Source organism: Zingiber officinale, chromosome 7B, assembly GCF_018446385.1.
Source record: "Zingiber officinale cultivar Zhangliang chromosome 7B, Zo_v1.1, whole genome shotgun sequence".
In the NCBI taxonomy this organism is placed as follows: Eukaryota; Viridiplantae; Streptophyta; class Magnoliopsida; order Zingiberales; family Zingiberaceae; genus Zingiber; species Zingiber officinale.
The window spans coordinates 82,636,649-82,705,897 of NC_055999.1; the positions used below are offsets into that span (position 1 = coordinate 82,636,649).

A 69,249-nucleotide genomic window follows, 5' to 3' on the forward strand; every position below is an offset into this window, starting at 1 on the left:
TTAAGTTCCCGGTTGAAGATAAAGTTGGAGAAGTGCGAGGAGACCAGCTAGCGGCTCGACGATGCTACGTCGAAATGGTCCGAGCGGAAGCTAATTCCGCGTGGAAGACGTCACGGATCGAGGTGAACGCCATAACCGAAAACCACCCTCTTTGGTTTATGAAGAAAAAGAGGAGGTGCAGATCTACCCGACCCGATCGGAGGCTACCATATTCATTGCGGCCGATCTGGAGGCAAGCCAGAAAAAGGAGGTGATCAAATGTCTCCAGAGAAACTGCGACATCTTCGTTTGGTCGACGCATGAGCTGCTGGAAATTTCGCCAAGTATAGCACAACATGAGCTTCACGTCCGACCGGACGCTCGGCCGGTGAAGCAAAGGAAGAGGGACTTTAGCACCGAACAAAACGCCATCATCCGAGCGGAGGTCGAGAAGCTCTTGGAGGCCGGCCATATAAGGGAGGTCCAATTCCCGAGTTGGCTCGCAAATGTAGTGCTAGTCTCCAAGCCGGGCAACAAGTGGAGGGTTTGCATCGATTTCCGGGATCTCAACAAAGCATGCCCAAAGGATTTCTACCCTCTGCCCCGGATTGATCAACTGGTGGACTCCACAGCCGGGTGCAAGCTGATATGCATGCTAGATGCCTATCAGGGCTACCATCAGGTGCCGCTCGCCCGAGAAGATCAAGAGAAGGTCAGCTTCGTCACAGCCGACGGCACTTACTGTTATAATGTAATGCCGTTCGGACTAAAGAACGCGGGAGCAACCTACCAGCGCTTGATGAACAAAGTATTCAAGGAGCAGATCGGACGTAATTTAGAAGTGTACGTGGATGATATTCTCATCAAGTCCGTCCGAGCGGCTGATCTTTTTACGGACATGGAGGAGATCTTCCGAATGCTGAGAAAGTATGGAGTCAAGCTGAACCCTCAGAAATGTTTGTTCGGAGCAAAAGGCGGGCGTTTCTTGGGCTATATAGTGACCGAGTGGGGCATAGAGGCAAATCCCAGCAAAGTAAAAGTGTTGCAAAATATGTCACCCCCAAGAAATCTGAGGGAGGTACAACGCCTAACCAGTCGGATAACTGCATTGTCAAGATTCATCTCTAAGACTGTCGACCGGAGTCTCCCTTTTTTCAAGATCCTCCGCAAAGCTACTAAGTTTCATTGGGATGAGGAATGCGATCGGGCGTTTGAGGAGCTGAAGACGTACCTGAACTCCTTGCCTGTGCTAGCCAAGCCAGCTGTAGGTGAGCCGCCCTGTATTTATTTATCTTCAACCGAGCTGGCAGTAGGCTCGACATTAGTGAGAACGAGCGGTGAAGAACAACCCGTGTACTTCTTGAGCCATATTCTAAAAGATGCTGAATCTCGCTACACTGGGCTCGAGAAGTTGGCTTTTGCTTTGGTCCTCGCCGCTCGGAGACTTCGTCCTTATTTCCTAGCACATACAATAATCGTCCGGACAAATAGCTCATTGGGAAGAGTGCTGCTAAACCCAGAAGTGTCCGGACGGCTCATCAAATGGACAACGGAGTTAAGTGAATTTGACATTCAGTATCAACCCCGGTCAGCGATAAAGGCACAGTCCTTAGCAGATTTTGTTACCGAAGTGCAAAATCCCGAGCCCGAAGCTATGTGGAAAATATTTGTGGATGGATCGTCTACTCGGCTCGGGAGCGGGATTGGTGTGCTATTACTTTTTCCCCAAGAAGAACAGATGCACCTAGCCGTTCGGCTGGACGACAAAGCCACCAATAATGAAGCGGAGTATGAGGCCCTCATAGCCGGCTTGCAGGCAGCCCGGCATGTAGGAGCCGGTCGGGTAACAATCCATTCAGACTCTCAGCTGGTCGCCCGCAGCTCTCAGGCACTTTTGAGATTAACAATGCTCGGCTCAAGCTTTACGCTGAGGCCTTCAAAAAGCTCAAGACCCACTTCAGAGAAGTCATTATCCAAAAGATACCCCGAGCGGAGAACCAGGCGGCAGATGAGTTAGCCAAGCTCACAAGTTCAATATCACCGGTCGTCGTCCAACAGCCAATTGAGCAAGTATCCTTGGTGGCGCACATTGACCGGATGGAGGGCCTCGCATTCCCGAGCGATTAGAGGACAGCCATCATAGAGTTTCTGCGCTCGGGTGCGACACCATCCGATTGGGAGGAAGCCCAGCTATTGAGGAGGAGAGCCGGTCGGTGTACACTCGTTGGAGACCAACTCTACAAAAAGGCTTTCTCCCGCCCACTTTTGAAGTGTGTGAGCTCGGAGGACGCGGAGTACATCCTCCAGGAAGTGCACCAAGGATCGTGCGGAGGACATCTGGGTGGACGATCGCCGGCGAGGAAGATCCTGCTGGCCGGATACTTCTAGCCAACCATGCAAGCAGACGCCGCTCGGACCGTCGCGACGTGCCTCTCCTACCAGAAGTACCACAACGTCTCCCACCGACCAGCGGAGGAGATGAAAGCATCTACAGTCTCCTATTCGTTCGATCAATGGGGAATGAATATCGTAGGTCCATTCCCTATGACGACCGGTTAGCGGAAGTTTCTTCTAGTGGCGGTCGACTACTTTTTCAAATGGGTGGAGGCCGAGCCACTGGCCAAAATCACCGAGCAGATGGTCAAAAGGTTTATCTGGCAGCATATAATCTGTCGGTTCGGCATTCCTCGTCGGCTCATATCCGATAACGGGCAACAGTTCGTCGGGAAGAAGCTCGAAGAATGGTGCAAAAGTTATGGCATCGAACAACACTTTACTTCCGTGGCGTATCCCCAGAGCAATGGTCAAGACGAAGTAGCCAACCGGGAGATTCTTCGCATTCTTCGAGCTCGGCTCGACCATATGGGAGGAAGCTGGGTGGACAAGTTGCCGGGCGTCCTATGGGCTATCCGCACGACCCTAAAGGAGGGAACGGGTGTCACGCCATTCCATTTAGTGTACGGCGGTGAAGCAGTTATCCCAGTTGAAGTCGGCATAGAGTCCGTCCGGATCCAGAACTATGATGATGACAATGCCGAGCGGAGGGAGATGGAGTTGGACTTGATCGACAAAGAGCGAGCCAAGGCGTTCGTCCGGCTGATGGCGTACCGGCAGAGAATGAAGCAGAACTACAACCGGCGCGTGATCCCTAGAGTGTTCTAGGTCGGCGACCTAGTGGGGAAGAAAGTAAAGCCGGTCGGGGACGTTGGCAAGCTGGAGGCTCCTTGGGCGGGCCCCTTCAAAGTCATCGAAAAGCTCCGCTTGGGTGCCTACTATCTGGAGGATGAAGAAGGACGGCAGCTGGATCGACCATGGAGCGCGAACCACCTCCAGCCTTACCGGGCGGGGTGAAAGGTGCGCTAATGTAATGTATGCTGTATTCTTTCCGTTCGGCTATATACTTGAAATGCAGGAGTAAAAAAATCGAAAAATTAGCGCAAGTATAGGGCATCGTCAGCCAAATCGGAAGACCGTCGAGCTCCGACGTTAAATATCGAGAGTCGAACCAGCGACTATAAACCCTCCGGCCGGAAGACCGATAAATATCGAGAGTCGAACCGGCGACTATAAACCCTCTGGTCGGAAGACCGTCGAGCTCCGACATTAAATATCGAGAGTCGAACCGGCGACTATAAACCCTCCGGCCGGAAGACCGTCGAGCTCCGACGTTAAATATCGAGAGTCGAACCGGCGACTATAAACCCTCCGGCCGGAAGACCGTCGAGCGCCGACGTTAAATATCGAGAGTCGAACCGGCGACTATAAACCCCCTGGCCGGAAGACCGTCGAGCTCCGACGTTAAATATCGAGAGTCGAACCGGCGACTATAAACCCTCCGGCCGGAAGACCGTCGAGCTCCGACGTTAAATATCGAGAGTCGAACCGGCGACTATAAACCCTCCGGCCGGAAGACCGTCGAGCTCCGACGTTAAATATCGAGAGACGAACCGGCGACTATAAACCCTCCGGCCGGAAGACCGTCGAGCTCCGACGTTAAATATCGAGAGTCGGACTCCGGCCGGAACGAAAGACGCTTTAAGATAAGCGGCAAGGGAAAGTAGTGGCAAGTCGTATGCCACCCACGCCCGCTCGGGAGGCCTAGTTGGCCCAGTTGTGTGTCATAGGCCCCGACCAATCACCCACAAGCATGCAAAGTAAAAACGAAGTTGCACAAAGATAAATTTTTCATTTGAAGTTAGAGGAATCAAGGCCGAGCGACCGAATTACAAAAAGAGAAGTTTTTTTGGCCGAACGGCCGAATTACATAAAGACTTCTATTCTAGAAAATCACAAAGGTCCTTAGGGATGGTGCTGAGGAGCGCCGCGTAGTCTTGGGCCGGGATGCTGGCAGAGTCAGGGAGCTGGCCCTTGGACTTCAGGTAGTCCGTCGTGGCGGTGATGGCAAGCTCAAAGGCATTATACATCCGCTCACACACTTTTTCTGAAAATTCGATCGAGCGGATGTGCTTCATCCTCAGGGCTGCGACTCGGCCGGGTTCCGCCTCTTGATATTCCCTGAAGGCAACTTGAGAAGCTTCGAGAGACTCCTGCAAAGTCTTCAAGTCGTCCTTCTGTTTAATCGCTTCGGCCGAGCGGCTCGCCTTCTCACCGTCCAGCTGCTCCATCAGCTCTTTGACTCGTTGCTCCAGGCCCCGAGCCTCAACGTTTTTCTTCTCCAGATCGGAGATAGCCGTTTTCTTCCGCTCGGTTGCCAGACTTATTTTGCGGTCCAGTGATTTGACCTGTCGTTCAAGTTCGGCCAGAGTATGGGCCTAGCCGGCCGTCTTCTTTTGCTCAGTCGCCAACAGGTCTTGGGTCTTCTTGAGCCCTTTCTGCAGCTCGGCATATGATGGACCCTGGGAAGGCGCACCGCCCGAACTCCTGAGCCTCTTTAGCTCCTCGTCCACCATAGCCAGGCGGTTGGAGATAGCGATCTCCTCCACCCATCTCTGGCATAAGCAAGATTGTTAATGGCCGATCGGAAAGAACGCGTAAAGGACTTGAGAAAATACGCTTACCCCAGTGGCCTGCTGCATGTGACTGTTGGCCATATTGCTGAGTGGAATCATAGCAACGCGTGCCCGAGCGTCGGCCCACATTTCAGCTAGAGGCCCCTTCATTGTGATCATGTGCTCGAGCGCGGTTGGCCGATCGGACTCGGGTATCAACTCCTCGATGGGGAGATGCAGGGAGACCCTGATGGTACGGTGTCGACCGGGAGTCGTCTAAGCGGAAGCTGGGGAAGGGTCGGAGGCCGACGCAGAAAACTGGGACAAAATGGCCGAACGTTGGACTTGGCGGGGAGTGGGCTGAAGAGCGCTGACAGGAATGGCCTCAAGGGGGTCCGCGGACGCATCCAGCTAGGATGGGGTCCGATTGGACGAAATCGCCTCAACCACCGAGGCTTTGCCGAGAGAATCGGCGGTGGTCCGTTCGGACGGCTGGACCGCAGAAGTGGCCTAGCGAAGTGGTGTCTCCGTTCGGCGCCTCTTTTGTCGGAGAGGACCCTCTTCCTCCTGAGCAGAGCCTTCCTCCTGGACAGTTGGCCCCCTGCTAGGGGTGGCGCCTCTGGCCACATCCCGGGCAGAGGCTTGAGCAGCCGACTCCTCGTGAGTCTCGCTCTCCCCTTCGTTAGAGCCGACCGGGGTGATGCCCAATTACTCCATCTCTTTGGCAGCTACGGCCTCGAGCGCTGCCGCTTTCCTCTTCAAAATTCCGGCCATCACGGACTCCATGACAATGTCCACTGCAAAGGAAAAAGGAGAAAATTAGTTAGCAATCAAGGCGAATGTACAAGTAAAATTCTTATCGAAGCCGCTCGGGAGGGGGGTCCAGATCGGACTCAGGCCAAATATGTACATCACCCCTTCGGGTAAGAACTTATTGATGTCGAACTTCAGACCGGCTAACATGTTGGCAGCGTGAAGATAGTCCGGTCGGGTCTTGAACCTCTTTAGCTCAGGGGAGATTGGCGGTCCGACCTGCCAATGGGTTCAGAAGGAGGCTCGTTCGGGAAGACAAAGATAGAAGTAGTACTCTTTCCAATGTTTATTGGAAGAGGGCAGTTTATTAAAGAAGACTAAACCGGGCCGAGCCTGGAACATGTAAGTACTCAGCTCGGACTGTTTAGGGTAATAAAAATAGTAGAAGACCTCCGGTCGGAGGGGAATGTTGTGGATTTTGAACAAGACAACAACGCCGCATAGAAGGTGGAAGGTGTTAGGGACTAAGCTTCCAAGTGGAATGCCGAAAAAATTACAAACTTCTACGATAAAGGGATGGATTGGAAAGCGCAGACCGGCTATGAACTGGTCGCGGAAAACACAGAAAGCTCCGCGCGGCGGTTTGTGTGGCCGAGCGGAGGGGGAGGGTAAGATAAGTTCAAAATCAGAGGGGATGTAAAAATTGTCCATCAGAATATCGGCGTCGCGCCGATCGAAGCGCGACTCCATGGTGGTATACCACGGGCCGAGGGCTGGGTCTTGAGGCTGAGAGGAACTGGCCATTGTCCGAACGGACGAAACCACAAAAGGTGAAGAAAAGCATATGATAGAAGGAAGAAGATGACAAACGAAACAGTGCCTAGAGGGCCAAAACTCGGGAAAGAAACGCAAAGAAAACACAAGAACCAAAGATAGAAAAGAAGAAGAACCTTACAGAGAAGAATGAGGATCGACGAGGAACACAGAATCGCCGGAAAAAGGAGAACCGAAGCTGCCGAAGCACTGAAACGCCAAAGGAAGCTTCTGGGCACGCGAAAGCAGAAATGCGGCGAAGGAAGAAGGCAAAGGCTTTATAGGGTTGAGCCCGAGCGACCTCCACCGTCGGATGCAGGTCACGGGAACCGGAGCACGCATTGGGCCGTCCATTTTAAACCGCCTCGGTCTCGTCGCCCGCGGCGCCACCGCCGTATGATGACGGCAGCAACGCCACGTGGCATTCGGTCACTGGAGTGCATTTAATGAGCGCATGCCCTGCCTTAATGTAGAAGATTGGCATAAATTTCGAAAAGATCCGAGGAATGTTAGCGTTGACTGACGTTATAGCTACCCCCGTGGGGTCGAGCGGAGGATAGTTTCACAGAGATGCCGCTAGGCGTGATTGGCGGTCCAGTCAGTCGGACTAATCGCCTCCTTCGACTAGACTTGAAGGGGAGGCAAGTGATCCGGCAGTAACGACGGGGGACCCCCTTTGTGGGGAGCCAATGACACGTAGAGGTCAAAAGTCAACAGGGTCAGCATGAGGTCCGGCCGATCGGAGAAGGGTTGGGTCGACCGGCCGAACGGGTCCGAGTGAAATCAAAAACAACCCAACGGGGAGTCGGGTTTCCGACGCTCATAGTGAACAGGGTCGCCGGGTCGAGCGGGCAGCCCACTCGGCCAAGGCATAAAGCAGTAATGCTGTGAAGGAACAGTCTTAGCTGAGCACGCGACCGGGAATCTTCCCGGTCGGACGAAGAGGTGCCTTCCGAGCGGCTGGACGCTCGGCTCAGGGAGAGAAGAGACAAAAGGACAAGGGGACATTGGGGAATATCTTCTGACAACAGGCATGTTCAACGACCAAGCCATACGCAGAATCTTACGACAGAAGGTTCTGCCGTCCCATCAGAGAGGTGCTCGGACTGTAGCAGTATGGTGTCAGGCATGCTCCTCTGGCAAGCTCATACTAAGGTATGGTAAAGGACACGTGTACACCTCGGTAGGTGTGCATAAGCCTCCCCACAGCTCTATATAAGAGCCCACAAACTTCACCAGGAGGTACGCGATTTTTCTCATCTTGGTAGCCACTTTATCGTTTTCCTCTTGCTTGACTTGAGCGTCGGAGGGTCGTCGCCGGGAACCCCTTCCCGGCCCGACTTCTTTGCAGGTTCGCCGGAGATCCATACGGCCGGTCAGAGATCCACGTCACTAGTTCGGAGAGCGCCACGTGCCCAGCGTCCATCGACTTAGCGTTCGGACAGGATCAATATAAATGTAGACATTTGACCAATGTGATTCTTATTTCAAAATAAATATTTATAAAAAAAAACTAGACTTTTAGTATACATTCTAACAATCTCACACTTATACTAAAAGACTATGCTGCCATAAATGCTGCCATACATCTGATTCTCATCCCCTCAACATGTCGATCAAAAGCTTTCGTCGGAAGGACCTTAGTGAAAGGATCTGCTAGGTTATCTGTCGATGCAATCTTAGCGACAACAACTTCTCCTCGCTTTACGATGTCTCGTCTCAGGTGGTACTTACGCTTAATGTGTTTACTCGCCTTATGAGCTCATGGTTCCTTCGAGTTTACTACAGCACCACTATTATCACAATAAATTGTGATGATTTTAGGCAAACCAAGAATCACATCTAAGTCCATCAAGAAGTTCCTGAGCCATACAGCTTCTTTGGCTGCCTCAGAGGCTGCCACATACTCAGCTTCCATAGTGGAGTCTGAAACGCATTTCTGCTTAACACTCCTTCATTCTATAGCTTCACCTCCTAAAGTAAACACATAACCTGAGGTAGATTTACTATTGTCCCTATCTGATTGGAAGTCAGAATCCGTGTAACCCACAGGGAGCAAATCATCTGCTTGGTAAACTAGCATATAATCTCTAGTCCTTCTTAGATACTTTAATATATGCTTTACGGCAGTCCAATATCCCTGACCTGGATTACTTTGATATCTGCTAACCATGCCCACGGCAAAATAGATATCCGGTCGCATCCATAACATTGCATACATTAGGCTTCCTACAGCTGAAGCATAAGGAACTGCCTTCATTTTCTCTATCTCTTTTGATGTCTTAGGAGACATCTCTTTAGATAAAGATACTCCATGCCAAAAAGGTAAAATAACTTTCTTGGAGTTTTGCATGCTAAAACAAGCTAGGATAGTATCGATATATGAAGCTTGGGATAAGCACAACATTCTTTTCTTTCGATCCCTTATTACTTTGATCCCATGAATATGTCCACATTCTCCCAAGTCCTTCATATCGAATTGCTTGGACAACCATACTCTTACTTTTGACAACACTTTGACATTGTTGTCAATTAACAAAATGTCATCTACGTATAGTATAAGAAATACCACCACGTTTCCGTCACACTTTTTGTATACATAAGACTCATCCAGACACTAAATAAATTCATAAGACTGGATTACTTCATTAAACCAGATATTCCAAGATCTTGAAGCTTGCTTCAGTCCATAAATAGACCGATTGAACTTACATACAAGATGCTCTTTGCCCTTCGTAATGAATCTCTCTGGTTGCTTCATATGGATGTTTTCTTCAAGACTTCCATTAAGGAAAGATGTCTTGACATCCATTTGACAAATCTCATAATTCATATGAGCAGTAATAGATAAAAGTATCCAGATAGACTTAAACATGGCTACCGGACAGACATCCGGTCAACCCGTCGACCTATTTGGGCTTCTCCTGCACACTTGGTCAAAGCATTAGATCACAATGAAACTAACTTAACCTACTTTGTCATTCATCAAAACTTGAGTTAGATCGTTAGTGCTAACCGCACCAATAGCTACGCTACATATTTTTCCTTAACTCTATCATGCTTCCTATTTTCATGATAAATAACATTAAAGTGATATAAATTTGAACTAGTATACTTTTTATCATTTTTCAAAGGAATTACATTAATAAATGATACATTGGGTTTGCTCTTGAGAGCTCCCCCTTGATTTGAGCTTCCTCCTTTGCTCTTGATTGGAATCCTCTCCCTTGGACATTGATTTAGGTAGTGGCCCTTTTGTTTACATGAGAAGCACACAATATATTCCTTGCCTTTACGTACCAAGGCTTGTGTCTTCTTTGACTTCTCTTTGCCTTAGGTGTCACTCGAGCCTTCTTCTTTGTCAATTTAGGACACTTACTCTTATAATATCCTTTTTTCCTACACTTAAAGAAAATAATGTGATTTTTATTTATAACAATTGAAAATGTTATACCTTCACATATAGGGATGGTACAAGATCCATTCGATCTAGATATAGAGACTTCTTCTTGATCCGGCATTGATAATCTCTCCATCAATCCTTGATGTGGATGCCTCTTTATCTTCATCCTCGGATGTTGAGCATCTCTCAACATTCAAATTCTCATGCACATGAAACAAGGAGTACACTCCTTTGCCTTTGTCTTTGTGCTCTCTAGATGATGGACCTTCTTCACTTTCTTCTTCTTTAGATTCTTCTTGATTTGGTGTAGTGGAGGGTTCTTCATGGATTCTTGCCAACTTACTCTAAAGTTCCTTGACATTTTATAATCTCCAATCTTGCCCAAAATATTGCTTGTCAATAAATTAACCAATACCTTGGTCACTTTGTCCTTTGCCTCCCATCTTTAAATTTATTCCTTGCTCTAATGGCTTCTCTTGATGATTTTACCTTTGCTATCCCTTGGAGTCTTAAATCCCTCTATTAGAGTAAACCATTGCTCTATCTATATCATAAAGAAGTTTTTATCCTTGATTTCCAAGAATTGAAGCTTAACACTATAATGGTGGAGGTGCCCTTGTGTCATATCCGAGCGCATCTCGGAAATCCATTTGAAGTTGAGCTCTTTTGATAAAGTCTTTGACTTGTTGACTCTAGGGCTTCAACTTCTTATTCTTCCTCTAGCTCGTTGTCCTTTCCTGAGATGAGTCCAGTGAAGAGCGGTCTCACTCTGATACCACTTGTTGGGATACTTTGGAGCTAAAGGAGGGGGTGAATAGCTCGCTTCACTTTGATGATAATGATTTACTGTGAAATACTCGAAGCTAAGCTCCTCCAATGCTAACAGATAGGATTTACTTGGTATTCACCTCAAATAAGATGACTAATCCAATGATTCACATAGTGCACACCTTTATACTATGAATATACTCTTTCTCAGAAATAATCTAGAGGTGAAGAAGCCTCGTACAAGCTCAAGAATAAAAAATACAAGAAGAACCTAATACAATATAAAATCTTACAAGATTTACAACAAATAAAACCCTAGCTTCTTCCTTCTTACTTATAAACACCTCTTGCATCAACACTTCACTTTAAGCCTCCAAGAACTGGTGTGATGATCTGTGAGCTTGGTGAAGAGAGTGGGAGAGAAGAGTGTTGAAACAATGCACGAAAAAACCTTTTTTAGGGTTACCGTTGACGCCCTAATCGATTAAGAATCTCCTTAATCGATTACAATGTCAGTAACCTGCATAACGACTACTTTTCTGAAGTTTAATCGACTATCCTAATTAATTAAGCCTTCCTAATAGATTAGCCCACTCGATTGGCACCTCTTTGTACACTCACGAAAACTGGCTTAATCGATTACCATAATCGATTAAGCATACTGTAATTGATTACCGTAATTAATTACGGTCATTTATGTTTCCCACAAAATCAACCTTAATCAATTAGGGTAATCGAATAAGGGTTGTTGAATCGATTATCCTAATTGATTCAGCTCCATTCTGTTCTTGCAATTTTGAGCCTTAAGCAATTAAGCCAACCACTTAATTGCTTAACACATGGTGTAATCAATTAACCTAATTGATTACCAAACCCTAACTTCCAAACCTAAATCTAGGGTTTGTTTACCCAACATCTAGTCAGCCGTGACCTATTGGGACTCCTCATTGCATAGCATCTGGTCAACTTTGACCTACTGGGACTTCTCTACCAAGTGTCTGGTTAAATCCTTTGATCCACTTGGACTTTTCTCCTCGTGCCAAGTGTCCGGTCAACCTTGATCCACTTAGACTTACCATCTCGTGTCAAGTATCCGGTCAGCCTTGACCCACTTAGACTTCCAATCACCATATGTCCGGTCAACCATTTACCCACATGGACTTTTCTCCTCGTGCCAAGTGTCCGATCAACCTTGATCCACTTAGACTTACCATCTCGTGTCAAGTATCCGGTCAGCCTTGACCCACTTAGACTTCCAATCACCAGATGTCCGGTCAACTATTTACCCACATGGACTTTTCTCCTCATGCCAAGTATCAGGTCAATCTTGACCCACTTGGAATTACCATCTCGTGCTAAGTGTTCGGTCAGCCTTAACCCACTTGGACTTCCAATCACTAGGTGTCTGGTTAACCATTGATTCACCTAGACTTTCATCTGTCTGGCTTCACTCACCAAGACTTTCCTAATTGCCTAGCTTCACTCATTAGGGCTTTGCACCTGTCTTCACTTACCAGGATTTTCTCACTGTCTAGCTTCACTCACTAGGATTTTCTACCTATCTTCACTCACTAGGATTTTCCAACTGCCTAGCTTCACTCACTAGGGCTTTTTACCTGGCTTCACTCACCAGGATTTTCCATTTACCTAGCTTCACTCACTAGGGCTTTCATTTGGATTAACTCACCAAGATTTCTCTTTGCCTAGGTTCACTTGCTAGGACTTTCACCTAGCTTCACTCACCAAGACTTTCCACACTAAGTGTCTGGTTAACAATGACCCACTTAGATTTTCTTCTTCTACCAACCTTTTCATTAGTCTTACCATTATCTAACCTCCAGTTAGGACTTCCCAGTCAAGTATCCAGTCAACCTTGATCTACTTAACTCTTCTTTATATCAAACTCGTCAAACCTTGACCAAAGAAGAATTACACCAACAATCTCCCCAAACAGATAATTACACATGCAATCTCCATATACTGTCAAATATCAAAACTCAAATATCAAGACTCAAGCTTAGTCAAACTGGTCAACCTTGACCTAAGAAAATTATACCAACAGATCCAATTTAATGGCCAACAAAACAATCCCAATAAAAAATGTGTAGAATCATTAAAACTTAGGATGGTACCAATTCTAACGATCTTATGCAATCTCACCTATTCTGCTCTGATTCCACCATAAAAGACAATTTCAAATGATCCATGATTGATTTTGTACTTCCAGATCATATGATCATATAATCCTATGATCCGAATCATGATTCTACAAACTATATTACATACTATCTAGGCAATCACAACATCATTACAAGATGTATGTACCCAAATAAAACAAAATATTAATCTCTTACGAATCTAATGCCTTTAGTTTTTTAGATCCTCAAATCCACCAACCTCATTCATGAGATTCAATACAACAACTTAATTTAAATGGCACATCAATCCAAACCTCCAACTCGCTAATCCATTGAGCTCCTCTCCTGTACATTTTTAGATTTTTTTTACCTCAGGCTACGATATAATGGAAGGGTATTAAGTTGTCACTCAGACACGTATGGTTCGATCCCCAGCTATGACATATTTGTAAAGATTTTTTTCTCCAATTGGGGTGCTCAACCATGGGATATTGGATTTTTAGGCAACCCATCACAAGCGCTTTCTAATTTACCTTAATGGCCAATGAAAAATTTACATAGACCAAATTGGTCTTTCCAAATTTGATGTTACCCCTTTTTTTTTATTAAGCTCCTCGCATGCTCTAAGTCACCAACCTAATCTAATCTAAGCTCTCAAGCACACAATCTCCAAGATCACCATGTCCACAACTTGACCTCATCATATGCACTATCCAAATACCTATACACTCGATACATATATCAATACACAAAAATACATCTAACTTAAACCATACAATAACACATCAAGATAACATAGCTAAACCAACAATTCTACAATACAAATATATTAATTTCCATTTCTAATACTTGATTTAACTTAAATCATCACCATAATCATTTCCATAAACACATAACATGTGGTTGACGTTCAAAAGTAACAGTTAAATAGAGAATATAGTGATCGATCAATTGAGTTTAAGAAGTTAATCTAAATTAATTATGAACTTATCTAATTAAGATAGTTAGGGTCATCAAGTAGTAAATCAATTGATAATTTTTCTTACTGAAATAGATATAGGGTGTATTTGGTTCAAGGTTATCGTTGATAACCTTAGTAGGTTATCAATAAAAATTTTATTTAGTTTAGATAGTGAGTGATTTTCAGTAAATAGTGATTCCTGCCATGTCAACAATTTGAAAATACAATCCGAAATTAGAAAATCTTAAAGTTTAGGGAGCGTTTGGTTTATATTTTTTTTTGTTGTTTTCTATTTTTATTTTCTGAGAAAATAGAAAATACGTTTGGTTTGTATTTTCTATGTTCGTTTTTTAGAAAAAGAGAGAGCATTCTCTAAGAAAACAAAAAATATAAAAAAAATTATTTTTCAAAAAATGAAAAAAATATGGTTTTCTGAAAATGAAAATGTAAACAAACCAAACGCTCTCTTAAGATTTTTCATGATTTCGAAATTATCAGATTATTATTTCCAAAATTACCCACCCCACGACAAATAGGTGTCTCCCACAAGAAGCGGCCTGCCTGCATCCGTCGAAGAGTTCACAGGAGTTGATGCAGTGTCGGAGCAAAACTGCTTGACCAGCAACTCACCCTTTCACTGAGGATCCTCTCCTTCTTAAGGACTAGCAACTCTCCTTGGCAAAATTTCTCATTGCCGTAGCCTCCATCTCGGGGCCGCCGCTAAGGACCCTCTCCTTCTCGATGACTCCGTCGTCGCACTCGCCATCTACCCTAACGGCAACATCGACACCAACCATGACGTTGGCGAGCTTGCAGAGAACACCCCGTTGAGCGCCCTATGCAATCGCAGTGGCGGCGGGGACAACAATAGTGATAGCAGAGCTTGGCGTAAATGATTCGGATGGATTTTGGTGGTGGAGGAACCACCATCGCCATCCTTCCGGTGGGTGAGGTTCTACTTGTGGAGGGTGATGCGGACGATGTGGAGAAGAGACGATACACTAACAAAAATTTAAAGATGACCAGTAACAATAATTCAAAGTGGACTTTCGATTTTGATTTTTTAATTTAAAAGTGGAATTTAGTTCTTGTTTTTTTAATTTAAACATTAGTTAATTTATTAATCAATTTATAACTTAATAGAATAATTTAAATAGATTTTTTCAACCCTAATATTATTTAGGATAATATAATGAATATTAAATTAGATTATAGCATTAAGTAGGTTGAATCAAACAATATTAGGATTATATTTTATTTCTATAATCTTAGTTATGTGATTACTTATTAATTACATAGCCAAGATTATATATGATAATTTGAACCAAACTTATTCTTAGAATTCGGATCCTCTATCCCTACAATTCCTTGTCCACATGTCCCACTCATCATCTTTAGCCCACCGTTTCAATCAGAACTATACCTTGAGGAGAAGGTGCACCGAGAGGGATTATCGCTGGTGCAATCGGCACCAGAATCCGGTCGGATCTTAGCAGGAGCTCTAATCGACAGAGAAGAAAAGTATGCTTAGATCCGTCGGATTCCAGTGTCGATCGTGCTGGCGCTAGAAATTCAGTTCTGTGTAAATCCCCTGTACAAAAATTTGTACGAGCATAGAACCTTTCCTAGCAACCCACATGCTCGATCAGACATGTGTTTGATCAATCAAGCAAGTTCTTGATTGATCAAAGCGTACCTTGATTAAAGCACAAGATTGTTGGCCTCTTGTGTTGGTGTTCAGGATCTATACAAAGAAAAACAAACTAATTGTGCTGCGGAATAAGAACTAGTTGTACCTTTCCTTGTATGCTAAGACCTCTTGATCTTCTGCTGTATTTCTCTCCTCTTCTTGGACATCGTGTGGGCAACGATCTACCAAGACAAAACTCCCAAACCTCTTCTTCCTTTCCAAGCCGCCTACCACCAAAAAATGCAAAGCAAAAAAGGGGCACCTTCTTCTTCTTCTTTTCCTCCAAACTGTCGGCCACCTAGGTGCTTCTTCTCTTCTTTTTCTTCTCCTCCAAGCCCTGGCCACCAAGGGGAGATGGAGCACCGACCCTAGAGGGAAGAAAGGGAGGAAGAAAGGGATGTGGGGTGCCGACCCTAGAGGAAAAAAAGGAGAAAAAGATGTGGGGTGCTGGCCCTAGAGAAAAAGACAGGTTGTTGAGTTGTGGAGAAAAACAAAACTTATCACTTATGTTGTTGTAGCACAACCTCCTCTCCTTTTATAACCCATGGCGCCAGATAAAAAAAGGAGAAAAATTAACAGATTTTTTTAGAATTCTGTTGAGAAAAAAATCTCCCTTTTATAACTCCCCTTTTTTTTCTTTTTCCTTTTTTTTCTTTTATTGTGGTCGGCCCCTTGCTTGGGCACCAAGCAAGGATGTGGCCAGCCGCTTTCTTGAGTAGGAAGCAAAAATAAAACAGGTGAATGCGAGGCTTTATAGAGGCTACAACAGGGATCGAGAGGAGGAATTGGTTTTGGCCTCCTGATGGACTTGAGCTTCCTGTGTTCGACCCGAACACCCAATTCAAGTTCATCAATAATAACTCATACCATTAAATGATCATTATTGAACTATCGGACCAATCTCATATTACAATATGGGTTCCTACTTATCATGAGTGCATTAATCTCCCTGTGTTTAAGATATCGTATGTCCGTTAATTAAATAAGTTACTGACAACTCATTTAATTAACATCTGACTCCAAGAGTAGTACCACTCAACTTTATTATCATGTCGGACTAAATACACCTGCAGAGTTTACACGATAATCCTTATAAGCTCCTCAAGGGGGCATTATCAACATAAATAAATAGGACACAGTTTTCCTTTATAATCAACAACACACCATATAAATAGTACTATTTTCCAACTCATCGGGCTTATTGATTTAATGAATAAATCTCACCCATTGATAAGTTAAAGAAATAAATACTAAGTATACGTGCTTGTTATTATATAGGAATTAAGAGGGCGCACATCCATAATAATAGAGGTTTTGTTCTTTTATATAGTAAGTATAAATCGAACAACCTTAAATGGTCCTACTCAATACACACATAGTGTACTAGTATAATTTTATAGACAAGACAAACTAATACCAAATTACACTACAACCGTTCCAATGGTTTGTCCCTATCCATCTTGGTTATGAGCTACTATTTATAATTTATAAGGAGCCAATAACATGATCTTCTGTGTGCCACCACACACCATGTTATTTATAATATAAATTAAATGGACAACTGCATCGACATATATATAAATATAAAATGCATACATTTAACCAAAGTGATTTTCATTTTAAAATATCTCAAAAACAGATATTCATACAAAAGCTAGGCTTATAGTATAAATCCCAACAATCTCCCACTTATATTAAAAGACTATGCTACCATATATGCTGTCATACATCTAATTCTCATCCTCTCAACATGCCCATCAAAAGCTCTCACCGGAAGGGCCTTAGTGAAAGGATCTGCCAGGTTATCTGCTGATGCAATCTTGGCGATAACAACTTCTCCTCGCTTTATGATATCTCGTATCAGGTGATACTTGTGCTGAATGTGTTTACTTACCTTATGGGCTCGTGGTTCCTTCGAGTTTGCTACTGAACCACTATTATCACAATAAATTGTGATAATTTTGGGCAAACCAGGAATCACATCTAAGTCCATCAAAAAGTTTCTGAGCCATACAACTTCTTTGGTTGCCTTAGAGGCTGCCACATACTCAGTTTCCATGGTGGAGTCCGAAACGTATTTCTGCTTAATACTCCTTCATGTTATGGCTCCACCTCCCAAAGTAAACACATAACCTGAGGTTGACTTACTATTGTCCCTATCTGATTGGAAGTCAGAATCTGTGTAACCCGCAGGGAGCAAATCATCTGCCTGGTAAACCAGCATATATTTTTTAGTCCTTTTCAGGTACTTTAATATATGTTTTACGGCAGTCCAATGCCCCTATCCTAGGTTACTTTGATATCTGCTAACCATGCCCATGACAAAATAGATATCTAGTCTCGTACATAGCATCGCATACATTAGGCTTCCTACAGCCGAAGCATAAGGAACTGCCTTCATCTCTTCTATCTCCTTTGATATTTTAGGACACATCTCTTTAGATAAAGGTACTCCGTGCCAAAAAGATAGAAAACCTTTCTTGGAGTTTTGCATGCTAAAACGAGCTAGGATAGTATCGATATATGAAGCTTGGGATAAGCACAACATCCTTTTCTTGCAATCCCTTATTACTTTGATCCCAAGAATATATCCATATTCTCCCAAGTCCTTCATATCAAACTGCTTGGACAACCATACCCTTACGTCTGACAACACTTTGACATTGTTGGCAATGAGCAAAATGTCATCTACGTATAGTACAAGAAATATCACCACGTTTCTGTCACTTTTCTTGTATACACAAGACTCATCCGGACACTGAATGAATCCATAAGACTGGATTACTTCATCAAATCGGATGTTCCAAGATCTCGAAGCTTGCTTCAGTCCATAAATGGACTGATTGAGCTTGCATACAAGATGCTCTTTGCCCTTCGTAATGAATCCCTCTGGTTGCTTCATATAGATGTTTTCTTCAAGACTTCTGTTAAGGAAATCTGTCTTGACATCCATTTGCCAAACCTTATAATCCATATGAGCAGCAATAGATAAAAGAATCTGGATAGACTTGAGCATGACTACCGGCAAAAATGTTTCCTCATAATTGATTCCCTCTTTCTGAGTATACCCCTTTGCAACAAGCCTCGCTTTAAAGGTTTCCACCTTCCCGTCTGTCCCTCTTTTCCTTTTGTAGACCCATTTACATTCAATGGCTTTTACATCATTTGGTGGTTCTACAAGCACCTAGACTGGATTAGAATACATAGATTCTATTTCAAATTTCATTGCACTTTTCCAAGATGCTGCATCTTTATCTTGGAGTGTTTCATCATATGTCCAGGGATCAGGTTCATGTTCACCAGGGATCAAGTCCGAAGACTCTCTCAAAAATATGAATCTATTAGTTTGTCGAACAACCCTCCCACTGCGACGAGGCACTACCTATAATTGTGCATCATTTGTGACACGTGTTGCAGTTTCTTGTGGTATCTCATCTTGTACCATTGGTACTAAATTAACGTGTCCTCTCTTATTTCCTCAAGAACAATTTTACTCATGAGCTTGTGGTTCATTACATAATCCTCTTCTAAAAATCGAGCATTGGTGCTAACAATGACCTTCTGATCTTTGGGGCTATAAAACAAACCACTTTTCGTTCCTTTAGAATAACCCAAAAACAAGTGAACTTCTGTACGTGACTCCAACTTATCAGCATCTCCCTTCAGCACATTTGCTAGACTACTGATAACCATGATTTTGCTACATTATTTTAATTCATAATGCATGTTTTTAATGGTTTATTCATAGCTTAATCTCACATTTACATCATATTTCATAATTACATGTGATCTTGGACTTAATTATAAATTAGCCTATTATCATGGTATTTGATGCTAATATTTAATTGTTATTTTATAGGCATCAAAAGGGTCATGGACCCGATCAAATCAGACCACATTTGGGCTCAAATCTAGGGTTAAATGAGGCGATCAAGCTTTGGATTGATTTGGACCGTCCATTGAAGATTGGAGAGATCTGAGCCATCCGTCAAGCATCTAGTCCATTCAACCTAATGAGGAGCAGATCTGGACCGTAGATGAAGATCGGTACTGTTGGATCGGATTTTAGGCTATTTTCCAGGGTTGATCAAGCTTCGAGAATTCTCAGCCGTCCGATCAGATTTGGGAGAGTTTAAATGCCGCGAGAAGCTACAGTGTACAGGGGCTCGGTTGTTCGCTATTTTTCCACTGTAGCTTCTTCTTCTCCGCAGCGACGGTCGAGTTCCCATTCCTCAAATTAGATCCGGTTCTTCTTCTTCTTCAACGACGACGATCTCGAGCTGCCGGCGTTCATCTTCCGGTGATCAGAGAGCTTGAGGGAGGTTTCTCGATCACGCTTTGGGTTTTGTTTCATCACCGCATACCCGGTTGAGGGAGGTTTCCCGATCGGCGTTATTCGCATCCACCATAGCTTAAGGGAGGTTTCCTGGATGCTACTGATTTCTTTCCGATCTTCATTCCGCAACGAGGTTAAGTAGATCTGATCAATTGACTTAGCTTTGCAAATCATAGAATCTTTGCTCTGTTTCTTTGACCGATGAGATTACCAGGCGGGCGTGAGCTTGAAGGGAGGTTTCCCAGAGCTAGGAACGTTCTCTGGTGATAGTTGGAAGCTTGGTTGATTGTAGTTGGGTGTTTGATAAGAGGTTTCCAAGAGCACCTTTGTTTACAGCAGAGTGGAGAAGTTTGAGTTTGGGATTTGGGTTGTGGAATGTTAGGGTTTAGTTTACTTGATCTTTATCTTTGATTTGTTCATCATCTTGCTCAGATCTGAAGATCTGATATATAGATTGCCCGATATTCTTTGTTTAGCAATTCTTACTTCAGTCTCTGTTTGAATGTACTTCTGCAAATATGTTCTTAATATTTTTACTTGCAATTTCATTTTTATTTGATTTAGTACAACCCAGATCTTGTGTATCTACTTGATGATTTGTAATTTTTGTTCAGTTTGAATCTGAAATTCTGTTTACTGCTAGAAGATTAGTTTGGTTATTTTGTTAGCAATTTGGTGCTTAAGACAATCAATCTTTGTGACTATGATCTTGTCTAGTGTTGGATGCTTAATCTGATGTTTGGATTGTTTACCTCTATTCTTTGTTATTGAGAATGAACTTCTGAGTTTAATTGTTAACTGTGATTGAGAATAGACAATAAGGAAATTAAATTGTTTGATTTAATGGTGCATTAGAATTCAAATTTAATTGATGCTAATTTGCTAAAATAAGATGATCATGTTTGAGGAGATCAACCTTTCTTGGATCAGCACTTGATCATATTAGATTAATTCAATTTGAATTGCAAGTTAAATGGAAGTGCTAAGTTGACTTTGTTGATGTAATAATTCAATTTGAATCAATTCTAGGATATGTATATATTTACTAATTAATCCTTGGAAAAATACGACTTGGGACTCCTTACTACAACATTTGTCTTAATTTCAATGAGTTTTAATTTTAATTAATTTGGAGCGCCTCGTGACATGCAAAAAGACCGACACCAAATTTTGGCGCCGTTGTCGGAGAGCAACTAACTAGTAGTGTGTGTTTATTTTAGATTGTGCATTACATTGATTGATTTTATTGTTAGTATCTTTCTTGATTTGATTACTTATTCTTTTTGTATTTTCATGTTGGTTTATTCTTGAATTTTTAAGTGCTTTACTGTTCACAATTTCATGAGTATGAAACTTTATGCTTTTGAGTCTTCTAACATTGATTTTTAGTGTTGTAGTGAAGAACAGGAGATTTCTTTAGCATGGATCCATATTTTCAGAATTTTGGAGGTGGAATGGAGAATCAGTATTTTCATCCTGAGTATCAAATTTACCTAAACATGGATCAACAAAATAGGTATGAATCATTTTCAAATGGTTTTAATGCTAATTGGGTGGATAATTCATGTTTCAGGTATGAAAATGCACAAGGACCATTTATTGAGCCATATCCAGCCTACCAGAATTCATATGGATTTCAAGAGGTTTCAACAAATTTTATGCCACAACCTTTTCAACAAAATGACCCTCAGATGGATGAGTCAACATGAAAACTCAGGGAGATTATGCAACAAATGAGTGAGCATCAAGAGCAGCAATTCTCAAGGATACAGAACATACAGTTACAATTAGATCAAATTGCATCATCCATCAATCAACTGTAAGCACAAAACTCCAGTGGAGAGATGGAAAGTAGTGATTCTGTCAGGCCTGACCCTACTTCTATCACTTCACATGATTTTTCTAGTATTTTTGTGATAATGATGTAATTATACAAATTTCTGATCCTAATGATTTTGTTGTTGAAGATGTTGTTAGTGATTCAGGTTCTGAACATATTTTTGAAGATGATTTAAGTGTAGGGGAATGCTTACTGGAAGCATTACCTCCAGAATCACCAAGAACTGAAGATGTAAGTGTAGGGACTTGTGCTATGGAGCCAAGCACCCAAGAATCACTACATGAGGATGAACATTCATCAGAACCAGAGCTTGAGCTATTAATTGATGAAAAGGAGGTAACAATCACCACTCCAGGTACCTCTCAAGATGACAAGGTTAGTGATTTTTGTGATTTTTCAGAAAATTCAATAGAGGTACCATTTGTTGATTTTATTAGTTGTGATTCATTTCTTGACATATTTCCTATCCACACTAATATTCTCCTATTTTCTTCTTATCCCATATGCGTATGGGAGGCGTTTCCTTTTATTGATGTTGTAGAAGAATACAAGCTTCTAGAGTGGATGCTTGAACTGAATCACCTCAGACCTCCGAAAAGAATTTGGAAAAGAAAAATGAAGAATAAAAAGAATTTTAGTAGAACAACGATTACTCCATTTCCGGCGTGGATTCTTTTGCTAAATCTTCTTCGACCACCAAAATTTAAGGGGAGTTGGTTCCAATTTCGTTTTCTTTTGCATTTTAATTCATGCTTTGTTAATAAATTCTTTTTATGCATTTCTTTAGTTACATACTTTGCATTTTACATTTTACTTCCACACTTTGCTTTCATATTTTACATTTTGTTAGTACATAGCCTTTTCATTTTGAATAAATTCTTCATGAGAATTTTCTAAGTAATACTTTTAAGATGGTAAGTGTTTCTTAAATTTGATCATCAATTTTAGGTCATGTGACATGATTGGATGCTTTTCTTACATGATATTGGTTAAAATGGTGGTGGATTCCATTTTGATTAATTGAGCTTCATTGCATAAAAATTCCTAGAGAGGACCACTCTAAGCCTATACTCTATTATTTTCTTTGTGTGGCATGCACTCATAGCAAATTAAACTCTAGAACTTGTTTTGCTTCTTTTCAAAGTCACAATAGCATTTGTGTGCATAGAGATAAAGGATATTTGTTATTCTTGTTCCCTCATAATTTCGAATTCTTTTCCTACAATTTTCTTTAAATTTTCTCGTCTAGCATTTTAACCTCTTATCATCTTTGCTTGCTCTATTTCACTTGGAGTTTTGGATTAATTGCTTGATGAGTTAGAATACCCAAAATTTTAAGTGTGGGGGAAAAAATTGCATATGTGGGGGAATCTTGAAGTCTTGGATGGTGCCATGATGTTTTAGATCTTTGCTTTCTGAGCATATTTTGGGAGTTTGGTTCAAACTATGCTACTGTGGAAGATGATAGTAAAGAGCAGTCCTTGAATGTATTAAAGTGTGGCCTCGCTATTGTTACTTGATGTAATGTGAAGTTTAGAAGTTATGCTGGAATTGATTATATGTACTTTGATTTATGATGTTGGCAAAGACTTTGAGCTGGAAAATTTTAGAATCTTAGAAAGTGACAGTCAAGTTTGTGCAAGTATGAGTTTTGAAGGAAATTACTGATAAAAGAATGCAAATAATTGAAATGGAACTCAGAAAATGTAGTGCTGGAAATTGAGCAGTGAAGAGTTTCAGAAACTGAAACTGAATAGTGCTACTGGAAATTGAAATTGAATTTGGAAGCTAAGTGCTAAACTGGAATTGTAGGAATGGACTAACTCAGCAATTCTATACTTACTGCAGATGAAGAAACAAGAACACATTGTACTTAAGGAATTTGGCAGCTGCTTTACAGTGCTGAAATCAGAATTCAGAAGTGAAAAGCTATTTCTGTGAGAACAACCTGCCGGTTTCTGAAATACACAACATATTTGGAGACATCTTTCAGCTGAGTGAGAAACAAGTGCTAAAGGCAATTGAAGAAACAGATTTTTAAAGCTATTGTTGGAAGTGATATTCACAAAGCAGTAAAGCAGCAGCTGAAAAACAAGATTCAGCCTTAGAGATGTATCAAGTTGTATCAACCTTGTATGACCAGTTTTCAAAATAGTAAGGAAAAACAGAGAAGCTCTTGCATTCACAGTGACTAATGGTGTTTCAATGCTTATCATGTATTTATAAACTGTGTTGAACAGCATGGTGAAATTATCAAATTGTTGAAAATGGGAATTAGAAAAGCTTAAAAGGGAATGGTGATAATTGAATCTTTTTGATCCATGAATTCACTCAAAAATTGGAAGCTAGCTGTTGTGGAGTATTGATAAATGAAGATCTTGCATCTCCATAGTTTAACTGAATTCTAGACTGAGAACTTGATACATTGAACTTGAGACTTTGCTACCAAGCTACAATTCATAAAACCTGAAGCTAATTTCTGCAAATAGATTTAATATATCAGTAATTTCTTCAGAAATTATGGAACTGTCAAATGATACTTTCTCCTAAACTAAATCCTACAAGTTTTGACCTTAAGTTTTCTGAGAATTAGTATCTAGAACTGATACTGTGAGTTGCATTACAGATCTGAATTTCTAATGTTGAAATTGCAGAGAAAGTTTTCTGCTGAGCCTTATTTTAGTAGTTACGGAAGCTGATGAATCAACTTAAATTCTATTGTTTAAGTTGTAATTTCAGAATCTAGCATTGCATTCTGAACGGATCTGTGAAGTGTTGGTTGTGATTGATATTTGAATGCTCTATTTATTTCAAATCTTTTGTGTGTAAAATTACATCCTGCTGAAGTGTATTTATGAAATTTTATGAAATTGAACCTAAATTCCTATTTCTAAAGTGTATTTCTGCTAAAGTGAAGTGGAAGGAGTGTAAACAGCCTGTGGGATTGCTTGTGTAGAAGGGAAGACTTGGGAATGATCATTAAGCTAAGGAAGTTTACTGGATAAACATATAAACCATTTTAAGTTAAGTGGGAAAGGGAAGTGAAGAGGTTGTGAAATTGCATATCAAATGAGTACCCAAATTTTGCAGCAGCACTGAGATTGAACTGTATTAATTGCTATCACTGAATTTTGTTAATCAATTGGTGAGGAGACGCAGAGTTCTGAATTTTAGTGTTGAATAGCTATGGGTGATACATTGGCTTTATTTGAATAAACATTAGCTAGCACATTATAAAGGTCCTGTTCTTGATTGGTTTTTGAATTTGAATAGATAATAAATTGTGGGTTGTTGTGTGCCGATTTGATCTGCAGGATTCTGTCAAAAACAGATTCAAATAAAATTATCTCTAGTCCATTGTCAATTAATATCACTTTCTTTCCAAATATGTTTTGCTTAAGAATTATTTCCGATTGATGAGAAGAGGATTGAGATTGAGTGGACTTGATTTCTAGCACTGTCTAGCTTCTAGATTTTCTTATCAGTGAACATACTGGAATCTGTTTCCAGAAATCAAAACTGGAACTTAATTTTTTAAACTGGATTCTATTGCTAAAGTTATAGTTCTGGAATTTAATTCTGAATCCTGCTAAACTGAACTTCAATTCTAATTGCAGTTCTCAAGCAAAGTGGAAAGGTTAATTGCTGAAATGTATAAGAAATTAGCAAGGTTGGTAGAACACTATGTGATATCATACCAGAATCCAGAATTCAAGTTTCAACAATATTTGTGAATGGAAATCTTGCTTACCTTATATTAAATGCTATCTTCTGAGAAGTTGAACTCTTTATATTAATCACAGAATTTTAGGAAGAAGTTTAAATTCTGGATTTCAGTAAGAGTAAAGCATATTGGGTTTTGATTGCCGAAACTGCAGTTTCAACACCCATGCATTGTGCCAAATCTGATTTTGACCAATAGGAGCTTGAAGATGTAAATTTCAGAAACTATTTTAATTCTGATAATTCTGAAATCTAATCGTAGAAGTTAGTAGCAAGATCTGGATTTTGTGTTTTGAATTGATTATGAGTTTCAGAATTTTCAAGCTCAAATGTAACAATTGTTGATCCATTGCTTATGTGCAATTGTGCTATGCCCAGATTTGTAACTGGAAGTTTCTGAATTGGATCAAATTTTTATTATGTTTCTTGATCAGTTAAATGCTCAAGTATAGCCTGAATTTTGTAAGATGAATCTTTATAGTTTGAGTTGAAATTCAAGAGCTCCAACCAATTGTTAGTGTGATCTTCCATGACAAAACTCTAAGAGGTTGCTTCTACATTTTTACTTGATTTTTTCTGCTGTAATTGTGAGGATCTTGTAAATGCAAAACACCACAGCAACATGGGGAGAAAAAGAACAGAATCAAGCAAGATCTCAGAATTCTGAATTCTGAAATAGGGAAAACTACTTCTACCTAGTGCTAATTCTGAATTTGGTTCAGATTTCAGATATTTGAGAATTTGACTCCACCTTGAAGACTATTTAGAAATCCAGAACTGTGGCATTATGGTGAACATTCTACAAGTTGTGTAGTTCATGAAGGAAACAAGATAAACAGTGGGTAGAGATGCATCAAGTAATTAAATGGCATGATATGTTTCATTGTCCGAGACGACCAATGGTTTAAGTGTGGGGGAGGATGTTGGATACATGATGTGAGATTATTTTCAAAGTGTTGAAATTGAAGTGAAACAGTAAAAAAAAATAGAGAAGAGAGAAGATAAAAACAAGTGCAATCAAAAGAGTATCAAGTGGGAGATAGAGTATCAAGATTCTATGTTAACCATCAAATTGAAGGGGAGTTTAGCTTGATATTTTGAATTGATAATGACAAATGGTATTCATCTTTTACACATCAAATTGGTCAACTCATCAAGTATATTCCTCCAATACTCTCATCTTCTCATTTTCTTTATTAAATACTTTTCTTTTGTCTATTTCACTTACTTTCATTGTTCTTTTTTATTCTATTTCAATTCTTGTTGATAGAATCCTTTTGATTCATGTATGCTATGTTTATAGTGGTGGAGAATTAGAAAATAAGTAAGCTTATGGTAGTGAAATGTTGTGAGTGACATTGAGTGAGCTCCACTTATATGTAATTTTGAGTGTGAGAGCTAGAATAGGTAAATCCCTTGTGAGATTGCATCTTGCTTTATTTTTCAATTGAATTGAAACTACCATACCTATTGATTATTGTTTGAATTGTATTCATGATTGTTTCTGATATTTAAAATAACCTTAGTTAATTACTTTTTACCATCTTCTAGGTATTGCTAGGGAATTTGTTTGGAGATGATTTTTAGTTTTCTTTACTTGTACGGGGCGTCCAAGACTAAGTGTGGAGGATTTGTTAACCATGATTTTGCTATATTATTTTAATTCATAATGCATGTTTTTAATGGTTTATTCATAACTTAATCTCACATTTACATCATATTTCATAATTACATGTGATCTTGGACTTAATTGTAAATTAGTCTATTATCATGGTATTTGATGCTAATATTTAATTATTATTTTGTAGGCATCAAAAGGGGCATGGACCCGATCAAATCAGACCACATTTGGGCTCAAATCTAGGGTTAAACGAGACCATCAAGCTTTGGATTGATTTGGACCGTCCATTGAAGATTGGAGAGATCTGAGCCATCCATCAAGCATTTGGTCCATCCGACCTAATGAGGAGCAGATCTGGACCGTAGATGAAGATCGGTACTGTTGGATCGGATTTTAGGCTATTTTCCACCGTTGATCAAGCTTCGAGAATTCTCAGTCGTCCGATCAGATTTGGGAGAGTTTAAATGCTGCGAGAAGCTACAGTGTACAGGGGCTCGGTTGTTCACGATTTTTCCACTGTAGCTTCTTCTTCTTCGCAGCGACGGCCGAGTTCCCATTCCTCAAATTAGATCCGGTTCTTCTTCTTCTTCAACGACGACGATCTCCAGCTGTCGGCGTTTATCTTCCGGTGATTAGAGAGCTTGAGGGAGGTTTCCCAATCACGCTTTGGGTTCTATTTCATCGCCGCATACCCGGTTGAGGGAGGTTTCCCGATTGGTGTTATTCGCATCCACCAGAGCTTAAGGGAGGTTTCCTGGATACTATTAATTTCTTTCCGATATTCATTCTGCAACGAGGTTAAGTAGATCTGATCAATTGACTTAGCTTTGCAAATCACAGAATCTTTGCTCTGTTGGCCGATGAGATTACCAGGCGGACGTGAGCTTGAAGGGAGGTTTCCCAGAGCTATGAACATTCTCTGGTGATAGTTGGAAGCTTGGTTGATTGTAGTTGGGTGTTTGATAGGAGGTTTCCAAGAGCACCTTTGCTTACAGCAGAGTGGAGAAGTTTGAGTTTGGGATTTGGGTTGTGGAATGTTAGGGTTTAGTTTACTTGATCTTTATCTTTGATTTGTTCATCATCTTGCTCAGATCTGAAGATCTGATATATAGATTGCCCGTTATTCTTTGTTTAGCAATTCTTACTTCAGTCTCTGTTTGAATGTACTTCTGCAAATATGTTCTTAATATTTTTACTTGCAATTTCATTTTTATTTGATTTAGTATAACCCAGATCGTGTGTAGCTACTTGATGGTTTGCAATTTTTGTTTAGTTTGAATCTGAAATTCTGTTTATTGTTAGAAGATTAGTTTGGTTATTTTGTTAGCAATTTGGTGCTTAAGACAATCAATCTTTGTGGCTATGATCTTATCTAGTGTTGGATGCTTAATCTGATGTTTGGATTGTTTACCTCTATTTTTTGTTATTGAGAATGAATTGTTAACTGTGATTGAGAATAAACAATAAGGAAATTAAATTGTTTGATTTAATGGTGCATTAGAATTCAAATTTAATTGATGCTAATTTGCTGAAATAAGATGATCATGTTTTGAGGAGATCAACCTTTCTTGGATCAACACTTGATCATATTAGATGAATTCAATTTGAATTGCAAGTTAAATGGAAGTGCTAGGTTGACCTTGTTGATGTAATAACTCAATTTGAATCAATTCTAGGATATGTATACATTTACTAGTTAATCCTTGGAAAATACGACTTGGGACTCCTTACTACAACATTTGTCTTAATTTTAATGAGTTTCAATTTTAATTAATTTGGAGCGCCTCGTGACATGCAAAAAGGTCGACACCAACTACCCCAAATCCGAATATGTCTTAGACTAGGCTTACACTTATTCCATAATTCTATGGGAGCAGAGGGTACTGACTTAAAAGGTACCAAGTTCAGAATGTACGTCGCCGTTTCTAGAGCATATCCCCAAAATGAATTTGGTAATTCTGAATAACTCATCATTGATCTAACCATTTCCATAAAAGTCCTATTCCTTCATTCCACCACACCATTCTATTGGGGTATACCAGGTGCAGATAATTGGGATTGAATCCTGGCCTCTGATAAGTAATTCCTAAACTCTCCTAAGAGGTACTCTCCACCACGATTTGATCGTAGTGTCTTGATACTTTTACCATGACATTTCTCCAAATCAGCATTGTACTCTTTGAATTTATCAAAGCATTCAGACTTGCGGTGCATCAAGTAAATGTACCCATATCTCGAATAGTCTATAAAATAGACAAAATATTCGAAACCACCTCTCGTTTGGATAGTCATAGGTCCACACAAATCATAATAAACCAATTCCAACACTTCTTTGGCTCTATACCCCTGTGCCTTAAAAGGTCTCTTGGTCATTTTTCCTTCCAAGCAAGATTCGCAGGTTGGAAAGTTTTCCACCACCAATGAACCCAAAGGTCCATCGGCTATTAACCTTTGAATCCTACTCAAATTAATATGACCTAACCTTAGATGCCAAAAATATGTTTGGTTCATTTTCAAAGGCTGCTTTCTCTTATTAGAATTAGAAGATGTGTTATTAATTTCCATTTGTTGCATCGTGGGAGTTATTAGATTAAGAGTATATAAATTGTCAACCAACGTACTAGAACAGATAACCTCCCTATTTTTCTTGACAACTACTTTGTCATCAAAAGAAATAGAATATCCATCCATAAATAATTTAGAAACTGAAATAAAGTTCTTTCTAAAACATGGTACGTAAAGACAATTTCTCAAAATCAATATTTTATTCCTATCACAAGATAAATAAACATCTCTCACTGTAATAGCCGTCACTTTTATAGCATTTCCCATGTAGACGGTGATCTCCCCTTCATGTAGTTGTCGAGTTTCTTGGAACCCCTGCAATGAATTGCAAACATGATCAGTGGCTCCCGTATCTACACACCGTGTACTGGTTGATAACATCGCTAAACATGTTTCAATAACTAATGAATAAGATATACCTTTATTGTTCTCCTTTTTACGAGGGCAGTGCACCTTTCAATGTCCAGACTACTTGCATGTGAAGCACTTGCCCTTCGGCTTTTTCACACCTGCTTGCGGTCCAGTTCCTTGAGGTCGAATAACTTTCTTTGCTGAACCAACTTGTTTCTTTTTCCTCTTCCTGCTTGGAGTTCTGTCAGAAGTTCTGCCAACGAATAAGTCCTTTTGTTCATGTTATAGTTCAAGCGGAACTGCTCAAAACTCTTGGGTAGTGTTTGGAGAATGATATCGACATGAGTTTCCCCATCGATTTCAGCTCCAAGGATTTGTATCTCGTTCAAGTGAGCCATCATTTTGAGGATATGATCCCTCACGGGTGTCCCCTCAGTCATGGTGGTCGTCATCAGGTTTCTCATAACGTCCTTCCTGGCAGCCCGATTCTGGTGTCCGAAAAATTCTTTGAGATTGTACATCATGTCATAGGCAGTAGACATGGCCTGATGCTGATGTTGCAGCACATTTGACATATAAGTCAAAATATAACACCGCGCCATCTCATCTGCCTTGACTCATTTCCTATGTCTGTCAATCTCCTCTTCACTAGAATAGCTATCAGGCACATTAGGACAGACCTCAACAAGTATGAACTTGTATCCTTCAGCAGTTAAGACAATGCCCAAGTTTCATTTCCAATCAATATAATTGGGACAAGTAAGTTTGTTTTATTTTAAAATAACAACAAGAGGATTGAAAGTCATTTTGAAATTCTGACAAAATAAAATATTTGGTCAAAACTTTAGAATTTAAAATAATATTGATTCCTCGAACAATATAATTTAAATTCACCAATACTTCAAAACACCATGAATTTCGTATGCCACGATAGTGTAGACGTATACTAATTCAAACATTTATAAGAGGAGGTTTTACCCATTAATTTTATTATCTTATCAACCTAACTTTATGACAAATAAAATTAATAGTTGGTTTGTCTTCGGTCACACAAATAATAGCAGTGACTCCGATGGGGAGGATACTATTAAATGCGCCTAAGTGTATACCATTATTTGATACTTAGTCCATTAATTAGAATTATGCCCCTTTAGATGGAGAAGATCACACAAACCTAAATAATTTTCTATAATCATCCATAGAGGAAGTTTGATCTAGTGATCCACAAACAAACTCATCCGATATAGAGGAAGACACTTAAAGCTAACACGCAAGTTTGTATGCATCACTTACAAACCAGTAATGGGGATCGTGAAATTTATTTAAATAATTCTTCTCCCACTTAGTTATTTAAAATCGAGGAATTTTAACATGCACACACATCACACATGCACACAAACACAGCATATAAAGGCAATAAATATGAAAATAAATTTCCAACTATTATGACCTCATCCATCGCTGTCCTTCGTATGCCACCAACCCTAGCCGCTGCCAACTCTAGCCAGGTGAGGAGGAGAAAATCTAGTCGTCGGCCCTAGGGTTTATGTCGTCGCGTCTATCTTGCTTCCTTCTTCGCCGCGCCTCCGATCTTCAAGGTAGCACCATGCATAGCAAGCCGCAACAATAAGAAATAAAAAAATTACATTTATCGAGCCTATATTCCACGAAGGAATGCACATGTAATCTAGATCGAACAAAATGTAAAATAAACTAATACAGCGCTGGCTGTATTTAATAATTACAATCATGCACACACAAAATACCCTCAACATGCCCGAGGGTTCGGATCACATACAAACACAATAGGCCATAATAGTTGGAACTAGGATGCCTGCAACCACAGAGTTAATTTATTTTGCATATCCTACTATTATCTTGCCTAAATTATATATGAACAGTGCATAATTTAACTGAAAACCAATCACACAGAGGTAGAAAACTTGCTCTGATACCAATTGTTGGCGCTGGGATTTTAGTTCTGTGTAAATCCCTTGTACAAAAATTTGTACTAGCATAGAACATTTCCTAACAACCCACATGCTCGATCAGACATGTGTTTGATCAATCAAGCAAGTTCTTGATTGATCAAAGTGTATCTTGATCGAAGCACAAGATCGCTGGCCTCTTGTGTTGGTGTTCAGGATCCATACAAAGAAAAATAAACTAATTGCGCTACGGAATAAGAACTAGTTGTACCTTTTCTTGTATGCTAAGACCTCTTGATCTTCTGTTGTATTCCTCTTCTCTTCTTGGACATCGTGTGGGCGACGATCTACCAAGAAAAAGCACCCGAACCTCTTCTTTCTTTCCAAGCCGCCTACCGCCAAAAAATACAAAGCAAAAAGGGGTGCCTCCTTCTTCTTCTTTTCCTCCAAACTGGCGGCCACCTAGGTGCTTCTTCTCTTCTTTTTCTTCTTCTCCAAGCCTCGGCCACCAAGGGGAGATGGAGCGCCGGCCCTAGAGGGAAGAAAGGGATGTGGGGCGCCGACCCTAGAGGAAAGAAAAGGAGAAAAAAGATTTGGGACGCCGACCCTAGAGAAAAAGAGAGGGTTATTGAGTTGTAGAGAAAAACAAAACTTATCACTTATATTTTTGTGGTACAACCTCCTTTCCTTTTATAACCCTTAACGCCAGATAAAAAAGGAGAAAAATTAACAGATTTTTTTAGAATTCTGTTGAGAAAAAAAACTTCCTTTTATAACTTCCCTTTTTTTCTTTTTCTTTTTTTTTTTCTTTTATTATGGTTGGCCCCTTGCTTGGGCACCAAGTAAGGATGTGGCCGCCTCCTTTCTTGGGTAGGAAATAAAAATAAAATGGGTGAATGCGACGCTTTATAGAGGCTACAACAGGGACCAAGAGGAGGAATTGGTTTTGACCTCCTGATGGACTTGAGCTTCCTGTGTTCGACCCGAACACCCAACTCAAGTTCATCAATAATAACTCATACCACTAAAGGGTCATTATTGAACTATCGCACCAATCCTATATTACAATATGGGCTCCTACTTATCATGAGCGCGTTAATCTCCCTGTGTTTAAGATATCGTATATCCATTAATTAAATAAGTTACTGACAACTCATTTAATTAACATCTGACTCCAAGAATAGTACCACTCAACTTTATTATCATGTCGGATTAAGTCCACCTGCAGGGTTTACACGATAATCCTTATGAGCTCCTCAAGGGGGCATTATCAACATAAATAAATAGGACACAGTTTCCCTTTATAATCAACAACACACCATATAAATAGTACTATTTTCCAACTCATCGGGCTTATTGATTTAATGAATAAATCTCACTCATTGATAAGTTAAAGAAATAAATACTAAGTATACGTGCTTGTTATTATATAGGGATTAAGAGGACACACATCCATAATAACAGAGGTTCTATTATTTTATATAGTCAGTATAAATCGAACAACATCAAATGGTCCTGCTCAATACACACATAGTGTACTAATGTAATTTTATAATCAAGACAAACTAATACCAAATTACACTACAACCGTTCTAATGGTTTGTCCCTATCCATCTTGGTTGTGAGCTACTATTTATAATTCATAAGGAATCGATAATATGATTTTCTGTGTGACACCACACACCATGTTATCTATAATATAAATTAAATCGATAACTGCATCGGCATATATATAAATATAAAATGCAGACATTTGACCAATGTGATTCTCATTTCAAAATATCTCAAAAACAGATGTTTATACAAAAGCTAGGCTTATAGTATACATCCCAATAGATCGCATCAGCGGTGATCCCCCCTGAGTTGACCTTCCACTCAAGGTAGAGTTCTAATCGAGTCAGCGATCGACGATGGGCTGGGGCGACCGATGAGATACAAGGACATGCGATTTTGGAGATAAAAGATCTGATATTATAGATTTATTAATATTTCTTCTATCTTTTAAACAAGTACATAATAAACTTATAAAAAAAAGGTCACAAATTTATAGATTCAATAATTTTACCTTAATAATTATCTATAAATCTATTATTTGAACTCCAAACTCAATTAGAAAAATTAAACATGAGAATCAAAGCTAATATATTTATTATTATTTTAATAGGATTATAAATAAATTGAACATCTATAAATAAGTTTGGTATTCTATTTAATAAGAGATTATTTTAATACATATATGATCAATTAAATAAATAAATTTAAATAATTTATTAAATTAAATAAATAAACTTGAATACATGTGTATCCAGCTCGTTAATGTTCGTGAATAATATTTATAAATAATGTTCATCAATAAAATTCTTATAAATATGTTAAATAAAAAATTATATTTAAATAAATAAATAAGTTTGTATTATAAACACAATAATAAATCAAATAAATTAAAATATAAAAATTTTAAATAATCAAAGAAACTTGAATGAGAAGTCAAGTTCATACAAATAAAATCAAGTTTATACAAAACTTGAGCAATTATTTGAACAATTTAATTCATTTTAAGTTTAACTTCACTTAGACTCAATTATTGTATCATATAAATTTGAATATCATAAAATTTGACCCCCGATTTAACTAGTTAATAGCCCTATTATTTTATTATTCCATAAGTTTATTATTAAAAAATGCATAATAGACATTTCGAAAAAAAAGTCACAAAGTATACAGAAACTTATAATTTTGAAATCAAAACTCAAATAAAATAAAAATAAAAATAAAAATAAAAAAAGAATCTTACAGATTAGACTTCCTGCTCTTTGGTAATAATATAATAAATATTTTTTTGATAAAAAATTATATAAAATTAAAAATATTAACAATAATCCAACCCTAAATAAGTTGCGCCGCGCCGCGCCCCGCCCCAAATCGCCGTATGCTTTTTTATGGTCTTCCGTCAACCAGGTCTCGCCCATTCTCATTAGAACACTCTCTTTTCCTCCCTCTCTGTCTCTCTCTCTCAATGAGATGAACCTCTCCATGCTCTCCAATGGTGATGAGACCCTTCCTCCCCCTCTCTTCTGCCTTCCACCTTCCTCGCCTGTCTCTCTTAGTGCCTCTTCCCTCGACTCTCCCTCACCTCTTCTTTTCCCCCTCCTCCCACTACCATCATCCACCGCCGGATTCAGATCCACAGCAGAAGCGAATGGGAGGAGGAGAGGAAGAAGAGGACCGGATCCTGTGCAAAGCCCACCACATGCTCTCCCAGCCCAAGTGGCCCGATAGCGCCGACCTCAGCCGCCTCGCCGCCGCTCTCCGCCCGCACCACGTCTCCCAGATCATCCTAACCGACATCGATCCCGTCCGCGCCGTCCTGTTCCTCCGCTGGCTCGCGGAGCGGAAGTTCTACAAACCCCTTATCAGTGATCACTTCGTGCTCATCGATCGCCTCCTCGCCGCCGGGATGTTCGATGACGCCAAGCGAGCCTGTAGCAAGATGGTCCAGTCGTGTGAAACTCGCGATGATATGATCCGGGCCATTGAATTTTTGGATCGCTTGCAGGACAAAAGGCTGGAGCTTGATGTTTATGCCTACAACGCGATCTTGGTCCAGCTGCGAAAGCTAGGTATGGTTGGGGTTGCATTGAGCGTTTTTCGCCAGATGTTCCGCCGGGGAGTGGATCCAGATCTTTTTACCTATAATTCTCTGATCAACATTTTGTGCAAGGAGGGGAAGGTCATGGTGGCTGCATCGGTCTTTAGTAGGATTTTGATGTGCGAGATGAGACCTGATACGTTTACTTACACCTCGTTAATACTTGGTTATTGCAGGAACTGTAATCTGAATTCGGCTTTCAGTGTATTTAAATGGATGGAAAAGGAGGGTTCTGACCCAAATTCTGTGACATTCTCAACTCTCATCAACGCCCTGTGTGACAATGGAAGGGTTGATGAGGCATTAATCCTGTTGAATGAGATGATGAGGAAAGGTGTTCAACCCACTGTTTACACATATACAGTCCCAATTCAAGCGCTTTGCAGCATAGGACGCGTTAGAGAAGCCTTCAGTTTGTTGGCTGATATGAGAAGTAGGAATTGTGCACCGAGTGTCCAAACTTACACAGCCCTCATCAGTGGATTGTTCAAGTCTGGTCTACTTGAGCTGGCAATTGGATTGTTTCATAAGATGCAAAGGGAAGGAGTGACACCAAATACAGTAACATATAATGCTTTAATTGATGAATTGTGTGAGCGCAAGAGAATAAAATGTGCTTTGAGGGTTTTTGAAGCAATGGAAGGACAAGGGTGCATGCCCAATTTGCGGACCTACAATGAGATAATTAAGGGTTTTTGCTTGGTTGGTGTTGTTGAGAGAGCAATGTCTTTTTTCCATAGAATGCTTATCTCAGGTCCCTCACCAAACCAGGTTACATATAATACAATCATATATGGCTATTGTAGGATTGGTAACAGCAATAATGCCATACGGATGGTTGATCTTATGAAAGAATATGAATGTAATCCTGATGAGTGGACATACACTGAACTTATTTGTGAATTCTCCAAAAGGGGTAATCTGAATTTAGCTTGTAAGGCATTTGAAGAAATGGCTGAACATAATCTGAAGCCAACAGTGATTGCATACACTTCCCTAATTGATGGATATTGCAAGGTGGGGAGGTTAGATGATGCTTTGCATTTATTGGAGAATATGGGTGAAAATGACTGCAAACCAAACTTAGTGACTTTTAATGCTATAGTTAATGGTTTCACAAAGAAAAATCAGTTAGCAGAAGTTAAAAAGCTATGTAATGTCATGATGGAGCAAGGTTTGTCACCCAATGTTGTAACATATACAGCATTGATTAATGGTTTTTGTCAGAATGGTGCCACATCCCTTGCAATGGAAGTCCTGGATGAAATGATAAAGCAAGGCTGCCTGCCTAATCTTCACACTTATAGTTCTCTTATTCATAGTTTGCATCAGGAGGGAAAGGTTGAGGATGCTGAGAAGATGTTTGTTAGCATGCAAGAAAGAGGATTAGTTCCAGATGAAGTTACATATACTTCTATGATGAATGGTTATATTATAATGGATAGGGTTGATGCTGCATTTTCTCTATTGAGGCAGATGGTTTGTGCTGGTTGTAAGCCCAATTATCTGACTTACAGTGTTTTGATGAAAGGAATTTGGAAGGAGAAACAAGTGATGGAAAACAAGCTTGCAGCTGTGCCGAATTCAATCATTACATTCAGCTTAGATGAAAAAGATCTGAGTATCGACATTGTTTCTAGTCTGTTAATCAGATTAGAGGAGATTGGGTACAAACCAAATATTGATGACTATAGCACCTTGGTTTGCGGCTTATGTGGACAAGGTAAGTTGTATGAAGCAAATCAAGTGGTAAAAAATATGGGTGACCATGGCTTCTCTCCAGACAAAGATATTTATGTTTCCTTGATAAAAATATATGCAAATGATCTAAATGTCGACCTTGCTATGGAACTATTCAATGCAATGAATTCCTCAGGTATTCAGCCATGCATAATAGGTTATAAGGCCTTAATATGTGCCTTATGTGAAGTCAACAGGGTTCAGGATGCTCAAAATGTTTTCCAGAATGTGCTGCAACAGAACTGGAGCCCTGATGAAGTGGTTTGGACAATACTAATTGATGGACTTTTAAAGGGCGGAAAAGTAAATTTATGCATGGAGTTTCTTGAAATGATGGAAGCTAAGAATTGCAAACCCACTTCATATACGTACAGTATGTTACACAGAAAAGAATCTGTAGAAGCCAAGTTCTTGAAAAGCTCCAAGACATGAGGATTAATTCCTTATGTTATGATCTGCTGTCAAATGTGAAGCATTGGCTACCTGACTGCTGGAGTGGTAGTTTGCCAACTGAAGCAGTTTATGGACTCCCAATTTGGCTAATTCCAGTCATGATTTTTCAAATTCTACGAGAGAACAATTCTTCAGTTCCAACGCTTATTGGAGATTGAAAAAAAAGCCTAAAGGTATCTATGATTTTTATATTTTCTGTTGGTTATTTATATATTTATTTTTCAAGATTTCTTTGATTCAGCATACATGTTACAATTGCAAGAATTTTCCCATCAGGTGGCGACTGGAATATGCCAATGGCGACCAAGTACAAACAGCAGCTGAGAATTTCATATCACACACTACCAGAAATCCAAAACACCTTAAGGTAGCATTTAACTTCACTTAGAATAAAATTTTATATGATAGTTTGAGTGAGACAGCAAGCTGCTAGCCGAGACTTCGAGAGAGGGATCATGAGATTGCAAGGGAGAGAGGTGTCGTGGTGGTAGGCGGTGACAAGTGCGACAGTAGGCCGAACAAGAAGAAACCACGAGAGGAGAAAAATTAATATAATTCCTAACCTTCAAATATGATTGAATTGAATTATTTTATATATAAATTCAGTTCAATTTAACTTGATTAATTATCTGAAATTTTTTAAAAATAATTCAAAATGTATAACTTTTTAAATTGGATAAAATTTGATATTTAATATTTGTGAATATTTTTTGTGTGTCTTAACTTTTATGACATTGGGAGAGGCTTAAAAATTTTAAAAAATTATTTAAAATGTAAAATTTTTAAAATTGGATAAAATTTGATATTTAACAATGGTGAAGATCTTTTTGTGTGTGCTAACTTTTATGATATAATGAAAAACTTGATAGTGTTAGCAAGCAATGGAAAAGTAGAGCTCAATGAGATGATGTCGAGCTTCTCTATCTCTTTTAGATGTTATCTCAATTTTGGTTTGAATGGCAAGAAACTATTAGGGTTCAACACAATATTTTATTTAAATAAACTTTTATTTAATTAATTTAATAAATTATCTATTTATTGGTATTTTAAATTTGTTTTATTAGAATATCATTTAAAATGCATCACACTTTCTTTTTGATATCAGCAAAATAGCATGCTTGTGTATTTCACTAAACTTATCCTAATTATTTGTATAAATTTTAATCCAAGTTAGTGTTTTATTAATTTTAAAAAATTGGAGATATATTTATTTGATTTTATTTAACAATTTTAAGTTGTTTATCGCTTGAAATTTTAAATAAAACAATATAAAATTAAATATAACATAGAAAATATTTTCAGAATATGACATAAAAACAATATTAATTTTAAGGTATTATATATTATTGAAAATAGTCCATAGCATAGAACAAAATCTTAGAACTTTCTGAATGTTGTGTCTGATTTTCAGTGGAAAGAATTGAGTGTTTTTGCCAAAACAGTAGGAGTGCTCCCTTATCATGCTTGTTTTTTTTGTTTTCCTTGTGGAACTTCCTTTCCTTTTCCCATATGCCTATTTTCTAATTGTTCTGTACGAAGTTGGGCCTTCTGGATACTTATTTTTAGTGTTGTTGATTAAATGTATCTTGATTCTCTTGCTATAGTTGGTTTTCTGACTCATTTAGTTGGTTCTCTCCTAGGAATCGGAATGGGAATGAGTATCATAGTATTATGGAATAGGAATGGGTATGAGCTTGGGTGTCATTCTTAAAAATGATATTTGGTTAGTTAAATATTTTCAATCGGAATAAACCTAAATTTTCTTTTTTACCCTTATAGGAAAATAAGAGAAAAAATTAGATGGGAGAGAAAGTTGAATGTGAGAGAAACATATGATGAGAGAAAATGATGAGAGATAAAGTGTGATGAGAGAGAAAGTGTGTTGGAAAAAAATGAAAAGAAAGAAAGTATGATGAGAGAAAATGAGGAGAGAGTGCATGATAAGAGAGATTGAGAAAAGAGAAAGTATGATGAGAGAGAAAGAGTGATGAAAAAAAATGGAGAGAAAGTATTATGAGAGAAAATGAAAGAGTAAGGAGAGAGAAAGTATGATGAGAGAGAAAGTGGATTGAGAGAGAAAGAGTGATGGGAAATGAAGAGAGAGAAAGTATGATGAGAGAGACTGAGGAGAGAGAAAGTATGCTGAGAGAGAAAGAGTGATGGAAAAAATGAAGAGAGAGAAAGTATGATGAGAGAAAATGAGAGACTGAGAAGAGAAAGTATGATGAGAGAGAAAGTGGGTTGAGAGAGAAAGAGTGATGGGAAAAAATGAAGAGAGAGAAAGTGTGATGAGAGAAAATGAGAGACTGGGGAGAGAGAAAGTATGATGAAAGAGAAAGTGTGCTGAGAGAGAAAGTGTGATTAGAGAAATAAAAAGAGAGAGTGATGAGAGAGAATAAAGAGAGAGAAATTGTGATAAGAGAAAATGAGGAGAGAGAGTATGCTAAGAGAGATTGAGGAGAGAGAAAGTATGATGGGAAAGAAAGTGCGATGAGAGAGAGTATGATGAAAAAATAAGGAGAAAGTGTGTAATGGGAGAGAAAGTGTGATGGAAGAGAATGAAGAGAGAGAAAACGAGGAGAGAGAGTGTATGATGGGAGAGAATATAGAGAGAAAATTATAGAGAATGTGTGATGAGAGAGAATGAGGAGAGAGAAAGTATCTTGAGCAAGGTTCTAAAATTCGTTAGGCGCTAGTCGGGCGACAGACCAGCGCCTAGCGCCTAGGCGCCGCTAGGCGGATTCCTCGGTATCCCTTGTTTTATGTGGACTGTGGACAATGTCATATGCAAATCTAAATGTTGTCTTAAACAATTTCATAGCAATGGAGATCTAACTATGTATGCTGAAATAAATACATACTTTCCAATACCAAAAAATGAAAAACTATAAAAGAAAATTAATAGTTTTGTTCAAAGGAAATATACTAGACTCAGAAAATATGAGTAAAAGAAACAGTTGAACAATAGAGCATGCAGTAAGTTATCATAATCATGTAGTAAACAATAAAATATTAGACAATAGTAGCAATAGTTCAATTCAAGATTACAATGCATTGTGAACCAGTAACCACTAACAAAATATAATTGTTAAATAACATAAATCATGTCTTAACAAAATGAGTTCAAAATTACACAACTAATAATATCTCATAGATTCATATTTATTCTGCTTCTTCTTCTCCATAATTTTCAATAACTTGTTCTTCATCAGACACAAACTCAATATCATTATTGTGATTCTCGTCTTCTTCTTCGGATTCAAAATCATCTTCATGAAATTCTCTCACTCTAGAGCTTCTTCGGGGTTGTAGATTTTCATCTGCTCCACTTGCTTCATCAACCATTTGCCAAGTGAGCCCGGAACCTAGTTCAACTTCATCATCTTCCCCATCATCCATAATACAACCTTGTGCATTTGAAACATCTTTTACAAGAAGGACATCAACATTTCTTTCTTTCTCTTTTTTATTTGTTCAACAATCTAGCATTAAATTGGACAAATACTAGATTGTTCAACCTGTTGGTATCAAACTTATTTCTTTTCTTTGTATGAATATAAAAAAAACAGAGAAAGTAAATATTATAGTTAGTACCTGAATATATACTATATAGACGTTAAAAATTATAGCTAATTTAATTAAAGACTGAAAGTTTAAAACTCACTCTTTCAAATGTACTCCAATTTCTTTTACACCCAGATGAACTTGTAGTTAATGAAAGTATCCTCAATGTCACCTTTAGCAGGTTAGGTGTGTGAGCACCGTATGTACTCCACCATGCACATGGATCAAATGTATCATCATTTTTTTCACATGCTTTTGTTGTCAATGTTTTTCCAAATAACCCTGTCTTATCTCTATATTTTGGAAATTCTTTGTTAATAATTGTATCTTGCAGATCTAACTCATTGACATGCAAAGTTTCCATGCATTCAAAAATCCCCACCGCGATCTCCTCATAAAGAGCAATAGAACTATCTTTATAGTAAAAATAAGGATTCAATAAAAAAGCAGTGGTATGCAATGATGTATCAAGTCTGTCCTTAATTTTTGACTCAATAATGGCTATGATAGGCTGATAATTTGATTCCACGTTGTTCAAAGCCACCTTGATATCTTCTTTAGCTTGAAGAAGCTCTTCATATAGAAACCCCATCGATGACTTTCTATCTTCATCTACCAATCGAAGAACTCTTACCAAAGGAGCAAATATTTTCAAACAAAATGTCACACCATTCCAAAAACTCATGCTCATCACTGTAAAGTAAGCCAATTTTCCTTTGTTTGTTTTTGATCATTTACATTTCTCCCGCATATCACTTGTAAACATGACCCTTAAACTAGCTTTTTTTTAAATCAAACTTTGCAATGTGAGGAAATTTGATGCAAAACTGGTAACTCCTAGTCGGACTATGTCTCTTTTTCATGAAATTTCTCATCAATGACAAAGTCTTATGGTGAGCATGGATGAAAATGGTAAAAGACTTGGATTACTCAATAACCTTTTTATATCGTGGAAGTTTGCCAATACTTTCAAGCATGAGATTAACCATGTGAGTTGTACATGAACTCCAAAAAATCTTAGGTCGCTTTTCTCTCATCAATTTAGCTGCAGCCATATTGTTGGTGGCATTGTCTAATACAATCTGAACAATATTCTAAGCTCCTACTTGTTCAACACACTTGTCAACATACTCAAAAATAAGTTCAGCTGTATGCGTCTCATCTAAAGACTCCTTAGACTCTAAAAATGTAGTACTCTCCTTGCAATTAACACACAAATTTAAGATGCTTCTTTTTCTATCACTCCATGCATCTGTCATGATTGAGCACCCATTCTTTGCCCATTCTTCTTCATGTTTCTTAGGCAATTGTTTTGTTCTTTCAACTTCGGCTTTCAACAGTGGCTCCCTAAGTTGATATTGAGTTGGATGCTTGAATCCTAGTCCAAATTGACCCACTGCCTCCATTAGTTGTTTGAAACTATCATTATCAACAGCATTGAATGAGATTCCATTTTCATAAACCCATCTCCCAACATATTGTTGAACTTGTTGAGTTCTCTCTTTGAAAAGTGTCTCATTTATATTTTGTTAGCGAAACACTTTACTTCCACTGGAGCTTATATTTTCTGGAGCAATTGCCGATGCATATCTATCCATGGGGCCAAGTGGAAGAGGTTTTTTAATTCCATCCATCCCTTCAATTTCAAGACCTTCTTCTTCATCTAGAGAAATAGCCACCTCTGCTCTATAACTTTGTTCTTCCATTATTTTATTCTTCTTTCTGTTCCTCCTTTCTAAAATAGTTTGTTTGCACTTATTTTTGTCTTCTTGATATGCTTTTCGACAACCAGATACATTTCCAGGTATATTTCTAATGTGCTCCTTTATCCTATACACTCCTCCTGACATTGTTTTTCCACATAATTTGCATTTAATTTTGTCGAGATTCTTAGTATCAACTAATATCCCAAACTCCCATCCGATGTCGTTTGACTTTCTTCTAAGCATCCCGGATTCGGGTTGAGTGACAGATGCTGTCAAAGATGGATTGCTTGCCATTATGATGACAGATAACCTGAAAAAAATTATATATAACAACTTAACAAGTTAACAACATAACATGATAATAAAATTTAATTATACATTTATAGTTTTATACTATACCAAACGATACAAAATAATGAAATATAACATTAACAAGTCTGAGAATATTTTTTATGTATCATTATATCTTAATCTAACTAATAAAATTTATTAGATAATAGATATTTGTTTAAAAATATTAAATTTAAAATATATTTTTTATATTTTTAAATCTTTTTTATACATTTATAAAAATGTATTAGAATTAATAATGCATTAACAAGTCTGAGAATATTTTTTATATATCATTATATCTTAATCTAACTAATAAAATTTATTAGATAATAGATATTTGTTTTAAAATATTAAATTTAAAATATATTTTTTATATTTTTAAATCTGTTTTATACATTTTTAATAAATGATAATTAAAAATATTTATAATAATTTTTTATTTTTTTAAATCTGTTATATAAATTAATATTTAATAATATTTATTAAAAAAATTAAATTTATTATTGAATCCTATTAGGCTTTTGTGACCCGAACCCTATTAGGCTTTATGAACCGAACCCTACCCTATTATTGAAATTATCCCCGTTAGGAATTATTTTAATTTATTAAATAAAAAAATACAAAACAGAAAAAAAAAAAAAAAAAATGCCGTCGCGACGCCACTAGCCGCCACCGGCGCCTCGCTGGAGGCCTACGGCAACGCCGGAAGCGTCGCCGGACGAGTCCGATGCGTCCAGCGAAGTCCGGCGTTGCTTCCAGAGGCGCCGGTAGCGTCGCGGAAAGCATTTGGCGCAACCAGAAGCATCGCGATGCTACCGGCATTGCTGGAAGCAACGTCGGACCTCGCCGGATGCATCCGGCAATGCTTCCGGCGACGTCTGATGCCCTGTGACACGTCCGGCGTTGCCGGAGAGTTGCCGCGACAACGAAGAAACAAAAAAAAAATAACAGAAATAAGAAAAAAATAAAAACTTAGCGGAAGCTGCAGGCCTCGATGAGAGAAGACGCAAGTCGGCGATGAAAGAAGGAAGACGAAGCGCCAGCCTCGGCAAATCCGATTTAGTGATAAAAAACGCCAAATATGCCTAAAATACCTAAGCCCGCGTTGGCCACTGAAACCTGCTTTGGCCGTCGAAGCCCGCCGAGGGCCGCCTAGGTCTTCCGCCTGGCGGGTTTCCGGCGCGGCCTAACACCGCACAACGCCTAGGCGGCCGCCTAGGGCGAAATTTCGAACACTGATCTTGAGAGAGAAAGTGTGATGATAAAATAAGGAGAGAGAAAATATTATGAGAGAGAACAAGGAGATAGAGTGTGAAATTTAAAAAAAAAATTGAACAAATATACTAAGGGTATTTTTTATCTAAAACTTAATTTACATTCCTATTCCATCAAAACCCAAGAGAGGAGGTAGGTTTCATCCATATCCAAGTTTTTGGGTTTCATTTCAAAATCTTGATTTCATTTCCATCAACCAAACACAAGGTTTGGGAATGAATCCATTCCCTCATTCCTAAACTCATAAACCAAACGCCACCTTAGATTTGATTTGTCAAAAAGATAATTGAAGGTTTGATCATGCTTCTCAATCAAAAAATGCTGTGCAGAATTGGCCATTATTAGTGTTTGATTTCAATTAAAAGGTCTCATGATTCACATAATAATGAGAAGCATCAATGCTTAGCAGTAACTTTGAATTATAAAGAAGCCACTGTAGGGATCTGTTGTTACTGATTTTGTTTGGTGAGTCTTGAATTTCTTTGTTGTCTTGATGGAAGAGGAAATATACTATGCATTAGAAACTCAATTCACAGCATCAGTACATTGAATTCCCATTTCCACAAGTTTCATGTTGCTGTAAATTGGGCTTAAGAAATAATTTTAGCCTCATGGAAATAACATATTGCTGGCAAGTATTTGTTAGGATAAAATCAATTATGGTAATCCATATTTGATATTTCAGAAATTTGACTATGTCAAGTTGTTGGAGGGGAGCTTTGGCACAATAGTAAAGTTATTGCCGTGTGACTTGGAGGTCATGGGTTCGAATCTCGGAAATAATTTCTTGCAAAACAGGGTAGCTTGCACCAGGGCTTTTTTTTTGTTTTTACTATGTCAAGTTGTTATGATTTAGAATTAATTTTGCAAACGTTCAAGATATGGACCCAATATGTGATTTTTAAACTCTTTCCATTGTACTCGACTTCTCATACACTGTTGGAGACATGACACTCCAGCATCTACACTCCGAGTGTGACATCCATAGCACCATTGTCTGTGTAAAAAATTCAGAAAACAAATTGTTAGATACCTAGATTTGTAGCCATGATATCACTTGCCGGAGCTCAAGTAACATAGATCACTATTATGTTCTTTGAGAATTTAGATATGCCATTAACTTTATTTTTAGTAAAGTTAAAGCAGAGGAGAATGACTGTGATAACATGTTCAAACTGTCATTTAAAGAATAGAAGGAAACAAGTGGAGCCTATAAAACACAGTTGTCTGGAGAACTTTGATACTCAGGCTCTTTGTCTATCCTTTCCGAACTCATTTGGACACTTGGCACTCCAAAACTACTTGAGACTCCAACTCTGACACGTTGACTATGTTGAAAAATTATTAGATGAGATGTCGGATGCTTAGATCCATATGGGTGTTGAACACTCGTACAGGAGGCTCAAGGACTTTACCATGTGGGTATGCACTACGAAGAAAAGGAAGCTAGTTGTTCTAATCAAGCATTTAAACACTGTGCCATATCCAATTGGCCTGGTCAGGTTAGTATGTGACATATTGTTTGATAGTACGAGCCAGTACAGGTTGATGCACTAAAGAAAAAACAAAGTGACAGTGTTGGAGACCAAAGGTGGAGGCGGCAGGGAGAGAAGAATAGAATAAGGGTGGAGATTTACTGGAAAGTGAATAAGAAGGGGAGAATTGTAGAAGATCATAGAAGAGAATGAAACAACCAGAGAAGAGAATTAGAAAGAATGGGAAAAGACATGAAAAGAATAAAGAATTGAGAGCGGAGAGAAGAAAAATAATCAAACAAAAAATCCTGGTTTTGACCAGTCCTACTGATCTCTATAATTGTAACTGTTGAACCATCTTACCTTACTACTCATTGTTGTTTGGTTCTAAAAACATCCTTGTGATAAAATTTTGTTAACCAATCCAGAAAAGCATTAGCCTTGCATTTAAAATTTTAAAACTGAATCATTTTGAATGGCGAATGAATTTGCAATAGAAATGGTTCTTTGATCATAGGTGTGTTTTCTTTCTCTTGAAGCAATATGCATGTATTTTCTTTTTCTAAGTTAAACATTTGAAGAAGAATATTTAGTAAATATGCAATGTAACTGCATGTGAACTTGTAGGTACAACTGATATGAGCATCCTTGGCTAATGAGTTTTTGACAAAAATCATGGCTAATTTATATATATGGCATGAGTTACAAGGTGGCGTCAGGAGATCCCTTCCTTTCAGTTGAACAGTGAATACTGATTTTGGTTCAGATTTATGTTTGAGGACTGCTCTTCACCGAATCAACTTTTCTAGGGAAGATATGAGCACAATGGTACAAGGGTATTGCTACATTAAAGTGAAATATAATAACTAAAATGGTTATAATTCTTAGCAAGTATTCTAGATATGAGATCAAGAGAACGTCTTCTTTTGTTTAACATAGGATAGGAATATGGTTATATGCATTGCAAAATTACTCAACGGATCTTGTTTGTTTGGTCAAGGCCTCGATTTTATTTATTTGAGTCCTTTCTGCCTAACATTTAAAATATTGATGTTTTCCTGTTGATTGATTCTTTTGTAGCTAAAATTTTGCATCATCATTCAACTGTAGACAGACAATTCCAGCTGTCTTTTGTTTTCCTTTCTCATTTTAATGGAGAAATTGTCGAATTTTGTACTTTTGAACATTAAGGACATTTCTGGTAATGTCTGAGTTGCTGTTGCAGCCATGCATTCTAGTATTTGGTGATATCGACCAATTTATATAAAGATGAATGGCAGTTATTACTGCAATATTTCATTCGGTTGATCATGCTGATCAAAGTTCATATCAAAGGCATAGCCATTGTTGTCAAATTTGACAATGTTGTTTCCGGATTCAGTTTTAATTAGTCAACCTCGTTGCTATGTTTCTGACCTCTATTCTACTTCTATTCTTACAGGACCCGCCATGCTGTCCTATTGAAACTACAACCATCAGGAGCCCTTTGCATAGGACTGTGTTGACTGAAAATATACTCTAAAATGATTATCATTATCATAACATACTTGGTGCAAGAAACCATAACAATCTCCGTAATTTGAATAAGCCCTTCATGAGCTGGATGGACTAAGATGAATTTGATGATTTCTATGGTTTAAGCAATGAAATGTCTAGGTGCCAGATTAGTGCTGGTTTTTGTCCAGTTTCAATAGATTTGATAGAACTAACCATTGGACATTTTGTAGATCAGAATTTGAGCTATTGGTATTACCTTTTTTGTTATGTAAGCTTAAGGTTATATACATCAACTCCTGTTTAGGGCATGTATGTTGTATTACTTTGCAGACACTGTTGGTGGGAGCACTAACCATTGTGATCTCCCTTTGTTTGATCCTGAGGTTAAGGCTTCACGAATACAATCAAATATGTTGATGAATGAAGCAGTGTTGACAAACGAGAAAGATCATGTGGATGCTTTCTTTGTTTCTTCAGTGAAAAACAGATGCAAGCTAATGGACTTAGTTTGAATGTGGGGAATTCGATGTTAAACAGAGACAGTATTATGTAAGGATCAAGTACAGTGCATGACTTTGTTTGTATTAGAAAACAGTATTCGGTCTCACTTTTATTCTTTACACCTCCCTTCTCAAGCAATTCCAGTACTCCCTGCAAAGACAACATGTTAAAGAATCAACCAACTTTTGATTGTAGAAAGCAAGGAGACATGATTCCAAGATTGTTAGCCCATCCCTGCAAGTAATTCCAGTCTATAAACTACAAACAATGCTTAATCTTCAAGATATGCGTAGCTTCTACTTCTATAGTGACCATTAATCTTTTCAATAATTCAGAGATGTCGAAGGCCACGCTCGTCAGCAAATTGGAGGCTGAGGCCAAGAACGGCAGTGGTAGCACCGTACTCTCCGTCAACACTGCCGTTGGCGATGTGAAACTCAAAGCCTCCATCACCAATGCCCTGGCCCTGGCCTCATCCTTCGCCTTCTCGCTCGAGAAGCCCAGCTCCTTCTCCGTCAACTACTACTACTCGCCTGAAAAAGTAATCAACAACGTAGTTACAACTTCCATTGATTCTTCTAGCTGATTGTGATCAACAGGGGGAGGTTGACCTGCCAAACTTGGAGTTCAAGTTTGCGGACTCGGTGAAGGTGATGGGGAGGAAGGTGAGCCTGGCGTACATCCACGCGATGCAGAAGAGGAAGATGACGGTGGAGGGGTTGATGGAGTTGAACGAGGAGAATAAGGTGGCAGTGAGCCACGTGGTGGGCACCGAGGACTGCAAGCTCAGGTACACGTTCGCGCGACGCAAGTTGGTGGTGGTGGAGCCGGCGTACGACTTCAAGGACAGGGCATGGGCGGTGGCGGTGTCGAGGTCATTCGACAGCGGCGACGCCATGAGAGGGAGCTACGAGGCGAAGAACAGAAAGCTTGAGCTGGAGTGGAGCAGAACCTTCACGGATAAAGGATCCTTCAAGGTATAGCAACAAGATCCTTCTATTGATACGAGCAAATGTGCCAAATTTCTCTCCTCCCTCTCCTTCGAAATTGAGAAATTAAGATCATAAATGAATTTTTATAGCAACAATTCTATTTTTCTGCAATTCTACAAAAGGTTATACTCTAACCCCGGAGACCCCATGCGGTCAGCTCCATAATCATCTACAATAAATCAAGAAATCGAGTAGGTAATCACGTGAAAAAGTATTTCCGCCGATTTCGATGGAAATTGACTCTTGTTCAATAATACAAATCTACCATGTGATGATCAACTTGACTATGTCCTGAGACTAAATTTTATAGTAATAAAAAAAATAATTAATTAGGCTGGGAAACGTCAAGCCTGGGATGACCGGTCCGGTCTTACGAAAATTTTCCATTGACCACTAGGGTAAATCGGGAAGCGCTTGTAGCGAGTAGCCCAGAAGCTCATTATCCTTTAGTTACGTGTCCCATTTGGAGAAATTTTTTTTGCAAATTCACCATAACTGGGGCTCGAATCGCGGGTACCTGGGTGACAACTTGGATGCCCTGTCACTGCGAGAGTAGATCCTTTGGACCGCTTTTTGCGGTCCAGAGGATGGATCACTGCATGCATTGGTCTATTTGAATGGACCATATCTATTAAACAAGTAGGATCCATTCAAAAAGACCAATAATCTTTAGTGGTCCATCCTTTGGACCGCAAAAAACGGTCCAGAGGATCTCGTCTATTGTCGCTGCATCATAGCCCCGGGGGCTTAATTTTTATAGCAACAAGAATGCATAAATGGTTTCATCATATTCACCTATAAAGCCAAAATGAAGCCATGATTGCCAGACACGGATGAGTTCATGAGATTTCCCAAAGTACATTTGTGGTTTCAACTCACCCATTTGACTTTCTCAAGTTCATCAAGTAGTTTGATTCGATGGATACAAGATAGTCAGATGATCAAGGTTAAGGACGGGTAAGTTTCTAAGATTCTAAAGAGTACACTCTTGTGCCCGAACATCATCTAAGATTAGCCAAGTAAAATTCAAACACTTGAATTATTTAAAAATAAATAGCACACCTATGATCTTTCCTTCCAATTCTGAACTTAAAGATGATAAAGAGAAGGATCGATCTCACTTTAGGCAAACTTTAGATGCGAATAAGAAAACTTGCTTAAAGTTTGTAAAAAGGCCCGGTGTTACACATACTAATTGTGTAACTAATTGTGTGATGTAGTAGAAAGCATTCATACAAAAATGTGTATGGGTGATGATAATCACTCTTCCTATTGTCACATACTAATACATAATTTGTAATGTATTAGGTGTACTCATCATTTGCATATTCAAACACAGAATAGATTATCTAAACCATTTTATCAAACACTTCTTCATGTACATGCATGCATTCATTCAGAATGGTTGATCCAATATATTTTGGGATCAACTTTCAACGAATATAAAATATCTCATTAAGTATTTAACCTCCCATATAAAGAGTCAATGTACTAGGGCTTTTAGAGTGTGGAACTACCTTAGAGGGGCTGCTAAGATGATGACTTCATCTTTTGCTCTAATACATTCATTCTAAATACTAACCCAGCTATGCCCTTGGGGACAAGATTGAGATGACTGAGTCACCTTATGCCGCATTCAAAATCTAAGTGAGATTTAGTCACAGTTAGTATTTGTTGTTCTCATCAAAGTGCCTTGGATTTAAATCATACATTTGACATCAAAGTCCAATTTTATTCAATTTATAGTTGCTGGATTCATGATTTAATTAGTAGAGTTGCAAACTTAAAGACATTTAGTTAAATAAAATTATAGGAACTACTTATATATTATGGTGTTCCATTGCAGATTTCTGCATCATTTATGAAGAAGGATCAAGAAATAATTCCAAAAATCATGGCTGAAAGCACATGGAGCTGTAATCTTTGACTCCCATTGTAAGATTTTTCTTTTTTGTTATTTAATTTAATTTAGAATATCTTTAAATAAAATTCAGCAGTGTATTTTTATAGAGTAATACTATTTTCCATAGAGTAATACTTTGTTGGTGCTTATTTAAGTCTGGTAAGATTTAAGAAACAACCACTACAACTAAATGTTATACTATCTCATTACGTGGGATCAACTATATAGATCTATATCATTAGACTTTATTTCCTATTATATTACCTTCTATATTTAAATAAAATAAGTCATTAGACTTTATTTCCTATTATATTATCTTCTATATTTAAATAAAATTTATCTTATTTTATTAGTATTAACTAAGTCTTATTTCCTATTATATTATTTTCTATATTTAAATAAAATTTATCTTATTTTATTAGTATTAACTAAGTCTTTTTTAACCTTTCTCATTTGATTTGATATGCTTATTTGTCATAATTTTACACTGTGTACATAGAGTAATTATAAATGAGTTTCAATAGATGCAATCCAGACTTTTCTTTAATATTATCATTTCTTATCTATCCATCCTCGCATATCTGTACATCCACTTAACTTTTTCATATATGCAATTCTCATTTTTTTTTTCCATATAACATATCAAATTTAACTATCATTTTGTAAAATTTTCCTTTAAATTTTAAAAATATTTTACAATAATAAAAAACACTTGGCGTTCTTTTTCAATTTCAACTATCCTATTTATATTTTATCCTATTTATATTTTATGTATGACATCTTCAGTGCCTCTACTTTTTGAAAAAAAAAAATAATTCTAAATATTTAAAGTTGACAATAAAAGATCCACAATAAATAAAAAACAAAAAAAAGTATACTTTTTTCTTTAACACATCCAAAGCTCACCTGTCACATTCATAAAAAAAACAAAAAAATTATATATAAGTAAAATATATATATAAAAAGTTTATCTATCCAAACCTGATAAGCCAGAGGAACAATGAGACTTCACAAGTTGCAAACTTGTTTCTTTTGGAAGAAAGCCCAAGGGGAGTAAGACAGAAATTAGGATGCGTCGAAAATGCTTCAAGAACCAATCTTCTAGTTGACGAACAAGGAATATAAAGCATGAGCAATCCAAGCAACAAGAATATCGATCCTAAGGTTTACAGATTGTTCAAGTTATGCACCAAACTAGAACATGCATAATTACTTCTGTCCAGAAAGAACAAAGGTTATTGTTACAGGATTAGTGCTTAAACTCTCCAGTGTGGAGACTTTTTTTTTAAAAAAAATTGGTCATGAATTCAGATGGAGTAGCCTGCTTAGCTAAGGGCATTTCAATATCAGCAACTTGTTCCAATTTCTGATAGCAAGGATAACCATTCTGTCACTCACTTCAAAGAGCAAATTCCTATTGCATAGCCTGATCAAAATGTCAGGTATGGCACAGTCGAGTATGTACGATGAGAATCTAGTTCATCTGATTAATAGTGTGATTTACCTCATCCACCAACCTAGAATATGAACTGTGAAAGAAAACAACTATTCAACCAATCACAGAAGTACCAAGCGATCACAAAAACATTAGTTACAGTACAATCAACCAAAGAAGACTACTTCCTGTAGTCTTTCAGTCTTTTGAAATAGTTGGAAAATAAATCAAGTAGAAAAATATATAAACCCAATTATAGAATAGTTGGATCCAGTTTGACATTTTTGTTCATTTGGATTTAAATTTTTCACATCTCCACAATTCAAATTAGGTTTCTCATTAAATGGATTGCTATGATATTGATTCCCAAAAAATAGCAAGTACAGCTAGTTCATGAGCAACCAACAATTATCTATATATAGTTAGGTAGTAATAGTGTTAATATATATTTCTCCTAATTAAACTTTGTCATTCTTTCATCTCTCACTCGTTATCATTGCTTATATCTCTATTTAATATTGTCACTCTGACAGAGTGTTGACAACCTCATTGCTAGAACCTTGTTGCACCACCATGCTATGTTGATCTCATCTCTCAATTCTATCTTGTTGTCATGGCTTTCTATTGCTCTCGTTCCTCACCCTCTTCAACTACCTCTGCTCCTTTCAGCAACGAAAAGAAATTTAAATGCCTGGTTATCTAATTTTTTTTAGGGCAAATCATTCATGTCAAAATTTTATTCTTAAATTTAACGACCACACTCTAAAATTTTCTCACTACCTCACTGATGAAGAGGAAAGAAGCAAAACAAAACGCACAACAAAACTGTATTTCTTCTTGTTTTTTTGTGGAATATCAATAATATTGAGATGATTGGAAATTCTAGGAAAACAGCATGATCTCAACCTATACTTTATCGAATCCGGGTTAGTATTCATGGATTTATTACAGGAAAGGAACAAAATAAATCAGCAAAGGATCGATCAAGTCACTCGAGTTTCAATATCATGAGGTTGGATATTCCAATTTATGTTCCTTTTGTTGCATACCAGATAGCTGTTACGAAAAGTAGCTGAATGTCCCTTGAGAAACAAGTCCCAATTTTAGCTGCCAATTGAATACCAAAGCTAACTAATATGAAATACTCTTTCTGTAACATATTGGAGATGATTACATGATTTATAATTACAGATTAATTTATAAGTAATTAGTACCCCTCCCCTATGAAGAACAGTGCTAGACGTTACAGCTAAATTTCATCCCTAAATTATGTAGTTGTTTTACTTGTTAAATTGTGTTCTTATTATATAGTCTGAGGAATGGATGTTCCATTCATTACCTGGGTTTGTTATAACATTCTTGTTTGTTAGGAAAACCCCAAGATACTATGCTTTAACTGCTTCAATAATGGTATCGAATTTATGGAATTAACTGCATTCTACTCTGTTCATCACAAAATTAAGGAAGAACAACTTCCTCAATTTTGAAACTTTGTTGTTTAGGCAAACATTTATCTCTAACAGGAATGTTAGAATCTAACTCCTCTATGCCTGTGAACTGAGGCTATTTGATCAAGATTTCAATTAGAGATTCTGTTACGCATGACCACCAAAGGAGTCTACAAATGTAGGCTACTAGAAGTTTTTGCTCAATGGGTGTCGAAGCCACCATTCTATTCTAGTAACAGTTGGATGCATTGCCCTTACCAAAATTATGATTCAATAACCAGGAAGGTTCATGTTATAGTTAAAAGAGACAACAAACAACTCAAGTCATTGAATTTGATCCTAATAGATATATGGATGGCATCAAAGGATAAATATAATCAGCAGTGATCTAACAAACCATCTCTAAAGACGTAACAAAGCAAAGGTTGAAGTTGAGAACTCTGGTTTTAACCACAAATCACAAACAATAACTCACAAAGACAGTTTTACAGATGTTTTGGCTTTTACCGCTTAGATGTGTATTACAACATTTATGAACATGCATATCGAGCCAAGCAAGTGAATATGCTAAAAACTAGACAAACTGACTACACAATTCTAGCAATGGCTTTGATTCTAAGATATCTATGAAACTCTACCAGATCAGAAGAGAAAAGTCATCTTGGAAATCAAGAGTTCGGAATGAAAGGATTATTGAACCAAATGATTTTCAACTAGAGAAAGCAACAGCATTAACAGTAGAGTTGACATAATTAGCAATACATTCTTGGTAAAAGAAGGAATAAAAATTATAAAACACAGCTTTGTATGAAAAGTAACAGAAGTATGAATTGAACCACAATGGAGGAGATCACCTGTGCCATAGAAATGGAGGAAGCAGCTATTGTCATCTGTTCTTCCCATGAACATGATCTACTTGTCGCGGTAGGCGATGTAATTTGCTAGTTGTAGCAAAGGTGCCGTCTTTATTGGATCAAAACCGGCGAGCTGCTCCCTGGAATCTTTCAGTAGCCTGTCGGCGAATTCCTTTGATTTTTCCAGTCCCAATAGCTTTGGGTAGGTTGTTTTATCACTGGCCAGATCCTTCCCTGCCGTCTTCCCCAGCTCCTCCGATGACTTGGTCACGTCGAGGATGTCGTCGACTACCTGGAACAGTAGGCCGATGGACTTGGCATACTTCCTCAGCTTGTCAATCTGGTCGTCGGAGGCGCCGCCCAAAATGGCGCCGAGGACAACTGAAGCTTCCAAAAGAGCAGCGGTTTTGTGGAGGTGGATGAATTCGAGATGGTCGAGAGTGACGGGAGTTCCGACGCCAGTGGCCTCGAGGTCGGCCACCTGGCCCGCGACGAGGCCCTCGGCGCCAACGCAGCGAGAGAGCTCGCCCACGGCACGCACGATCCGGTCCGGGGGCACAGATCCGTCGGCAGGGTACGACGCAGGATTGGCCAGGTGGCCGAAGGCGAGCGCGAGGAGGGCGTCGCCAGCGAGGACGGCTGTGGCCTCGTCAAAGGCGCGGTGGCAAGAAGGGCGGCCGCGGCGGAGGTCGTCGTCATCCATACAGGGGAGGTCGTCGTGGATGAGCGACATGGTGTGGATCATCTCCACGGAGACGGCAGCCGGCATCGCCCAGGCGCTCCCACCACCGACGACCTCGCAGGCGGCCAGGCACAGCACGGGGCGCACGCGCTTGCCACCGGCGAGGAGCGAGTAGCGCATCGCCTCATGGATCCGCTCTGGGTGCGCGAGCGGCGCGGCCGCATCGAGGGCGCAGTTGATGGCGGCGGCCTTCTCGAGCATGTAACCCTTAAAATCGAAGCCCGTCGAGAGGACCGTGTCAGGCGGCGCGAGGGAGGTCTCGACCTCCATAACCCGGGGCGGCGGCGGGGCGCCGCGACGGCTGAGGTGGACGGCCGAGGTTGCTATTTGGCTGCCGAAGCCCAGTGCCGACGGCGCAGGGCGGAAGGCAGCGGCGGAGAGGTAAACCCTGGAAAGCGCAGCGTTGCAGCAGCCAGAAGGAAGCATCATCAAAGAAGCCATTTTCCCCCTTTTCTAAGGGAACTCGAATCGCGAGGCGCCTTGTATAATATGGAAATAAACATACACAATTGCAAAAAAACTCAACGACTGAACAAGGAAGCCAAGTCCGCCATTTGTGTTCACAGCACAGGGGAAGGAAAGACGAAAGGAGAAGAGGAGAATGGAAAGGGTAATTGTTGGTGCTAAAATTGTAGTGGCGAAAAAGCAGCAGCAGCAGCAGCAGCATGAAGGTGGTGGAGACGCATCAGTCCCTATCTATCTATCTACCTACCTAACTATCCTATCTATCTCACCAGGCGCACTTTCAGATTTTCCATTCCCTCATGTTACTTCTCCCGTTGCTTATAGGTTAAATAACTTTAAATCCCTGTGTTTTTTTTGTATTTTGTAGCAGTTTAATCCAGTATATTTAAAAACAACAAAGTAAAATAATAATAATAATAATAAATAAATAATGACTAAAATAATTAGTTTTTTTTTATCTAAATTCTCATTCTAATTCTAAATTTTAAAATTATTCTAACTAAAACACCTTTATTAAAGAAATAATCTCATATAGATTAAAAAGTAAAAATAAACATAAACAGAAAAATAACAACTCTGAAAAAGATAATCATTCAAAAACTCATTCCATCACTCTCACTAAACCAAAAAAGAAATAAAATTTTAAATTGACGAATCAAAATCAAATAAAGATGATTTATCATTAAAAAATTTCTTCTCATCATCAAATGTGGCATATCACACCAATGCGCACATCAAATACATTACAAAATCCATGAAAGAAGTTTATATGTTGTTATAATTATAAAGTTGGTGCTCAAACATCTTATTATACCATATAAATCCAAAACCATTAACATTTAATGAGTGTCAACTATTATTTTGCATGCAAAAAAAATGATAGATGTAGATTCTTCCAATGGATTGGATGAAATAAAAGAAGCACAAGACTTCAACAGCTTTACTTTCCAAAAAAATTAGGTTAAAGTCAAGCTTTCAATGATCATGTGAGTTTTTTTTTTATTTTTTGCTTTTCATTTTTTGTCTAGAAGTATCAAGTTACTTTCAGTAACAGGGTTTTGGCCATAATAACTTCAATGTTCAAAATTAGGATTTAGGTCAGCAAAGTAATGAATTATTTTGAACATTTACTATTTGTTTTTTCTTTTTAACTTCAAGTCAAAGGGAGTTAAATATTATTTTTTAAATATAACGAGCAAATTGCTATTTGATAGAAAACATAGAGGCCTTAAAGTTATTTAGCCTTGATTATATAATACACCCTTAATCAATTTAACATAATTTATAAGTTGAACTCTCGTTTCTTTATATAGTCTAAGGACGGATGATAAGGAATGTCCAGAATGAATATACAATATTTAATATAATAGTTTCATGATTGTCTATAAGTGATAAATTTATTATAATAAGACAAAGATCAATTTTCTAACTCATATTCTTATGTAAAAACTCCTCTTACTCCTTAATTATTTAACAGTTCGTTATAAACTGACGATTTGAATATAATTACTTTGTACTATAATATATAATATATAATATGTAATATAATATAATATTGTATTTTAATAATCAACCTACATAAATATTAAAATTAATATCATAATAATTTTTAAAATCAACATATACTACATAAATACAGTATCACAATAATATTATTCTAGTAATATCAATTTACGAGAAGGATAAATAGGAAACAAAAGTGTTCTTGAGAAAATCTTAAAAATAAATAAGTTTTTATATGAATTTCACAATTTTAAACGTTGCATAATGATGTTGTTGTGCAGATTTGGATTTGGTCCAATTAACTCAAATTTACGAAGAGATTTGGATTTCATACTATGTTTAAATTTATTTAAAAAAAAAGGGGACAATTTACCAAATAGCAAATCTAAGTTTTTGAATTAACCAAATGTTATATACTATTTTGGTATTCTACTCTCCTAAAAATCTGACTTTTTCTAATTTTTTTTTCTGTTCATTTATCACTCTCTCTTTTCTTTCTTCTCTCCTATGCATGTAATTTCCTACTTATTTTCTCTCTATTCTCTCAAGCATAGGCCATTAAAGTCTATACCTAGAGTCCCAATATTATTAGGGCCATTGATTAAATAATTAAGTAAAGACATTAAAAAAATTTAATTGAGTCATTAATATTAATTAATGATAGCATACACATTAATAAATATCATGCTAATCCATTAATGACATCTTATTAATTAATTCATTATTTCTATTTACACGTATCCTTATTTCCTAATAATTACAATTAACCAAGATTTTATTTTATTTAATCTTATTTCCTCATAATTGTATTTAGCCAAGATTTTATTCTATTTAATTATATATCTTATAAAACTAATAAACTCTTCCCTTCTCAATATCTCTAAAAAAAAACCCTAATTGTTCTTTCACCAATACTTCGTGCCTATTTCTTTTCTCCTCATTCATTTTGTATGTTTATATTCTCTCGTCGGTGTCTTTTTTCTTTTCTCATCAATAATTTTGTACGTTTATGCTCTCTCGCCGGTGATACTCGGCCTTCTCCTCCATCACTGATAATATTTCTTTCTCACTTTTTCTTTTTCTTCCTCGATAATAACATGAATCAGAGATTTTTTTTATTTATAAACTTAAAATAAAATGCTTCATAAAAAAAAAATCAAAATTAAAATTAATAAAGTTTTATTTACGTTCAATGTCTCAAAAAAATTAAATAATTTAACAATGTTAAAAAAAATTATCTAAATATTAGCGAGAAAACTAAATTTTATATAAAAATAATATTTTATTTTTTAAAAAATAAATCAATTTTTTTAAAACAGGTCCTTGAGAAAAAAAATTTAAAATATATTAAAGGATTCTTTTTAATTTATTTTTGCCTAGGGCCTCAAAGAATCTTGAGACGGCCCGGATTCTCTTCTCTTACTTACTTCTTTCTATGAATGCATAATGTATGAATAACATTTTATAATACTTAATTAATTTTCTATAACATTTTAATACATTTAGAGAAGTCAAAATAAATAATGGATAACATATTTGAATTTCTTGTAATTCCAGAAATCCACAAGAACTTAAATAGATGCAATCTGAGATCTCTAGGTCTATTAATGGATTTTGACCGAAACTCACTGATGGACCTAAAGAACTCTGATTGCACCCATATCAATTCTTGTGAATTTCTTGGGTTGCAAGGAGTTCAAATATGCTATTCATTGTTTATTTCAGCATCTCAAAGATATTAAAATGTAATAAGGAAGAATCGTCAAAATTCTCAATGTTGGGCCTGATATGGAATCGGGCATGATATAGAATGATATCAGGCTCATGTTGGGCCTGATATGATTCCATATCAAGCACAACATGGAGAATTATTATGATTCTTCCTTATTATATTTTAACACCTCCTAGAATCCAAAATAAACAATGGATAGCATATTTGTACTACTTGTAACCCCAGAAATTCATAGGAACTGAAATGGATGTAATCGGAACTCTCTAGGTCCATCAGTGGATTTCGATCAAAATCCACTGATGGACCTAGAGATCTTAGATTATTACATCCATTTCAATTCTTGTGGATTTTCAGGGTTGCAAGGGGTTCAAATATGCTATCTATTATTTATTTTGGCTTCTTGGGGGTGTCAAAATATAATAAGAAAGAATCATCAAAAATCTTCACATTGAGCCTAATATGAAACCATATCAGGTCCAACATGGATCTGATATGAAATTATGAATGATGATGAGTAGAAAGGATGGATGCTACTTTCTTCCTGTGTATTTCGAAAGGCTTGAATCTTCAAGTGTTTAAGGAATCAAATTATAGTGGAACATTTTCATGCAACTCATAATAAAAGTTGGATAATGAGCAAGAAATAATCTTTTATGTTTTGTTTTCCTATTTGTTTACTACAATTTAGCAAATGACTTGAAGCTTTAGGCATTCACTTGGGCTCCATCCCTTTTGAAATTCGTAGTTGCAACCAGTCAGAGGATTCAAGAATAAACACATCATGACATTTTTTTAAACCAAACACAAAAGCACCAATTTAGCCATAATCATATTGCTATTGTATAAAGAGTTTCTGAACTAAACAGACCCAAAAAAAGATACATAGATGATGTTGATTATAATCACTTTGCATGAATCTTTTAAACTTTGTCATCACTTCTACTACTAGTACTAAGGCCAATGAATGAACTGATGAACTCTGTTTTCTTGTACATAATTTCTGTAAGACTATCTTTCTTATACCTTTTTGCTTATTTATTTTTTTATCTTCCCTAATAAACAGAGCATTTAATATATAATTTTAGGAGAATTTGCAACAAGATTGGGTGGAACATAAGGTCTTCTATCTGAAAACAAAAATCTTGTGTGTCCTTGAGTTATTATCTTCTCTCCTGAAAATCAAATGATAAATATACTTCAGAAATAGAGTTAGTGTTTAAAATTTTAATGAATATTTTTATTCCTCACAAAAATTATGGTATTTTTTATACAGTAAAATAAAGATGAAAAAATTAAATACCATGAGAGCTTAAAAGGTGAATGACTTTGGAATCTGCAGAAACTACTGAACAAACAAGTAGGAAGAGGAGGAAAACAAGTCTGCCTGTAACCAATCTCGGATGCTTATTACCATGCCATTTCCGTTTAACTTATGCAACAAAATTAAAAATCAAAGTCATATGGCGTGCATGGTCTCTTCACGTTACATGTTTAGCCTGATCTTACCATTTAGATATCTTTTACTTGATTGTGATATCAAAATTTAGTTAAAAAAATAATTTTGTGTTTGATGGAAAAAAACATAATCTCCTCCCTTCTCTGGATTAAAATAATCCGATGAGCTAATTGAGTGAACTAGTTGAATCATAATCCTCTTCTCCAAGTTGAAATTACTAGGGGAGCCAAAAATCTCTTCATTGGCCAGATATGTATCATATCAGGCCCAACATGGAGATTTTTTGTGATTCTTCCTTATTACATTTTAACCCCCTTGAAAAATCAAAATAAATAATGGATATCATATTCGAACTCCTTGCAACCCCATAAATTCACAGGAATTGAAATGGGTGCAATCAGAGCTCTCTAGGTCCATTAGTATATTTCGATCAAAATCCACTGATGGACCTAGAGCTATCAAATTACATCCATTTCAATTTCTATGAATTTCTGGGGTTGCAAGGAGTTCAATATACTATCCATTGTTTATTTTGACTTTTCAAGGGTGTTAAAATATAATAAGGAAGAATCACCAAAAATCTCCGCGTTGGGCCTAGTTTGGAACACCCTTGAATATGAGATTCCATATCAAGCTCATGTTGAACCTAATATGATTCCATATTAGGTTCATTTTAGGCCTAATATGATTCCATATCAAGCCTACTTTGGGTCTGATATGATTTTATATCAGACCCACTTTGGGCATGATATGATACATATCAATCCCAAAGATTAATTTCCATTCAAGAAAACTCAAAATAGTACACAAGGTGTAGAAATAATAATTCTTGCACATTCATTAATTTGGTTATTTCTACAAGCCTAATATCTAGAAATATAATAGTAACTTAAGCTTAATATCTTAGTTTCATGTTAAATTCAATAGTTATTCCTTTATGCATTTTCGAATATTGACTACCTTGCTCTGTTAGGCCTGTTACTCTATTAGTGAGTATAATTCTAACAACCATAGCAACATGACTTCTATTTTTTGTATGAGATACACTGATATCAACATTTGTCAGAAACACCATTTCATATTCTCAGCAGGATATAACAGAATAATATGAATTTTTAAGCAATTATCAATGAAAGAAGAACAAAAACCACCACGGAGCCTACTATTTTTCTATCATATTAATTCAAGGGTAAATTGTTTTATAGTTCTAGTTTTTTTATATTAAAATACATTCTAATTTTGGTTCACATCTCTAACAAATAGGTTATTTAGCAATAGGTTGCTACTCATAAATAACACCAACTCTTTTTTGGTTAGTTCATGTTGTTTCTTGAATTTCAATTTCATCTCTTATATATGCAAAGTGGTAACGGAACTATTTATAGAAATATGGTAACTTATAATTTTTTTTAATTTTTATCTAAGTTAGCTGGTGCTCTAGTTTTAAACTTATACAAGAAGTTAGCTTATGTTTATCATTTATTGTAGAGATTTCTAGCGATAGCACATCACCATCGCCATCTTCCTATAACAACCTTGAAGCCGAATTTCGTGAGATGAAGCTTCATCTCTTGATGGAGATACAGAAGCGGGCATAGGCTGAAGAATCACTGCAAAACTTTCAAAATCTCTAACAGAGACTGTCCCATTAACTGTCACTATTAGGCCCATGTTGTTGTTGCACGATGTGTTGTTGATGCTATAATACGAGGTTCTGCTCGTGCTGAAGTTGAGATGGAAATGGAACCTCATATTGCATCAAAGAATTTTGAGATTACTAGGCTATGGGATCGACTCCAATATTATGAAGCTGCAAATAGGGAAATGTCACACAGGAATCAAGAGGCGGTCAGTGAGAATGCTAGATTTAAAATATCCTTTAATTTGCTTCTTTTCTGTTATCAGTCAACTCTAGAAGTTGTTTCCTTGTTTAATCTTGGTTTTTATTTTTCAAGTATTATATTACTTTTCTGTTGGTATTTAACTTCGTAGAGAGTTATTTCAGTGGTAACTGGTGATATCATTTCATATCTGGCCCACGTTGGGTCTGATATGATTTCATATCGGGCCCAACGTAGAGATTTTTAGCGATTCTTTCATGTTATATTTTAACACCTTTGAAAAATTAAAATAAATAATAGATAGCATATTTGAACTCCTTGCAACCCCAGAAATCCATAGGAATTAAAATGGATGTAATCTAAAATCTCTATATCCATCAGTGGATTTTAACCGAAATCCACTAATGGATATACAGATTTCAAATTGCACTCATTTCAATTCTTATGGATTTTCAGGGTTGCAAGGAGTTCAAATATGCTATCCGTTATTTATTTTATTTTTTTGGAGATGTTAAAATATAATAAGGAAGAATCATCAAAATTCTCTACGTTGGGCCCGATATGGAATCATATCAAGCCCAACATGAGCTTGATATAGAATCATATTTGAACTCTTTGTAATCCTAGAAATTGACAGAAACTGATTGATATTTATTTTAACTTCTAAGGAGGTGTAAAATTATAATAATGATGAATCGACAAAAATCCTCATGTGTGGGCCTAATATGAATCATATCAGGCCTAACGCAGAGGGTTTTTTTTTCTAATTCTTTCTTATTATATTTTAACATCTTCTATAAGTTAAAGTAAATAATAGATAGTATATTTGAATTCCTGCAACATCATAAATCTACAGGAATTGAAATAGGCACAATGAGAGCTCTCTAGGTCCATTAGTGGGTCAAAATCCACTGATGGACCTAGAGAGCTCCGATTGCGCCTATTTCAGTTCCTGTGGATTTCTGATGTTGCAATGAGTTCAAATATAGTATCCATTATTTATTTTGACTGTTGGAAGGTGTTAAAATATAATTAAAAGGAATCAGTAAAAATCCCTATATATTAGGCCTGATATCATATCGGCCCATGTTGGACCTGATATGATTCCATATCAGGCCTAACGCGGGCCTAATAAATCTTAAAAGTGATGATCTAAGAAAACCTATGATTAAACGTTTTAGTTTTGAAGATGACAGACTTATGTATGGAAATTGGGTAAAGGAACCCACAGCTGATACCATTCTTCTATTCTTCAGGATTCTTAGATTATGTCATAGTGTAATTCTTGAACCAGATGAGAAAACTGATGGCTTTACTTATGAAGCAGGATCACCGGATGAAGCTGCATTTCTTGTTATTGCCAGGGAATTTGGCTTTGTGTTTTGTAAGAGGACTCAATCTAGTATATTCATTAAGGAGAAATATTCATCATTTGAAGATCTTATTGAAAGGTAACAAAGTTTATATGTTTTAATCAACAAGTTTTCTTTTTTTATAAAGATTTTGGTGACTTGATATTTTATTCTAACATAGGGAGTTCAAGATTCTCAATCTATTGGAATTCAACAGCAAAAGGGAGAAAATGTCTGTAATTGTGTGTAATCCAAGTGAGAATTTTTTTCTTCTTTACAAAGGTGCTGATATGTATGTCTAACTTTTATACAAAGGATTTTTTTGGTGACTGGAGATGTAGTTTGTGTGAATTATTTCTTTAGTCAGATCTGAAATCACTGATGTAGGTGGTAAATACGAATTGAATTGTTACTGATATTTATTTTTTTTAAAAAAAAAATATTTTTGTTGAGCGACATTATATTTTGGCTTCTGGAAGGTCATAAAATTTAATCAAGAAGAATCGACAAAAATCCCCATGCGTGAGCTTGATATGAATCATATTAAGCCAACGTAGGCCTGATATGGAAGCATATCAGACCCAACATGAAAAAAAGTAAGAAGATGAAACAGAAGTAATCTCAACAACAAAACTCACATCTTATCGAGGGAAAATTTGCATGGACTCCTAATTATAATTTAAATTTTGCATGTAGTCTTCGCATCTTAAAAATTTTGTTTTCACTGCTCCCTAACCAATCAAATATAATAAATATCAATTTATCTAATTATGCCTTATATTTTTAGATATAAAAGTCTAAAAATAAGTATAATTCTTTTTAAATTTAGCACATTAAATTAGAATTTAGTATATTTTCTATCAAATTAAGTATGACTTTTTTTCCACCTCAATGGTGCTAAATTTAGGAGAAATTATATTAAGCGAAAAAAAATCATATTCAATTTGATAGAAAATATACTCAATTTTAGTTTAAAGTGTTGAATTTATGAGGAACTATACTTATTTCAAATAGAGCAGGACTCTTTTTCAATCTTAATTGAATGAAAAATATAATAAATTCTCTTTAAATAATGCTCAATTGGATAAAAATGTACTACATTCTCTTTAAATTGTGCTGAATTTAGGATAAATTATATTAAGCGGGGGAAAAATCATGCTCAATTTGATAGAAAATATACTCGATTCTAGTTTAAAGTGTTGAATTTAAGAGGAATTATACTCATTTTTGGACTTTTTTTGCCTAAAAAAATATGAGGGACAATTAGGTAACGATGTTTGCATAAGGAAATTGAAGCAGACAAAACTTTACATGAGGGTGTGGAAATAAAGTTTTTTGGACATGGGAATTATATGCAAAGTTGAAGTTGTCGTTGGAGATTTTTCTCTAATTTACTCTCTTATTCTTATCAAAAAGATAAAATGAAAAACTAAGTAAACGAAAGATTCCTAAAAAATTTAAAGAGTTCCTCAAAGTGACTGGTTATGGAAGTGTTTCATCAACTATTAGGATATATTGAGAAGCACAGTGGATCTTAGGTCAACGCTATAAGCTTTTTGAACTTTTCAAGTATCATAGATGAGATTTAAACCCTCAGTATTTATGAAACTTATTTCGCTTCTTACTATCACATTATAACCCTATAGAAGAAATAAAGCCCCAATAAACAATATCAAATTGGATCCATTTGATTAAAAAAACTCATCAATTATTTAGATCGATGAATATAATTGTTAGATGACCATGACTAGATTGTGAATTAAAATTAAAAATTATATCTAGTTGACTCTTCAAACCTTCAATCCCTCCTATAAAATAGGCCAACACGCCATGTGAGCCTACACAAAGGTCAAGACAAAATACAACTTGGAGTCCATCCCACGATTAAAGGCTTCCCAATCATCAATCTTTAAGTTTAGGTAACTCACCTACTATCCAAGTGTGGAGTCGCATATTAGCCGCCTACTCGGGTTTTAGCTCGGGGTTCGACGACATTATAGGTGCTGCAGCTTGAATTTACAACGGGAGAAAGGAAAAATTAATGTGTGAGAGAGAAGTGTTGGAGATTTGTGAATAAAGAAGAGGTATGAGATCCTCTGGTCCTCTTGTCCTGATCCGCTCTTGGATCAGGACAAAAAAATTAGTGGGAGGTAATGACTCCCACCTGTTAACAGGTGGGGGGCCATTACCTCCACCATTGCAAAGGTTGGACCAGGGGCTAGTCCAGCCTTTGCGGACCAGAAGATCTGATCCAAAAGGGGTATGTAGCTCCATTGTGAATGAGACTTTAGTCCCACATTGGGAACTCCAAGGTAAATAGGTTGGTTTATATTGATTCACATGCATTAAGAATGTGAACAAATACATGGGGAGAGACTCTCTCTCTCATCTGTGGATGCACAGGGAGTACTTGTGTGTGGACACGACTGCACCTATATAAGAAGGTTGTGACGACCCCTAACTCGCTCGGTTCTTTGCTCACCCGATCGGTTGTAAGCTTGCTCAGAACTTAGCTCGCTCGGTCATTGTGCAATCCTCATTCGGCATAAGTGAATTTAATTCGGTATACTTAAATTTAGCTAATATTATGTAAATATCTTATAACATATTATTTTTGGCCAACAAGAAGGTAGCTTGAGAAGCAGGTGCTACTACCTAAACAATCACAATATTATTCATGAGTCTCATGCCTTCAAGTCTTCAACTAGTCCACCTAGCTCCTCTTTTAAGCTATAATACAAAAACTTGATCGAAGCATCGCCTTGATTCAATCCTCTATAGCTTTTGAGTTCATTGACCTCCTCCCTGAGCTCCAATGTGGCAACTCGATTCGAGCCAAGCTTTATAAGTTATAACATAACTCGATCCCATTGAGTATACAAGTTTTACAAGCCTCATTCAATTCAGGCTCTAACCCTTGCCCACATGATCTACGTGACCGTCATATTCACAACTCAATCTCATCGAGTTCACAACCTCCATGAGCACCGCTCAATTCATGCTCCAGCCCTCAAGCAAACAATCTCTATAATCGTCATATGCATTATTCAATATTTACACACTTGACGCACACATCAAAATATATAAAAGCAAATTAAACTTAAATCATATTGTTAATATATCAAAACAATGTCGCTAAATTCACTTGCAAGGCAAGAATATTTCCTCAACATATGATTTGATACTTCCACAATCTATTTGGTTGAATTTTTATGCAATTCTATTAGTTCTAAAAATTGGTTTAGTAACTAACTTAAAATTGGGAACAAAATAATATAAAAAAATGAATTTATCAAAAATATCTAGTGACACAAAAATATTCTATAAGCACATTTAAAAGAAGGATGCACGTGTTTAAATCCATATTATAGCATACAGTTAAGTTAAAAATATTTGTTCTAACTATTTTGCATACATCAAATCATTTGCTACAATTTGTATAAGCCAGCTTGAATAAATCCCTTCTAGCCATTCAAAATTAAAAATAGAATCAAGCACTCTCATAAGTGTGCAGCTCTATTTGTCGTTCTTCTCATATGTAACGAGGAGCAAACCCATAACTAGTCCTGAGCTACCCTCCGATCCATGTATCCGCTTACATATCTCACCGACACTGCCCAACTCAGCATTGTAAACTACTCAAAAGCTTCCTTTGACACCATTTTACCCCAAAAAAAAAAAAAATCCACAAAGGGGCCATTCAAACATTTCTCATAAATTTACTAATTTTTTCATACATGACGAGTCACTGAACATAATAGTATATAGTGACCTGTGGTCTCACTAGGAAACTTGCATAAAAGACAAAAACCTTCCATATATCGGAACATGTTTTGATTTAAGATTAATCGTAGTAGGGATAATGTTTGTAGAAGCCTGCCACATAAAAACCCGATACTTGGGGGGAATATGGAACCTCCATATGAATTTCCACCATGTTTGACTCATGTGCGTAGATTTATACGGAGGTGGTGTCAAGGAATCCTTCTCCAAAAGATATCCCACTTTAACTGTATATTGGCCTTGGGGTTACCCTTCCAAAATTTTATACCCTCGCATCCCTTGTTGTGTAATGGGATTTCAAGAATTGAGTTAGCCTCCTAGAGAATAAAATTTGCTTGGATTGCATCTGTTGGTGCAAGAAGTTCCAGATGATCAAATTTTGATTATGATAAAGGGTTAAAAGTTAAGGTTTCTTATTGTCTAACAAGTTGAATTGAGTGTGTAAGAAAGTTCTAAGTGATCTTAGGCAAAGGAAAGTTCTAGTTGAAGTTAGGTAGGTGAAAAATCCTAACTGCGGTTAGGCAACGAAATTTTGGTCTGGGTGATCGGGTAAAGTCTTGGCGAGTCGAGGACGTTAGTTGAAAATCCTAGAAGTCGCGAACACCAGGTGAAAGACTGTCAAGGATCAGACATTCAGCATGAAATCTTGATGTCTCGGACGTTAAGCAAAAGTTTAAATGATCCGGAGGACCAGTTTGGCAAAAGATAAATTCTCCTAAGAGAAGTAGGTGAGGGTGCGTTCCCCATAGAGGGAACAATAGACGTTGATTCTACCTAGAATTTTTGAAAAAATTGAAAGTCAGAATTGGATAGTCCGGAGATTGTCAAACATTTTATTACCATATTATTTTATTGTGCTAAACTTTGTTTTGTAGGATATATTTGGTATTTGGACTAACATGCATTGTAGGAATTAGTAAGAAGCACAAAAGCAAAGCTTAGAGGAACAATGTTGGAAAGTGTCTTCCATGTGGCTGAAAGCGCCTCCAATGAATAATGTTGGAGGTGCCTTCCATGTGGCTGAAGGCGCCTTCGGATGGATGAACTTCACATATTGCGAAAGTTATTGAGTCCGAGGCTATAAGGATAATTTATACAGTGGGAAGTGTCTTCCATGGTGTTGAAGGTACCTTTAACACTCTATAAAAGTCTTCTTCGAGCAGTTGCTTGTACATAACTCAACTTCATGATTCTTCCCTTACATGCTGCTCCAAAGTGTTAGGGTCGATTTGTAGCTAGATTGGGGGGACTCGTCGCGCTTCGGTGATGTGCAGCGAAATAAGGAACAAGAAAACACACTCACACGCTAACAAGTAGATTTACTTGGTATCCACCTCAAGAAGAGGTGACTAATGCAAGGATCCACACGCAACACACACTCCACTAATAAAAACACTCCTTCAAGATAACTACCGGAGGTGGAGAAACCTCATACAAGACTCACACAATAAAATACACAAGAAGAAAAAAATACAAGCTAATACAATGGCAAATCTTACAAGATTTATAATGAAGAAACTCTAGCTTGCTCTTCTTCTAGCTTGAATACACCTCTTGACTTACTTGGAAGTACAACAACACTCCTCTATAAGCCTCCAAGATCTGGTATGTATGTGTGAGCTTGGTGGAGAAGAAGGCGTGAAGATTGGGAGAAGAGTTGTGAAGAAGAAGCTCGCCAACGGCTATATTCTGTGCGCTCCTAGGGCTCCCAATCGATTGGGCATGCTCCCAA

The 69,249-nt window shown here is 37.6% G+C and overlaps 3 protein-coding genes across 11 annotated transcripts; 2 read left to right on the top strand and 1 right to left on the bottom strand.

The window, feature by feature from the left end:
• The first annotated feature begins 34,748 nt into the window (after positions 1-34,748).
• Positions 34,749-48,117, top strand: LOC122006141 (pentatricopeptide repeat-containing protein At5g65560-like). Of its 6 annotated transcripts, none has more exons than XM_042561510.1 (4): positions 34,749-37,833; positions 37,937-38,027; positions 46,641-46,849; positions 47,841-48,117. In XM_042561510.1, the coding sequence occupies exon 1, from the start codon at positions 34,862-34,864 to the stop codon at positions 37,637-37,639; it is 2,778 nt and encodes a 925-aa protein (XP_042417444.1). In that variant the 5' UTR covers positions 34,749-34,861; the 3' UTR covers positions 37,640-37,833; positions 37,937-38,027; positions 46,641-46,849; positions 47,841-48,117. The 6 variants fall into 6 exon arrangements, with proteins under 6 accessions (XP_042417444.1, XP_042417445.1, XP_042417448.1 ...); XM_042561511.1 differs by having other exon boundaries at positions 46,641-46,841; XM_042561514.1 differs by having other exon boundaries at positions 46,641-46,841; positions 47,894-48,117.
• A 27-nt stretch (positions 48,118-48,144) lies between these two features.
• Positions 48,145-56,084, bottom strand: LOC122006143 (geranylgeranyl pyrophosphate synthase, chloroplastic-like). Of its 4 annotated transcripts, none has more exons than XM_042561518.1 (2): positions 54,644-56,084; positions 48,145-48,161 (listed from the first exon to the last, which is right to left on the bottom strand). In XM_042561518.1, the coding sequence occupies exon 1, from the start codon at positions 55,824-55,826 to the stop codon at positions 54,702-54,704; it is 1,125 nt and encodes a 374-aa protein (XP_042417452.1). In that variant the 5' UTR covers positions 55,827-56,084; the 3' UTR covers positions 48,145-48,161; positions 54,644-54,701. The 4 variants fall into 4 exon arrangements, with proteins under 4 accessions (XP_042417452.1, XP_042417450.1, XP_042417451.1 ...); XM_042561516.1 differs by lacking the exon at positions 48,145-48,161 and adding an exon at positions 52,029-52,320; XM_042561517.1 differs by lacking the exon at positions 48,145-48,161 and adding an exon at positions 52,029-52,332.
• Positions 48,415-51,049, top strand: LOC122006144 (outer envelope pore protein 24B, chloroplastic-like). The gene is made up of 2 exons (XM_042561519.1): positions 48,415-48,988; positions 50,850-51,049. Exons 1-2 carry the CDS (start codon positions 48,665-48,667, stop codon positions 50,928-50,930), a joined length of 405 nt encoding a protein of 134 aa, XP_042417453.1. The 5' UTR covers positions 48,415-48,664; the 3' UTR covers positions 50,931-51,049.
• Positions 56,085-69,249: the final 13,165 nt, after the last annotated feature.

Coding starts and splice junctions, on each gene's coding strand:
- LOC122006141 (XM_042561510.1), top strand. CDS start 34,862: ATGGTGATGAGACCCTTCCTCCCCCTCTCTTCTGCCTTCCACCTTCCT.
- LOC122006144 (XM_042561519.1), top strand. CDS start 48,665: ATGGGGAGGAAGGTGAGCCTGGCGTACATCCACGCGATGCAGAAGAGG. Junction 48,989..50,849: donor CGGATAAAGGATCCTTCAAG/GTATAGCAACAA, acceptor GTTCCATTGCAG/ATTTCTGCATCATTTATGAA.
- LOC122006143 (XM_042561518.1), bottom strand. CDS start 55,826: ATGGCTTCTTTGATGATGCTTCCTTCTGGCTGCTGCAACGCTGCGCTT.